The following is a 72,089-nucleotide window of genomic DNA, read 5'->3' as shown; positions in this document are numbered from 1 at the left end:
CTGTTTTGCAACCGCACACGAACACATGTCAATGCGGTCAATGAAATTCAACGATCAACACGATCACCAAGATCAAAGCTCTTCGTTACGATACGATACAATTGTGGTACATTGTATATCTATTATATTATAATTTTTGCAAAGTAAACAATGAGTATGATTTCATATCACGTAGGTTTTATCGTCTTTTTTTCTGTGAATATGCTGTCAGATAGGCCATCAAAACGAAAAACGAAAATTAATTGTACGCACAATTTTATATATGCTATGCTATGCTATGCTCTGCTCTGCTCTGCTCTGCTCTGCTCTGCTCTGCTCTACTCTACTCTACTCTACTCTACTCTACTCTACTCTACTCTACTCTACTCTACTCTACTCTACTCTACTCTACTCTACTCTACTCTACTCTACTCTACTCCTACTCTACTCTACTCTACCATACCATACCATACCATACCATACCATACCATACCATACCATACCATACCATACCATACCATACCATACCATACCATACCATACCATACTATACTATACTATACTATACTATAATATACTATAATATTATATAATATAATATAATATAATATAGTGTCTCCATCGTGGATATATGTTTGGTGTAATTATTTTCACGCCTGCGCAGATACTTCGTTAAATTAGTGCATTTTCATCATATGCACAGTGTCACCGTAAACTATGTACCGTAGACGTGCCGCGTCTGGAAAAGGTTATAAGTGACTGTATTGTTGGGTTAAATATTAACGTGTATTTGCAGAAAAGAAACATATTTTAACCTAGTCGATTTGCTAAGCCGATTAAAGTGTTATCCAGAAGTATCCAGAAGTATCACTATTGAATTTGTCATCGTTTATTGAATAGATTTGAATTTAATCTATTAAGATTAGTGCAAATCTTTAAAATAATACACCTTTTTTGTACCAAAAATCTTAAAACATTCACTATGCACACTAATTAGATATACACATATATAAACGATATAAAATGTAAAATGTTCCATTAATTTATATTTTTCGCATGATATTTATTATGTTCTCGAATTATTGTTTACCAAATCAATTATGTTATGTATATGGTGTGTACTTTTTGGGCCGGAATAATAATTATTTCTCATTTCACAATAATCAGAATCAAATCACTGATTGTTTTTTGTTTTTATCCCAATATTAAAACAAAAACGTCTATGATCGAAAAATGAAGAGTATAGTGGATAATTTTCACTGTTTTCAGGGTTTTTTCTGAGTGTTCGCTGACTTATTCTGATGAAATCAAATCGACAGCATATGTGATATAAATATTGAGAGGAACAATTGTATTCACCAGACAATGAAATACTGCAACTGTATATAACGTGGAATAAAAAACTAAAAAACACCTAAACATTCTCTTAGTTCGTGAAGTTGACGCAACATTGAATATGATGACGTCTTTTAAAAGACTGTGAAACTATATGAAGATGGCCGATGTGTGTATACATGTATATCAAATAGAATAATAAATATTGGGCGCTCTTGCATTTTGTGTGTTCCATCATTATATAACGGTTATCTCATTCTATTTGATCTGTGTTAACCGTCAACCGCATTCGGTAATGCATAGCTTATATTAATACAATCAGGAAAGCGTGTTTCGAAAAAACCAAACAATTTTCATCATCGCACAATAGGGTAACATAAATTTTAATACAATATAAATAGGGAAACTCATATGATTCGCGTAATGTGAAAATAATTATCATGCTATAATTCGACCACGAAACTTAACGTGACTTAATACTGAACAATACGGAATGGAGCTACGCTGGCCGTATATGACATAAGACCCATTTTCGCATATTATCTTATCAATGCTTATATGAATTTGATTGCTATAATCCAATGCGTATTCGACACGGAATTATTGTCAAGGTTTTTAATTTTGTCAATATTTATCATATTGCTGACATCAATATCCATACTGTTTTCATTTTCAGTCGAGAAATGATATTAATTGTTATCAAGATTATTTGTATAGTACGGTAGCGTTCTCTACACAAGTGAGATTTATTTGTACTGGTAAATTGCTGTCATTCTCACCATTCGGACTCGACGATCGGCTCGAATAAAAATGTTAGTCGCTTAAAAGTACAAATTACTCATATTGAGCACGATTATTTTTGTTATTATTATTATTATTATTATTATTATTATTATTATTATTATTATTATTATTGTTATTATTATTATTATTATTATTATTATCATTATTTTTTTTTATTTTTTATTTTTTTTTTTATTATTATTATAAAGATTTAAGAAACTTACACCTAAAAAATCCCATTGGAAAAAAAAACCCAAGGATAAAAAAAATCCCATGGGAGAAAAAAATCACAATTCACAGCGTTAAAATCGCGAGAATTGTTCATCATTTGTTAAAATGTAGTGTTTCTGAACGTTACATGAACAAATCTCTAAAAATCAGAAAAAATCCCATGGGATTTTTTTTTCCATTAAAAAATGGGATTTTTTATCTATCAACAAAAATTGAACGAAAATAAGCACAAATGCTTTAACAAATCTTAAAATCGATAACTTAGCCTAAACGCACGTGTTTTATTTTTTGAAAATCCCATGGGCTTTTTTCACCCATAAAAAAAGCTGGAGAAAAATCCCATGGGAGAAACCGAAATCCCATGGGAAAAAGAAAAAAATCCCATGGGCTATTCAACTTTGCAAATAAAGTTCATAGTGAAGAAAACGCGTTATTTAAGCAAAAATAACCAATTATTAATCACAAGTAAGACTTTTATCTTATACTTTATCACAAATAAGCAAATCTTCAAGAAAAAGGTTACTTAAGTTTGCGAAATTTCGGTTTCGCAAAGTTTTTCCGGTGGCCGTTTTCATTGACTGCATTGGCTGATTTGAGAATACGACCAGAACATTGGAAACATGTCCGCGTCTTTGTAATACTGTTTTACTGCGTGTTCAGCATGAATCAATTTTATATCTAATGAAAAGGCTTAATAGATAGAACAGTTTTACACTCAATCTCAATACAGTTTGTGCGTCCACCTTTTATTTTCAGAAGATTTTCAGCGCGAGAACGTTTGCACTTAAAGGCTATTTTCTCATATTTATTACTAACTTCCATATTCCTGTCAACATGTTAACATGTTAAAGTATAGAGAGCAGTGGAAGCGAAGACTCACTTTAATGCATTGCATTTCAACTCGCGAGGTATATCGGGTCAATTTTCGGCCACTGTGTGTGAATGTCAGAGTTGACATACAGGTCATCGCTGCGTCTCTACCCTATGTGCTGATCGGAGTTCGCGGCCAAGAAAATAATCGTTACATAATAAAGACGCTATAGCGTGAACTAGGTGAACTGGAATTTTCTTTAGACCAGACAGATGTTAAATGAAGATATCCAGCGATATCATATGGTATGTCAATAATAGATTCTTAATGTGTTTTACAACAATACCATGATAAATATTATTTTTAATTAATTTAACAATATAAAGAAGTGAAACTCCAGCTGCTGGAGCAGTATTGAATTTTTATTAAAAACAATTAGTTGGTCCTTTATTTAAGGCAAGTGACCGATTGCCCAAACAGTACAAAACAGCACAATACAGCACAATACAAAGCAACATAAACACAAAATATGAATAAAGCTGGGGTCACCGCCTTGGAACGGTCAATGCAAAGCATTGGGGGTTTAAACCTGGTTATAGAACGCTCAACCTCACACTTGGCCCAGCAATATTCATAATACATTTAAGTGTAAATAAAATTTAACGTCATAGCATTGTAACTCAAATTAAACAATAATAAAAGGGAATTAAAACGCATTCAATTTAATTACTATTTAATTACTCAATTGCATTGAAGATACAAGAGTAACAGAATTACAACTTTTTGACGAACGATCAAATAAAACTATTAACAATTGTCAACTACATTCCTTCTTTATAGAAAAGATTTGAGAATGTAGAATCATAGAGTTAATATCTCAGATAATCATCGCGCAAATACAGGAAGAAGTAGCAATAATGGGTGTAAAAATTCCATATTACATAGCTTGGTTGTTTATGTGACTGCTAAACAAATTAAAAATAATTAAATCAAACAAGAAACGCCTATCAGAGAGAAAATATAAATAAAATGGAACGTTATAAACCCAATGACCTATGCATGTAGATTACAACTGGGAAAGTCGGTCGTATGACGTCACAAAAATTTCATAATGACATAATGACGTGAACAAATTACAAGGGCAGTACTAAATTAAAATATTAATGGGGCTGTGCTACTAATAAAACAAGTTTACGTGATTTAATATTAAGAAGCAAATGAATACAAATGGTAATTCCATTAAAGCGACATTATTGGAATCAAACAGTATATAGGTGTTTTGACAACTGAAGACAGAAATGATTTGATGTACGATTTGAGTCCAAATGTAGTTTACATGCAGATTTGTTCATACGACACAATGACACAATTTTATTCAACAGTGAAAAATGCCTATAATGTAGTATTCATGCAGATTTGTTCATACGACACAATGACACAATTTTATTCAACAGTGAAAAATGCCTATAATATCACTAATGATTCCAAATTTTAAGGGAAGAAAGATATAGTGAATCGAAAACCATTAAACACGTGTTTTTAAGTACATAAGCATCGTATCCTTTTGATAAAAACAAGTTAATTAAATTGAAAAGTTTAATATGAACATTTGGTTTAACATATTTTAATTTGCGGACACGCTTCAAAACATCTCCGTAAAATGATGGATGGGAGATTCCATTATTTAAATGCCATTTTAAAGAAACATTATATTTTGAAATTAAATCACCATACTTAGAGTAAAATCTAGCAAATTTATTTCTTAGGTTATGATACAAAAAGCCTTGTTTTAGCAATTTTTTAGTTAATATTAGATTACGATCATTAAAATCTTTAATACACGAACATGCTCTGGCATAACGTACCAACTGCGAAATGTAAATACCATAGGAAGGTCCTTTAGGGATGTTGCCATCTAGAAACGGAAAATTCACAATTTCAAAGTTAAAATCGTCCCGTTTGTCGTATAAACTAGTTTTTATCAAATTATTATTAATAGTTAAATGTAAGTCTAAATACGCAGCGTCTGTATTGGATATACACGATCTATTTAAGACTAGTTCTTTTGGGTAGATTTTGTGAATATATTGTTCAAATAATGGATTATCTAAATTAAGTATGTCATCAATGTACCTACTAGTAAGGTTAAAACAATTAATCAAATCTACTTGCTTAGTTTTAGATAATTCTAACATAAATTCGCTTTCATAACAATATTAAAAAATGGTCAGCTATATGTGGCGCAAAATTAGTACCCATAGGAACGCCAATAATTTGTTTAAATATTTTACCATAAAATTCAACAAACAATTTATCCAAAAGAAAAGTAAGGGTTGCACAAAAGTCAAGACCAGTCCAAATGATGTAATTATCTAATATCTGATTAGTAAAAAAAGCTGTTTTAGTGTTTAAAGCTAGATACAAACATTTCTCTCTAGCAAAAGTTTTTTCAATCAAAGAAACAAGTTTGGATTTTATTAAAGCGTGAGGAAGCGTTGTATATAGTGTCGAAAAATCATAAGTACTAACCTGTGACACCTTATATTTTTTTTTTCAATTTTATCAATAACTTCTAAGGTGTTTTTTATTGACCAAAATAGGTTAATATTACTATTTTCATAAACTTTATTACAAAATTTAGCTATATGATATCTAATAGCACTCAATGCAGATGTAAGATACACTGATAATTGTTTGGTGGTACAAAACACTGAATTAGCGATAAAACGACTTTTATATGGCGTCTTATGTAATTTAGGTATCCAGTAAAGTGATATCAATTTCTTGTCAGTAATATTGACTATTACATTTAACTTTATGCATTGGGCAATATGGTCGGTAATAATTTCATTAGGTTGCTTATTGTACTCACAATATGATGTAGTTTGTGAAAGTTCTTGTGAAATAGTTTGAACATAAAACACTCGTCATATTATGATAACATTATTAGCAGCCTTATCAGCAGGAACTAACACGAATTTAGATTTTAAGTCTTCAAGCAATTTACAGAGATTTTGTTTATTAAATTTATGTGAATGTGGTAGGGCCAAAGGATGTGTATCATAAAAACATATTTTATTCATGGCCATACTAAATATTTTTGTTTTCCAATCATTGAGTGCAGTAATTTCAGCATTTTCCTTCCTGCACCATTTAGTGCAATAATCATGTAAGGATGTTACGATATTCTTAATGCAGTCATCAAAATCAACAGGAATAGGCAGTCTGTACTTAGGGCCTCTGCGTAGCAAATTTCTAAGGTTTTTATTTTGAATGAAATTAAGGTCCCCAGTAATAACATGTCCAACTGGACCATATATATATTTAGAACTAGTACAGTCACATAATTTAGGACAATTTCTTATTACATTTATATCTGTGGAAATAGAATTATAATTAAAAACGATACTTCTTACAGGTTTACTATATTTGTAGCAAATTAGTGGTGATTCAGTATTGCGGAAATAAGGGGGAATCAACCGACGTACATTTTTATCATTGAATATTTTAGGAAGGTCAATTAAATCAAGACCTTTGTTACAAAACTCAATTTTGATACGATTTCTAGTTTTGTTAAGTACATTTTCAATAAAAGGTTTAAGATAGTAGTCAGTGAAAGATTCAATAATACAAGCACATTCATATAGAGGGTCAGATTGAAGTAAAATAAGTTTACATTCCTTATCAATATGCGCCAACGAAGAAACAGAAAGAGAGCAAAGTGCACTTAGTAATTTATGTTTACCCCCATTTTGTAATACTGTGTAGCAATCATTTAAAGAAAGCAGACGTTTAAATTTACGCCTTAAGTTACCATTTTTCCTAATGCCATGTGAACGTTTATTTCTTAGACGTTTACTAAACAGAGAAAATGAATTAATCGATTTATTTTTAGAAATTGTTCCAACATTTAGAATATTATCATTTAATCCAAGTGGGTAAGCTGATTGCAAACGTTTAATCCATTCAAATTCTGACATGCACCTTGCTTTTAATTGGCACTGACTTGAAGTACTATTATTAAAAATAAGTTGCTCCACAGGTTGAATTGAAATATTTGTTACGCTATGACCTGTTTTATTAAAGTGCTGGTAAATGAAGTTATAAAATTTATTGTTATTTTTAATTTAAAAAAAATGTTCCCTAAAACGTGTTTTACGTGATCTACCCGTCTGCCCAACGTATTGCGCACCACAACAGGGTACATTTCAAGTAATAACATAAACCACATGCATAGAATTTCATGAGACATCGGATTTAATATTAACTGAAAATTTGCGGTTATTAACCGATGAAAGAATAAAAGAGGACATTTTAAAAACTTGCAACATAAACACTTCCTGGAGTTGCACTTATTTATTGTAGGATACCGATTAAGAATTATGCCATCATATTGACTAATGAATTAAGCATGAGCGCAATGATTCTCGATACTGTTAAAAATCGAATCAAATAGCAACGCCAGACAAACCACTAAAACAGGTTTGTTCGAAGAACGCGCGTATAATTATTTAAAATATATACGGATACTTCGCGTGTGGCCGGTTGACTCATATGTTATAATTTCACTTCCATTCTTCTTTTGGTTTTCTGTTTTGTATCTATACGTTTATGACCAGCAATATGTAATAATGTAAAATAAGCCGCGAAAACTCCGCGTATCATCCCGTACTGCGTTTGCTGCAGCTAAGAACTGCACAGAAAAAGACATTCGCTATCTTTGATCTCATTCATTGAAGTCTTTACCTTTCATTAACTGCAACCACAATCAACGCCGTATATCTTTTTTAAAGATATTTCTTGTTTTATCATGTTTGGAGCATAAATTCGTTAGTATGAAAGGGCTTAAATCTAAACTTCATTATATCGAAAGAGTACATAACAGAAGGTGAAGGGTACAAGGCTCGTAACATGTTCTATAGTATTTTGCAAATATGTTGTAGTTATCGACCTTTTCTTCTCTTACTTGAACGAAACATCAATCGAAAAGTGTTGAATGGATTGTAATAAAAGCTCAAAATATATTCATACAGGGCTTAACTAGGTAGTGCAGAGTACTAACACTGAGCACAGCATTTCAAAATATTCTTCCCATTTAAATTGTCAAAAAAGGAACTCTACATCTTAAGCAAATGTGTGAAATATAATACAAATTCAACGGAACTACACTATCAGATATGGTTCCTTGTCTCAGTAATCAAACGAATACTTATAACAGAAACAAGCACTGTACATTTTGTCATGGAGAAATATAAACCAAACTGGAATGTTTAACTGCTGTTATGATATGCAAAAACGAACAGTTTTCAGAGGCAATCGAAATAAAGCGATCTGTCTTTGAAACTGAAAACTGCACTATTGTGTTCGATAAAAATCAACGTATTCCGTACCTCTTTAACGAAACATCCGAGCGATTCTAAATTGGAGCATGCTTGCCATAATTAGCACTCCGTCATTCGGTTTCCGCACGATAATTTGTATGCATTCTGCTTTGTATGCAATGAGTTAAAAGTTAATGCATTTCATCCACGTTGTTCTGATTTTACATCAGAAACGTTTTCGTTTTCTGGTCCCTTGAAGACATTGCCTGTGTCTTCAAAACACGGAAACACAATTCTACATCCTGAGGTGTCTGAGTAAATTGTCGTGACTGTAAATAGTGTTTACGTCGTAACTGTAAATAGTGTTTACCATCTAAAATAATGTTAACCACTTCAACAAAGTATCATTTTAAGAAAATATTGTCTTCAATTCAATGTTTACTTGATTTCTGTCTGCATAATCCAAACTGCTCGGATGACATCGGTAGTTAAGTCGTTTATTCGATAAACAAAATATACTTGAGTCGGGACATAAACGACTCTTGATTAATTATGAAAGTGAAGGTTCACTTTACTCTCTGGACAAGTATGATAAATAAATGTTTTTATACACCATTTCATTAAAAATCTAAGGAAAATCTTCATGTTGTCAATTTAAGGTTTATTATGAACTGACTGATATAAAAATCACCGTATTGTTCTTCTCAACGCCAAATTAAATATTTGCAGGGGGAAAGTAAAGTGTATTGTCCTGGCATACGACTGTACCAAATGGTCAGTGTGTCTCGAATATTAAATGGTAGAACATCTACGCTGTCTCTGTTAAGATAAAGCTGATCCCGTTACAGATAGTCGACGAGAGACGATAGAGACGAGCCTTGGCGAGTGGTTCAGATTTTCATGCCGAGCAAAATAAACTTTGCTTTATTCGGCACCGACCTAGTATTCGATTTATCCCATCAATGTTCTTAGTCGTAAATTATTTCTTTAAAAATAGAATAGGAAAATCGAACTAGATCTACACGGAAAATCCCATAGTTATTTTAAGCAAACATTGTTTTTTATTATTTTAATCGCGCCGAGCCTAATACATAACAAAAAGATCAGTAACTAACCTGTTTTTCTGTTTATCATACCTCTACGTCCTCGATATTTAAGAAATAATAAAAAACACACTCAACAACTGCAGCTTTAGCGTAAAAGAACATGCATTGTGTCGTATGACGTGTTAATAATGACGTCACGAGTACGCGCACTTAATATTTGTAAATAATGTTTTTTTGCTTTTTGAGTTGCATTATGTGTTAAAAATATATTTCATCTTGGTATCAAATTGTTTGTTTTGTTGAATCTGATTCGATTTTACTAAACATGATTACTTTATAGTTGATTCCGAGTAATATGACCATTCTCCGCCGCGCGTGATAGCTATATTTCAGCACTGCCGAAATAGAGGAAAAATTATTCCACAGTGGTTTATTTCGACAATGCACGTCTGATGATGGGATAAAACATAATCCCTTAATCTGAGAAGAATTTATTACCCCGACAAATATTTATGATTCTACCACGGCACGTGACTTGTTTTCTATATACAAAGAAGGAAAACTACTGTTGGTTATTACCCCGATATACCAACGGTTGTTTTTAGTGACGTCACTTTGATTGTCCGCGCACAATTTATGAATGAAGACGACGTCATTTGATTTTAGTTGTTGTTGTGACGTCAAGTTTTGCGGAAAAGTGGAGGACGTTCGGTGAATATTATTCTTATTTATAACCTTTATATCGCGGCTACGCCCTCTTGGTTTAATTCCTACGCATCGGAACTTCATACCGTTGGTTATTACCGCAATAACCAACGGTTACCAGTCGATTATTTCTTAATTCTACCACGGCACGTGACTTGTTTTCTATATATAAAGAAGGAAAACTACCGTGGGTTATTACCTCAATATACCAACGAAGATAAGTATGACGTCACTTTGATTGTCCACGCACTATTTATGAATGAAGACGACGTCATTTGATTGTCATTGTTGTGGTGACGTCACTTTTTCGCGGAAAAGTGGAGGACGTTCGGTCAATATAATTCTCATTTATAACCTTTAAATCGCGGATAACTTATTAACAAAATCGTGTTAGAATCGAAATTATCGACGTGTAAGCATTGGTTATTGCGGTAATAACCAACGGTATGTCGTTCCGATGCTTGTTATCAAACCACTCGGGCTACGCCCTCGTTGTTTTATTCCTACGCATCGGTACTCTATACCGTTGGTTATTACCGCAATACCTAACGGTTACCCATCGATTATTTCTTAAATATACAAGGCTTTACTAAACTGAACGGGAATAAATAAATAATAAATAACCACAAACACGATGGAGGTATTTCTACTGAATTTATTGATATACCAAAGAATATACAAACGTTATCGATAGTATTTTGTCACAGCTTCTGATAAGGGTCTCTGCACTGTGACCACAGCATCCTTCTTGTACAAAGGTATATCATACACTGGATTGTAAGAGGGGGCGGAGTACATTGCGAAGGATTAATACAAATAGAACTAAAATGAGAACGATGCAAAATACATTTTATAATCATCTAAGCTTTGATAAAGGAAAGATACTTATGATAATGTCTGTAATAACCACACACGTGTTTACCGGATCAAAGGGTCATGTTCCCTCCCCATATGAAAACATAGCTTATATCTTACTTGTTTATGCCTTACAGATTTAATCAAGATAAAAGAATGTGAGAACATGCTGTGCCCATCATACACTTATCAGAATCAATACCGAGTTTAAATAAAAATCTCAAAGGTTAAGGTGGTACGGAGGGAGGATCACACGTATTCCAGCCGACCTAAAATCGCGTAAATTTTGACCCCATGCAATAATAAAATATAAATTTTCACAACAAATAATCATTTATAGTTGTGTTCGTTGTTTATTGTTATAAGAAATCCTGTTACAAAAAGGGGAATATTTAAAAGTCGGCGAACATACGTTTGTTAACCTTCTATTTTAAGCGAACATTTCATCCTAATCATATTTGCTAATTTTGTCAAACAACCCCAGTGAATATGTTAGCTTTGTTTGAGTGTACGACCACATGCACCATAAACGTCTGTGAATGAAAAATAGCGTGTGTTGTCAAACGAGTAATATACCTAGTAGCATTTCTATAGAATGTGTAAACTTACCAATTACACGTTTTTTGCACGTAAAGTTACGCTTGCTACCCTGGTTGGAAAAGCTGGAGCTTGCAAATCGCGACCGGGACGAGAATCGCCCGCAGTTGGACTTCTTGAAAACGCAATTTCTCTACTGGTTTTGTTCTTTTATTCCCATGGAAGTCGGATATAGCATTCATCCGGCGGCTCTTCTTATACCAGCAAGAACAGCATATTTTAGCGTCGGACGTTTTCTTACGCTGTGCCCTTGCTCGCTTGAGACCCTCCGGTTGCCAATATTTTACGCATAATCCTTCTGAGTGCGACATAGTCGCTAGACGGATCGAAAGATGGACGAGATTAGCTTTACAGATTGAAGCCTTAGAAGACGGAATTGGCGGACCCAGGTAGAAAAGTGTTTTCAAGAAAGACTTTATGATTGCTATGGAAGTGTCCCCGGGCGGCGGTACTTTGATAGTAAACTGTTTGGATGCCATCAAAAATTAAATTGCCCAAATAAGAGGATTTCTGCAGTGCACTTTGGAATTGCGTCAACCAAAATATGCATAAATAGTATGTATACTTTGGTTGACGCAATCGCAAGGTGCTAAGTATCCGAGAGTCCTTATCAAAGCTGTGTTAGTAGTGATACGGAGTTCAAAAAATGTCACTGGCTTTGGTGTTCCAAACTACTTGTGTCACCAATAAGTATTTGAACTGCATTTCGAAGGAACACTATGCTTTCTGTTATCATCTTCTTGGTTAGCGGAACTAACACAATATTTCATTAGATTAGTACCATAAACGAAAATGTAACCAATACCTTGCACCCGTACACTAGTTATATAATGTGGCAGAAAAGTTTCTTCAATATGTATTTTTGTTTTCTCTATTAAACGTAAAGGGGGTCCAGTTAGAAATGTAACTGGTTTACTATTTATTAATTAATTGATTTCATCATTAAGTGGTAGGTTGGCCGAGAAGATTGCATTAATATAAATGACCATTTTATGTCAATATTATAGCGTGTATACTGAACCATATTAACTAAGTATGACACCCAAACGTATGTGATCATGGTTAAAAGGAATTAAAAAAAAATAAGGTGATTTAAAGTTGTTGCATTACTTGGAATTTCCCCGGTAAAGAATCGATTATCGATTCGGATGATTTACAAATTATTGAGATAACGTTAAACAAGCGTTTCAGCTCCACACATGTTACAGTACTTCTTTAGATGCAAATGCTCAATAGTTAATATGTGTTGTTGCTGTTTTAATTGGTGTATTGCTATTAATTATGAGTTTAAACACCGCGAATTATATGCTGAAAGGTTCATAAGCACAGACACGCAGTACAGCGTTGATATTGTTAATATCTGGTTAACATACAGCACGTATGATGTTGTGTATATTCAAATATACATTGGCGCGTAATATCTAACACTTCGCGTACCTTCTAGTTAGTGCTTTCTATGACATAATTGTGGTATACAAAATAATATGTTATTTGCTTGGACGTAGGCGCATTAATATTCGCCTTACAACAAGTATGCACATATTTCTGTCAAATACTTATTGCAGTCCGGAACACATTCTATTGATAGAGCAAATACAAAGATATGTTATATTGAGAGCGTTGTAGCTATAGAAAACCTCTCGACCAGAAGATTTCCGTGTAGCTATTTGCATACAATATAATGAAGACACTGTCATACACATACTGTATCACAATAAGTATGTCATTAAACTGCGTAGTCTGCAATATTCTTTCATTTCATGTCCTCAATACATACGCGATGTACGTACGAAAAACAGCTCATGTAACGTGATCATCGAAACGAATACTATTAATCTTGTTTGAGAAACTGTTTAGGCCTTCCGGTATGCATCTTACCTAGGCGACGCAGATACCCCGGTTCACGTTCTAACTGCGTTTGATTGAATGTCAACAAAGCGGGCTAATCGGATTTACTGAGGGTTCATCCATTTCCCCGACAGTACAGAGACAAATATTCATTGAAAATTAATCAATGCTATCCTTTTTTTATTGCCTGGACCAATAACACAAGGCCGTCTCAGTATCAAACCACAGCGAGTGTGTAACATTATTGATTAAACGATATGATACAAAATTGTGTGGCTTTTGTTCCATGAACAAATTATAAGATTATTTCAGTTATAGATGGTTTTGGTTGCGGATTAGCTGCCATCACGGATGCATGTGTACCATGGATGAGGAACACTTTGTTGCATTGTATTAAATTTACACTATCCATCTTGAAACAAAACCGAATCCATATAACAATTATTTCATTAAAATTGAAGACTCAGTCGGACTGGCAAAAGATACAGGCATAAGAGACAATAAAGTATTGTGTGACTTAAATTTGAACACCCAACTAGATCCAGATAAATGTAAAATCGCCCCAATCTCGCAGCAGATTGCACTCGATCAATGTATACAAGTTCCCACACACTTTACTGAAAGTTCGCCCTCTATTAATGATTGTTTTATTGTATTAAACAAAGAGTCTGTTATTTCTTCTGGGGTAGGTGAACCATTCCTTGATAAAGTTATAAGATGTCATTTGTCCCGTATTCGTTATTCTTAAATTTAAAAGACCCTCCTCTCTAAGTTATAAACGTAAAATTTGGAAGTACGACTCAAGGAACTACGACTCTTTTAGAAGCAACCTATTAAATATTTAGTGGAACAACGTGTATAGTGAAAATATCGATTCCTTTACTAAAAATCTACCAAACGTTGTACTAGATACAGCAGCGGATTGCAAACCAAAAAAAGACATCACTGTCCGCCCAGCCGAACCGTTTTTGGTCCCTTATTATTCCTTGTATATATATAAACCACATTGCGAAAGACATTTAAGCTCAATCAATTTATTTGCAGACGACATTAGTTTATTCGTAATTGCTGACACTCACTTTTTATATTGCGTAAGAGGGACAAACCCTATCATATTCCTATTGATATGAACGATACTCCAATTCCCTCAATTAATAGTAACGCACATTAAGGCGTTATTTTGTCAAATGATAGAAGCTGGCATTAACAAATTGTATTAAATTCAAGGCCTTTTCATGCGTCGACATTTTAAAAAAGATTCGTTTTCGCCTTGATCAAAAATGTCTTGAAATAATTTACTTTACGTTTATTTGACCAATTTTAAAATATGCCGATGTTGTATTGGAAAATCGTACGATGTATGAAAATTTTAAAATTCACACTGAAGCTACCCGACTGGTGTCTTCAAGATTACTTTCTAACGTAGTTCGCTGGGAAAATCTAGGCACAAGAAGTCCAAACACAAACTCATTCCTTTCTTCAAAATGGTCAAGGTCTTTGTCCAGAATATTTATCCTCACTGTCTCCACAATCAGTTGGCGGGCGATCTACAAGATCGTTACGTAATTCATCCCGCTTGAATGGTTCTCGGACTAGGACTTCTCTGTACCAACATTCCTTCTCACCGCCTTGGAACGGTAAATGCAAAGCATTGAGGGTTTAAAACGGTTTTAGAGCGCTCAATTTCACACTTGGCCCACCAATATTTATAATATATATAAGTGTAAATAAAATTTAACCTCATAGGCTTGCAACTCAGATTAAACAATAATAAACCTCGTAGTAATCCATTGTTTTATTATGGCAAGCAAAGCAAACAAATGCTGCACAAACGTCTAAGAACTAACTGTAGTTAACTACTTACTTTTTACTGGTCTTTCCATTACATGCAACTTTTAGATTAACTTTAGAGAGAACTATAGGACAAAACACGGATATATAACTCCGCACATTACTGTATGGAGATGATAATCTTTCCCTAATAGATAATTTTGCTTTGTTTGATGCAGTCTATAGTTTCATCGAAGGCTCAGGATGGTTAGGAATGGTATAACTACCGGTTCTCTTTGGTTCAACATTTTACAAATAATTTCTTTGATTATAATTACATAAACATTTTTTTATTAATACACTGTTTTAACATTGTTAAAACAACTTTGATTCCAATTATACTCACACATTTGTTCAACTCATTATTAATTATTATGTGTTTTCAATGCAATTTCCGTCACTATGTTTTTAAATATATTACTGAGGAATGGAACCATATTAGCTTAGCTTAAGTTCCAATCCTTTGAACTTATGATGTTTGTAATATATGTTGTGAACACATTCTTGAATAAATATATTTTTAACCAAACAGCATTATACAAGGAAGTTTATTAAAAATAATGTGATAAAATTACATTTACACAAAGTGAAACTTCAGCTATACATAAAGTAGAGCAGCCTTATTATAATAAGCGACCATTTAATGAAACGGAACACGTACAATAAAAATGAAAAGCAAACACATAAACACTATTTAAAATGGTTTCGTCTCGTTTGAACGGTCGATGAAACGATTTTGGGGTTTAAGCCGTTTTGAATGAGCTGCAAACCCAATATCGGCACAACAATATTTACAAAGCATTCAAATATAAATACAATTGAACCACATAGAATCACAGTATAACTTAAATAGCAAGTAAAGAGAATATAATTTTAATTGGACAACTCTACGGTTGTATACAAACAAGGGCACTATCATTTGAAAACACGCAGGCATGATAAAATGAAACCGAATGAGTATCGACTACAATAGGTTGACATTCCAATCACCATCGTACAATTCAGCAACAAGCTGCAAGTATCGTCGTTTAACAATAAACTGCCAATTACATTTTAAAATTATAATTTATATTGATTATTAATATTTGTTGTCAATGAAATATTGTCGTACGTTCAATTTGCGTTGTGAATCCAATCTCGGCGTGTTTCCTAAATCGTCTTAAGTTCAATGTGTGGTTTGAATATAATCTGATCATAAGCTCAATTTGAAATGTCAATCAAATCAATTCTTAATGTTGATGTGTGATATCAATTTACTATCACTGTAGGTTCAATTTGTATTATTAATTTTAATTTCGTCGAAAGTTCAATTTGTGTTGCAAATCAAATTATGTCGTCATTTTATTGTTTAATACCTATTCAATCTCGTCGTCAGTCCATTTGTGATGCTTATCCATCTCTTCTGCAGTTTAAGTTGTGGTTTCCTTTTCTGATGCATGCATGGCAACTACTTCAATGCGCTGTGTTGCTATGTTCGAGGGTGTCAAGCATTCTTCGTTATTAACAGCAGTCTGTGGGGTTGCAATGGGGTTCCGGTAAACAGCTAACATCTGTTGGATAGAAAAATAAAGGAATACAAAATTATATTATCAATAATGAAAATACAATAATTGTGCTCTCGACACATGCATTTTTAATAGTATAATAATTATTTATATATAACTAAGCTTTTGAGTTATAAAGTGCAGTTAACCTTTGGGAGGAATATCAGCATCTCCGAGACGAGAGTTCCGACGAAAGTGCACACGGAAGTGACTCCATTCAGTTCAACCGGTTTGTCCCCAATAATCCGCGACAGGAACAGGCCCACGGCACTCAGAATGAGAACGTTGTACAAGCATATACCGATCGTCTTGGAGTCGTTTAGGGCGTCAATGTGCACCTAATGTGTATATATACCGAGTACTAATTGTAATCATGCATTTGCAGGATATCTAACTGTGTGTTAACATATTTTAACAGATTAACCGTATAAACTTAGATCAAAATATTGCAATTGAATATTTGCAAACAATTAATTTCTAAAATGTTCGCACTGCTGCTGTTTACCAGTGCAGAGATGAATAGATGTTGGAACAAACAGTAGAAGTCGCATCAAAATGATATTATCACCAAAGACACTTCTTCAGTAACAAGGTAATATTAAATGAAATGATTGTTTTATTTCGTGATGGTAAAAGCCAAACAAAACTAATAAAAGCTTGCAAAAGTATGTCAAAATAAAATAATGTATAAGGTTATGACGGATAAACGATTCACAGCTGTGTCAATGCACATTAAATAAATAGGCGCATTGTGAGGCACATAATCATTGTTGATAAAATGACGTACTTGTCTGGTTTCCCATGCCAAAATAGCTCCGATGGAAATAAGAGCGCCATTCATAATTTGAAAGGTCCAGATGAAATAGGAGTAGTGTTCCGAGTCACAAACGCGGTAAAAAGATACAAGTACCACCTTTTCCCCACTTTCTGTGGTCACCTTTGAAATATTAAAAAAACATTGTCCAACAACCGGTACACATAAAACCTAATTACTCCACTTATTAAATTTTCTTTAATACAAAATATATATTGTTTTGTTTATCAAACTAAGTATACATTCTCTTTCTTTAGTTCCTGCTCGATCACTCGCTGCGGCGAGAAACTCTCCCAAACTATCAATAAAGCTGCTTCCATGGTTACGACTATTCCGATGATGACCAGTAGATGTTTGTCACTAATGGACTGAACAAATAAAGCAATATAACATTGATATGCACACGAATTAATCATTGGTATCATTATAGTATTAAGTAAGGCTGTGTATTTATAAAAAATCGGTGGAAAAACAAACAAATAAACGTTACTTATTTGAATAGCAAAACGATTGTATTTGTGTTAAATTTGCTTAATTTGGCAAACCATTTTCCGTTTCATTTTTTTGTTGTTGAAAATTCTGTGAACTCTCCATGTCTTGGAAAGCATTGAACCGAATGCAGAAGCGAATCCTATCCAGAAGAAAAACAATTGTACCTAAATGAAAAGGAAAATCATAATGCTTAACGCAGATCTCGTAATAATTAATAAGAAAATAGGATATCATGTATTAATGATACAAACGCGTAATAAGGATGAATACATAACACGCCTTGCAGTATGGGGACAAACATTACAACCATTATATGATTATATGCTTTGCCTTCTACTGCCAAAAGCTCTATATGAAACTCAAGAAATATAGAATAACACAATAAATACATATTTTGCTCTTTTCATCAGCAGCGAACAATAAATATCGTAATATATAAAGCTTACCGCACAAATTGCTTTGGTTGTCGTTGCCGTTGTCTTTATAATTATAGTTACATACAGAAGTAAACAACCAGCTAGTAGTATGCTGTTTATATTTGGTGATGACATTTTCACTATCCTGAAAAGATTCGCATGAAATACGTTTATTTTCATACTCAAGTTATAAAAAAATATGTATTTTAATAGCAAAACATGAATTGCTAATTTGCACGTTTTTGAAGAAATAGACTGCTATAAAGACACATAGTCGAAGCATTTTATCAAACGTCTTAATTAATGCAGACTCAGCCGCCAAAGTTTTATCTAATGCTAGAACGTGTGTTTCATCTAAATGTAAATATTAAAACTGACACGCTACGCATTTTACCTGTGTTTCCTCCAAATAACATTGCAAACGAAACAAGCGATTGTGAAAACTATTCCCACACCAGCAAAAACACACATCGTACAGTATAATGACATAGGAATGGACTTCTCGATGAGCATTGTGCGAAGAGAATCTATTGGAATAATACCGTCTGAAAACACGAAAACAAAATATTGCTCTTATTATCGCAAAACTGTTAATAATTCATTTAAATATATGATTCACTAAAAGAATGTTTTATGGTTCAATTAAAAAAAATATTTTTGAGCAAAATATCGCATTTTTCATGTATATATATATGATCCGATTGTTCATTCGCACAGATGCATGAACTCATACCTGTATAAACCCCTAAAGAAGACGTATAGACAAAAGCGCTATTGGTATTGACACGAATCACTCATAATATATAGCACGTTGAATAATTGCAAAACCATACTGGTATCATTTCTATATCATAATATCTTTGCAACTGTATCGATGATGCATTCAGACGGAGTGTTAATTTGTTTTATTTGAAACGACTAAGAGATGCATGTTAGTCTGACCTTTCCAAATAAGTGCTTCTTTTATCCACTCATATTGGGAATTTTTGCCATTTCCCTGCCTAAAATATGCCACCACTATTGTCTTCGCATCTGTAAAAATCATATGAACTTTAAAAAACTTCAAATCAATATAAATGTATCTGAATCAAACCCTTTTGTAATCAGAAAGACTTTACCTTACGTTATTTGTCATCCATACAATACATATGTGTTGCTGGAAATAAGTTTATTTGAACGAATTGTGTTCCTTATTTAACCTTGCGGTATACTCTCAAGAACAAATGCAATATGACTTTTAAGAACGCATTTATTTTTAGCATGTGCATGAGGTTCCATTACCTTGAATGCGTTGCAATTCGACATTTGGATTGAGAGCCCCCTCTTCAAACCTAATTCTACCAGATGTCCCTACAAAATCTACCCTTTCAATGCAGTCAGCAGTTGTTTTCACCATTTCTTCGAAGAATTCTAAAATAAATAGGAAATTGATGTAGCTGATTGATAATGGTACAAATGAGGTTCGGTAATAAATGCGCATGCGCTTCTGATATGGTCTATATAGCTATTTTCTTATATCAACTGGCAGATTTTGAAACGGTATATGCAACGATCACGCATACGCCGTACGGAATCATTCTCATAACCAAATGAACAGTACTTGAAATAAAAGTGAAGATAAAGTGTATGCATATGTGTTGTTATATTAGCTCCTTCATTTAAAGGAAGATAATTTTAGAAATAAACAATAATTTGCTTACTATTTGATTGCTATAAAAAAAACACGAAAACAGGATTTCAACAGTACATACCATATTTGACAGAACGCGCTACTAATTGTATATGCTATGGAAATACGGTCCTGATTGTATATGCTATGGCCAGATTTACAGGTGGTAAAGCCTTTATCCAATTTTCGACTTATAACAAAATGTGTGGAATATATAAGCGAAATATACAATAAAGTTTTAATTAAGCCAGACGTGTCAGCTCTTCATACATATTTGTATTATAATTCAATTACTGATTACAACCTCTGCTTCTCTAAATTATGTGCATGTACCCAATTAAACCAAAATGTTCGAAGATTGTACGCCAAATCGTTAAACACCGATATCATATTTGATAGTTGGCCTCTTATTGTCACTTGATATTGAGCTGGGGGCTTAGATGCCAATTTTACACCTTGATTAGTTGTGACAAATCATTTTTACAATACCTGATTAACTAAAAGTTACATTCCGTGTAGCCGAATAATGTTTGTTTTTTAAATATTTGAAATGTGACTTATGAATGTTACCATTACCTTTGAGCTTAATAGATATAAACTAGTTTGCAACAACCAATAGTAACAGTTTCATCCAATATTTTCTGCCAATATAAAGGGTTACTTAACAACGCTTGAACCATAATATTTGTATAGTACTAATGTATTGCCATTGTGTGAGATGCTAAGTAAGGTTTTGATGTGTGAAGACGTGTTTTTGTGTTGTGGACGGGAATTACGAAATTCAGTTGGAAAATGGATTAAGTGACGTGGAATTTTTATATAGTTATTGAATTTCAGTTGACTTTAAGCATACTGTGGAATTAATTGTATGCTATCGAAACTCATTAGACTGCAAATTAAGTTTTTCCCATAGACAATAGCCTCGTCACAGGCGGGAAAATTACCTATTTTACCTGTGCGTATGATAAAGGATAATGCGAACATCGCTCAAGGACAATGGCAAGTAGTTACATGGACATCTTGTTAAGCCCATTGCATCCGATAGGGCCGGCGGCTACGCAAGTACATTGGAGCGATGATTATTGTGATAATTATGACGCGCTATCGCAACAATCGTTCACGGAGCTAAAACAAGTCCCGTTAAACTACAATAATTCTACCGGAGAATGCCCCATCAATAATACGCAATCAAATCTCGAGGAAACCGCACTGGATTATGAAACGGACAACGAGCCATCAATGACAGTATGTAACCATGAATACTATACGATGCTATCCGGTTATCTTGCGCAGTTAAGGATCAATTGGTTTAAAAACATGTTCTTTTATAAATTGGCAACAAAATATCTAAATTTATTATGAAAATAATAAGTTCATGTGCTTATTAACACAAAAATATTTAATAAAATCAGTGTAGAACTGTCCGATTTGATTTCAAAACAAACATGACTCACCTCATTTTCAAACTACCACAGTGTCCGGTAATCTTGCGCACTTTGTATACTGACCTCGTTTAGGCAAAATTTCCAAAATTGTAGACATATGGTGTCCAATTATTGACAAAAAACATTCCAGAAAAATAATTTTAAAATCAGTTTGTAAAACCATTGAAATTAAATGTGGATTTCTAGTGCAGTTTTTGTTCACTACAAATCAATAAATAATATAGTCACTAATAATAGTGTACAATAATAAAAAAGTACCGGTATGGGTGAAAAAAATGCATAACAGGTTTGATACCACGATCATGCTTCCATAGTTTACAGAAAATATCAAAACTAGGCCATTGCGCATGCGGAGATCATACCAAATTGGTTTGACAGAATGGCGGGAAATGATGACTATGTCGTCTGATGCGATATATTTTCATGGCAAAAAATACCAAAACTGATCGGATATTGTGCAATGGAATGCTAAATTACACGTTGGATTTATGAATTCTTAATTTAAAGTATGAAAACGCTAAAGACTGCAGGGAATTTGTGATTCATTTTGAATTTTTCGTAAGAAGGCCAGTGTTTACGATGTAAAGGGATGACGCAACCGTTGTTTAAATGTAATGATCGAATTTAATTTTGCATGGAATACGTAACCTTTAAATCCGTTTATTCTTTAAAATGTGAAATTCCAGCTTTCATCACTAAAGAAAACCATTCGTCGTCTGCGAGATTCGCAAATGCGAAGTGCGCAAGATTACCGGACGCGCAAGATTACCGGACTTAACTGTACATTTCTCGACAACGTCCTTTCAAATCTCCCAAAAACGCGCTACATTGGCAAATTATTGCAACTGTGTGACAAAAAAGATGATGATATATGTACATATAGGAACATGCTATACAAACGTGCACAAACATTGCCACTCTGTCCTGCCGGATCACTTATGCAAAGACGAACAACCGATCAAGAGAAAAGCCATACAAAATATGCAAATGACTGTTATGCTCTCCAACAATTCATCGAAAACAATGACCCAAAAATGCTGAACGACACACTGAAAAAAACGCAAACGCAACTTAGTAAAATGAGTACATGTACGACCGACACGGCTCAAATGCATATGCAAACGGAAATAGCGTCGCTACAATCTAAGCACACTATTTTGCAACAAACAATCGTGGAAATGAAACAAATGCGACTTAAGGACCTTGAGCTCACAACTCAATTATCATTAGAATTGATTGAAAAGCAGTACTGCCGAAATCTCGCCGAAGCATCCAACCGTACAACCACTTATCACGTGAACATAATACAAACGTTGAAAAATGAAATGGCTACACTTCGACAAGAAATAGAGCAACATACACGTGCATTCAATAAGAAGCCAACCATATCCCCGACGTTGTCAAAAACAGAAGGAACCACTCATTTTGATATCGCAGAACGAAACATTTCCTGTCCAGTACAAATACCACTCGAAAGCGACCACACGCAAGCTAAGAAGCAAAAGCAAACTTACGCAGACATGGTGAAATTATCACCGCCGAAGGGACATGCTATACCTGTGATTGTCAATAGACAATATAACCAAGACACCACATTATGTGTACAAGATACAACAGATGAAAATGTTTTACCTTATCAAACGAAAATTGTGACAAAACCAAAGGTATCGAACAATTTTCCACTCGCAGTCGACAATAACAATATGCATAGTGAACACAGCTCAAAATCATACACACGTGACGCCAATAAAAAAAACCTGGAAACACCGATATTCCAAAGTGTTCGCCCAATCCACGCACGCCGTTACTACATTGGTGGCATCTCAGAAAATTCGAACTACGCTGGCATAAAAGCTTTCCTGACTGAAAAAGGAGTTGAACCCGAGAAACTCAAATTAATAAACACTCACCGCGGAACTTCAGCTGCTAAAATATCATTCTATCAGAACGATTGGCAACGAATAGAGAAAAAAGACTTCTGGCCGTAAAACATTTATTGTAGACGCTGGTACTCAGAACAAAAATGGAACGCATTACTCCATACGGAAACCAAAATGCAGAATAGTGCATATGACGCAAACATTCAATTGCCTCCACCGATACCCAAACAATGGCTGTAATACGATCGACAACTCATTCGTGCAATGTTCTCACATGGAACGTTCGCGGCATCATATCATCGGCAGGCAGCCTCAGCCACCTCCTTTATAAACACAGTGTAGATATTGCAATCGTGACTGAACACAAGCTGATGAAAAAATAATCTCAACACTTCCTTGAAACAATTCATGCAAAGTACACGGCACACTCCATCTGCGAAACGGAAGTGACCCCACTATCTAGATGCGGCAAAGGGGGAGTCGGAATATTATTAAAAAAGACATTGTCCTTCTCCACCAAAACCATCAGCTTAACTGAACACAAAAATATATGCGGAGTGAAAATATTTACTGAAATTTCATTACCAATCTTTGTGTTTGCAGTATATATGCCGCCTGTGAATTACGAAATTGAAGAGTATATTGAATACATTGATTGTTTGCAAGGACTCGTAAACCGGTTTTCCAACGAAGGTATCATTCTCATATGCGGTGACATGAATGCCGATATCACGAGTGATAATGCGATAAGTACGGATCAACGTTCCACACGATTACGAGAATTTCTGATCAAAAACAAATTAACGGCTTTAAAAACAATGAGCAAACGCGACTTTACATTTAAACCAACGCAGAAAACACTGGACTATGTGATAATTGGTGATTGGCAAACTGATATCATAAACTACAATAACAAAGTAAACGAAGACTGTTGCTCAGTGTCGGACCACTTCCCTATAAAAACTGTGCTGAAAATACCTGTCACAAACTTTGACATTAAAAGTGATGATGTAATTGCATGGAATAAATGTACCCGTTTGAATTTAAACAACTATGAAGAACTATTAAAAGCATATCTCTCGTGCATTAATACATCCCAGCTACAACTACATTCGACAGACATTGAAAATCTGTACGAGCATATAGTCAAATGTATGAAAAGTGCATCTCAAGCTTTGCCAAAAAGCAAATTTAACAAAAACGCTAAACCGTATTGGAATAGCTCTGTAAAGGAAGCCCACAATGAACAACGCCGAGCGAGAAAACATTGGATCGAAAATGGAAAGTTACTTGGCAGAAACAATCCGTACTTTAAACAATACAAGGATTCAAAACGAAAATTTATTAATTTACAAAAGAAAGCCATAGCCGATACAAATGAACTGTTCTACAGTGAACTAAACACGGCTGCCAATAGCATGGACATGCGTACTTTCTGGAGAATGGTTCGCTTGAAACAAAATAAACTAAAAGAGACTATAAATGAAATAGAAAGCGGCAGTGGTATCCTACGAAACCCAAATGACATTACAAGTACCTTCAGTTCATATTATGAAGACGTGTTTACTCCTAAATACTCAAACGTTCATAATACCTATCTTCATGCTAAATTGGACAATAAAATACAAATATTCTTGCAATCAAATGACTTTTCGAAAGATAAGTGCCTAGCCAAGGACGTTTCAATTAATGAAATTGCGGAAATAGTGAAAACGCTTAAATTGAAAAAAAGCACCTGGACACGACAAACTAGTTAGCGAGCACCTAATACACGGCGGGGATTGTCTGCTCCATTACAGCAAAACACTGTTTACTCTGATGTTACAAGCGACGTATGTTCCATCTGGATGCAAGATTGGAATAATCATCCCAATTCTGAAGGAAGGGAAACCGAAAACGAAATGCAGCAGCTATCGCCCTATCACACTACTTCCGGTTTTATACAAACTCTTTGAAAAATTTCTCCATTCAAGAATAAGCAAGTGGTGCATCGACAATGAAAAAACATTTCCGAACCTTCAACAGAACGCCTACCAAAAAGAACTGGGTTCGATCACCGTGGCGTTCAACTTACAGGAATGTATATATTCCAATACAAACTCATATGATATGGTGACACTATTGATATCAGCGGCAAACACCCTCGATGACGAGACAACCAGGAGTATATGTAACTTCATTCATATGTGTATTACGTAAAATTAACTGTAATGTGCTTTAAAACAAACAGACGTCTTGTGGATCTCTTTATATATAATATTCATATGTAAATTATGGTTTATGTAAAAATTACTTGATTCTATATTCATATATGTGAATGTATATTTGCTGCTTTTTTATATTGTATGTTTCAAAATCACTGAGAAGTGGAAATAAAGAGTATATATAATAAATTTGAATGCATGTGCACACGTTTAAATATGTGTTATTGATTAAAATTCAATGTCTAGAGAACTTACCATCTTTTTGTGGATTCTGTAGAATCAGTGTTGAGTTTAAAGAACAGTTCAACGCTAAAGCTGCAACCCATACATGGTCGTAACACTTGCCGATGAGGTAAGATTCGTCAATATCGGCAATAATTCCATAGGAATCGTTATACAGGACATTAGCATATGCGTTGAGGTCCGAGTCTTTATAAAAAGACACAAAACAACGATTAAGAAACAACATGTCAGGCTTAGTTTGATAGTATATGCTAGTATACATTCTTTTACATTACGCATATAAAATAACGTTTTGAACAATTGATTTTGCTACAGTTTTTTGAATGACAAATTTAATAGTTTACGTTCGGTAACATGGCATCATAAACATCAAAATGTCATCTGTCAGTAAACAACATATAGACTGTTAGACATATTTTGGTATTTACTAATGTATTTATTCGTTTTCAAATATGCTCACAGTATCTGACATTACTAAACATGTTAAATAAAATGTTACATTTAACACGTACTGATCTTGTGTAAGTAAGGCTCGCTGACTTGCGAAATTTAGAAACTTATTTAATTAAATTCAGGTGTGTTTTTCAAATACTGAAAGTAGTTCAATACAGGTGAAAACCACTTATGAATGGTTTAAATTCAGATGTGTTTCTTAAATACTGAAAGTATTTCAATACAGGTGAAAACCACTTATGAATGTTATTGAAGTTAAAGTACTGTATTGAATATGGCATTATGAAGTTTCATTTAGCAAATGTTTATTGGCGAAATTAATCGAATGGGTCATTGATTCGTTGTTTAAGATAAGTACCTGTGATAATACACTTTTATTTTTAAGTTTCGGTTAGCGTTCTTTATACCTAAAGCTTCTTGTCGATATAATAATCTTAAACGACTCTACTTACATGTGATGTTTGCTATGCTAGTTCCTTCAAAGGGTATATAATTCACAGGGTTTATAAAAAACATCCCTTCCACCGCCTGTTGCATTTCTTCGACCGAGCAATCGACATTGCCATGCTTCACGAACTCGTAATAGTTGTCCGTAAATATCCAAACAAAATGTTTCCCATATATATCCAGGTTGAATGCCTAAGTTAATCGAATGACATACATGATCATAATATTGAACAATGAAATGATGGCGTCAAGTGTTGGCAAAGATACGCAAGTTAACATAGTTTAATTAATATGGTTGAGGTTCAATACTTTAAACCTATGATTGAGCCTTGTTCTGTAGTATAACTCTTTAAAACAATCACATAACATTTAATTTAGCTCAAGTACATTTTAAATTAATTATGAAAAATAAATTGAAATGTTAATGAACATATTTTGATAATAGTAATTGATGGCATCGCATGGTAAAGGCCCCTTTACTCTTTTGTGTTGACTAGTAAATTGCAAACCTTCAAAATGTTAAATTATAGTTTCACACATTTCATATTGCACGTAACTGAACTATCTTTAAAAACACATGTGATTTATGATCGTTTGTGATGGAAGCATTAGCAGCCATTATATATATTTGATAAAAAATTAATATTGTTGTGAAGATTGGTTAACAAAACATCAAATAACTAGTCCAATGGCTCTATATATTGTTATGTATGCATATATGGGTATAATTAAGTACTTTATGTAATGTTCAGATTTTTCATCGCGAGTTAAATAACGCTAATAGACCCCTATCCGCACAAATTAAAAATTAAATGTTTGCGGCGAGCAAGTACAATTTATACCACCAATAAACACATCTCAATCTCTGTAACAACTAATGTACTGGCTTATTTTATTTATTGCCACTTTATTTATTCACATTGTCGGCGAGGCCAGCTGTTCAAAGTAGGTTATAGCGTTAAGTGTCGAGAAATGAGTATGTTTTCAATCGACATTTCATAAACGTAGAGCGTCATGAAATGTTATGTATGGTGTACAGTTAATGCCAATTGTTGTTTTGCATGATCGACCCTGGCTATTTAAGGCGAGAACATGAAACGAATGAGCAAATATCAAGATGTTGGGGAGCAAGATCATGATGATATACCTAGATCGTAATATAATGCTAATTATAATTTATTGATATAATTTATCCATGATCATGTATTTAATTTATTTAAAAAAAGATTCAGGTTAACCTTTACAAGCAAAATGTAACCGCTAAACCGATCGTTTAGTAGGTTAACCGGTTTTCCTGTTGCATATCTAGTCGTTACATACTTTAAACGTATTTGCAACTTGTTACAAAACATGCCATTCTATGGCAGCTAATCTCAGTTTATGACCAGAATATGAGTAAACTACTACCAAGCTGTAGTTAAATCGCGTGTATTTATCGTTTGCTAAGAGTATGCTAAGCGTCAAAATACGAACACAATACAACTAGTTCATGTACAAAAAATATTCCTTGACGTATATCAGCGTTCGAAGCTGTGTTAGATCGGTATTTAGCTTTTTCCAACGTGTCCTGGCATACACTAGCGTATATTTTTGATAGTGGTCTTAGGCTTATTTACGGTTGAATCATACGCACAAATGTAACATGGCATTTAGATTATATATCTAGAACTTACACTGCATATTATTTCCATGGCAGTGCTTTGAACAACACTCACAACAATGACACGTGCGTCCAGATTCTGCAAAATAAATCAATATTATGAAGACCATGCCAACAGTTGTCTGGAGGTGACAACCGATAAATGTTTTACTTCACGTGCAAACGTAGTGGTCTCACGCGTGCACGTGCAATTCTTTGCGTACAATATTTTACGTACCCACGTGCAGATCTCACCTATGACTAAACCCTTATAATTTCGATTGTCTTGGTAAATGGAGAACATATGCATTTAACGAATTGCAAGTCCAAGGATAAGGACTTGTACTTAAATACGTTTAGACTTAAATGTGCGGCGAGCAGACTGGAATGAGCGCATGATAAGTGTTGTCAGTACGCACATAACGACCTGCGCATGCGCGCGTTAAAGGGTTAACACTGTATGCACACCAGTAAAGACGAAACATTAATTCGGATATCACGTCCATGACACCGTGCAAACAAATAATTATAATCTGGAATTTGTATTGTATCTTGTGTTTATACACATGTTCGCAGAAAAAGCATAATTTCTTTTATATCAGGCTGGTTGATTGAAGTTGTCACATGTTTATATATGAAAATATTTGAAGTCAAATATCTGAAAACTAAAACTGATTCGATGGAAGAAAAATGGCTTGTTACTATTTGTATCATACTATTGATGATTATGTACTACATGTGAAGTTAATCGCTGCAAATTTCAATAGATACCATTACTTAAGGCTTGTTCGGAGGGTATTTGATAATTGTTTTGTAGTCCTATAAATGGCACATTCGGGTGTTTGCTTTCTTGTATAATAACATTTGCATGTAACAGGATTCTATTTTTCATTTCAAATTATTGTTCCGTGGTTGTAACAAAATAACAAAACAAATGTGTTTGCTATTACTTATTTGAATCATTTTTTAAAGAAAATCAATGGCAACGTATCTTGTTTGGAGTGACCTGCACTAAATATATACCCAACAAAAGGAAAATTCGTTTGATTGTGTTTGTAACTAATAATTAACTACCTTGACACACCTGTATTGGTATCACTACCGTTGTATTTCAGCACTTGTTTACACATAACATGTACTAAATTCTCTTACCTTCAATACCTCCAACTGTTGCACCACAGGAGTCAAGCCAATACTTATGGTATTTGAGGCTATAACATCTACCTTCGTAAGTTTGAGTTCCTTCAGAATGTCGCGTATAGGCTAAACAAAGAACACAATTTAAACTTACAATTTATAATAAAAAATGTAAACATTTAGAAAAGAAAGCGTTTTTTTGTGAACAAAGAAGGCGGAAGTTGTGTGGACACCGGGAAGTTTGGTAAAAAAGTTTGTAGCCAAATTGTTTATCTGAAAATAATACTTAAGTCTAACAAAAATGATTTAAACAGAAGACACAAAATGAAGCGTATTTGACTAAACACATGTTAATGTTCGAAAGCTCATGATTCGAAAATAATATTTATTTTATTGTAATCTTTTTGCAGAAGTATTTACTTAATAGAGGTAGTGCGGAGTAATTACATGCTATCATGTGTTAAGAAACAATACGATTAATAATACAACAATCTTTATCATGTGTCCAATATAATGATTGTTTCATCATCGTCTAGTTTGTAAGTTTTATATGAAAACTAATTTCTGCAGGATTATTTCCAGTTAATTAGTTAACTGAGACCTTGATATACAAAACAGAAAACGTCTAAAAATACGGGAAATTGTTATTAATTAGATAACATTTCTATCTATTAATTTTTATTTCATTTCCTTAAATTTTGTTTTAACTTTACACGTGTTGAGTGCGTAAGCATATATATATATTTACCTACAATAATAACATTAAGAGCTTATGTGAAATCACATAATATATGTACCAAGTTCACGCCATTTCAATCGCGGATAAAAACGCCGATGTTGATAAACGTAAGTGGAAATGCACTATTTTGTATTGCTACAAAAAGGTTTCCCGGTGGGTATTTGATTTGGATCTTATCAGCAGTGGTTTGCGTCTAAAAGTGGTTTCAGAATACTGATAATTGCTTTAAAAGTTAACTTTTCTTTACAGAATTGTGCTCGGCAATGATTTATAACAAAAGTCATGATGGTAGACGACTTAACGTTGTCGTAGATAATTGTTTAACAGATCCTTTCAAACTGACACACTTTAATACATCTATTTACTCATTTTTAAATTTTGATTTTTGTATTAACGAAATTCGAACATAACAGCAGATAAAGTTATTTTTGTGTCATAAAACTTAAGTGGAATATATTTCAAATAAAAGATGTCACCATTTCATGCAAACACAATTAAAAACACGTCAATTTAAGGGATTATAAACACTGTCCATTGAATGAATCTGTATCATGAGGATAATCTGATCTATGGTAAAATCTGTAAATATCGCCAGTGATCATTAAAATGCGCGTAAATAAGACTTCTGCAAAAATAAGTGATTACACCGTATTTGAAAACATGTCATTGCATAGGACATTGACTGATCAAGGCCTTGTTGAAAAATAAGCGCTGAATTTGGCATTTGACTTAAGTATTTAACCTTGACCTTTAAGGCAACTGCATTGTTCTTTCGCGAGAGAGACCGTCAATTGGTGTGAATATCTGCGCCAAGTAGTTTTAAAATCCATTCATGCATAAGGTCCTCAAAATCTCTATATTGAATACAAAGCCATGCATTTTTAGATTTTACTTCAAAGCTTGATGTTGACGCAAGGCAGCCACATGGTTGTGGTGTGTTACACATCGTGTCATAGAGGCCGCATTACTTAGACATCGTTCAATGCCCCGGGACGTTACTGTCCATGCAAACCCTATTTTGAAAACTTCATGCGTTTTATTTGTTAATGTTACCGCAAAGCTTGACCTTCACTCTGAATATAGCCACATAGTTGTTGTGCAAGAAACACTGTCTCATGTCGATGAACATTTGATCCAAGCCATTTCGTAATATTTCAATGCCAAAGGGAAGTCCGCAAACGTTTTTGGATAGACTGAGAGGCCGACATACAGACAGACACGAGGCAGATCGATTACAATTTAAACTTACCTACGTACGAGTATTATAATAAAAGTTCATTACCATTGACATTTTTTCTCCCTCCTCACGTATAATCGCTATACGACTCCAGTTGAAGGTTGCTAACAGTTGCACAAAAGCAGAACCTAAACGTTCCGGAGCAGTAAGTCGGGTGAACGTTGGATATTTCGTTCTGTCAGCCAAGTCGAAAGATGTAGCAATACATGAAATCTGATTAATCAATCTCCGGCCCTTAAACAAATGAAGCACATTCAGCATCTTAGTTACATATCCTTGTTAAGTCAGGTTATTGTTATAAACAAAGTTTGTGCAAAGTGTAACAAAACATATAACATCTACTTGATTTTGGAAAATCAATTTTCATAGTTAATACTCTATATTTATGGCAGGAAACAATATAAAATATATAATACATACTTAGATACAATGTAACAATCCATTATAAATAAGCATACATGAGTACGTAACATTTATTTATGAAAGACGTTCAATAATGATTGTTTAACCACACAAAATGTCATTACTATTGTAACGATATTTGTTTCTTGAAATGTAACCCCCGTTTTAAAAGATTATTACCCATTTTAACAATAATTATATATAGGAAACTAAGAGTTAACGATAATAAAGCGATCCATATCCAGAATTAGAAACAATACTGCTAATATAAAGTGTCTTATATTTGATAACACTATGTGTGTTGTCATGTTCAATAGCAACGAGTTTCGTTGTTATCCAAAGTTAGAACAATACAAATACAATATAGGCGTCAAGTGAGACAATATTTCACTCGAGCACTCACCTGTTGATCATTGTTCTCATTTTACATATAAAGCCTATACTATCCATATGTCCACCCGGGTTTTGCCCGAGAGTCACATTTAAGCAAATTGAAAATACAAGGTTACATACCAAATATTACACATCTGGGCATTTTAAATATTAACATATTTGTTAATTGGCCTGTTATGCTTATTTTATTGATCGTTTGTAATTGTGTCTCTGAAATATGGTGACCAAGCAACATTAAACTTCGAAGAGTTTTAAAATATGACGTTTTCGTACACAAAGCGCGACCATATACTAAATGACCGTTTATATTTACACGCAACATGTAGCACATATGATGTGAATATTTACGTTTTAATAACAATTTATTAAAGATGTTAATTAGTATGTTATTCGGACTTTTACAATCGTTTATGTTAATTCCTACCTGATAAATGTAAGCAATATATTTATATATCTCCGCCGTAACATATGGACATACACCACCGATCAACACAAAAGGAAATCTCCATTTTCCTGAAATCTTTTCAATAACGGATTTTGAATTATGAACCCTTTCACGTCGCACGACTTCGTCAAAAAGGAATTGATAATGCTCTTCCGCAAAACGTCGCACCCTTTCGCCGTTGAAGCACATCTGAAAAATATAATTAGAACCTATAATAACAGTTTGTGCAATAAAATGCAACAATGCTTTTTTGCTTAATATGTAAGTATCGGAATATAAAAGAACGAAGTAGTTTCCTTGCATCGTCATTAACCAGTTCTATTGACCGGTTTAAAATAAGCTATTACAAGTACTTAAATAAAAATTCAAAAGAACATAGGTTCATAGAATTACCACTCGCAAACCACATATATGTTTGGTTAGGCTTATTTTAGATTATTTGACATACTATACTGCTTCTGCTAATGCTGCTGCTGCCGCCGCCGCCGCAACAACCACCACCACCTCCGCCCCTACCACGACCACCAACATCACCATACCACCACCATCACCACTAACACTACCACTACCACCACAAGTACAACCACCACCATCACCTCCACCAACACCACCACCGCCACCACCACCATCACCACCACCACCACCACCACTATCACCAGCACCACCAACACCACCACAACCAATACCACCTGTACAACTAATTCCACTACCACCACCATCACCAACACCATCCCACCACAACCACCAACACCACCACCACCACCACCATCATCACCACCACCACCACCACTACCACTACCATCATCACCACCAACACCATCACCACCTCCACCAACACCATCACCACCACCACCACCACTACCACTACTACTACTAATACTAAATATATACAATAACAATACTCGTGCGAATATAATTACGTTCGTGTCGACGATATCGTAGGTGAGATGGTATCCTACTAAAAGGCCTGGAAACGCGTTTATATCTTCCAGAGCTTTCTCTATGGCTATTCCGCACAATTCGCCCTCGTCATAATCTAATGGGAGTGTTGCAATTAGACGTACTTCTTTCGGTAATTCACTGCGCAAAACAAAATTTCATTCCGTTTTGACAATAATTTAAATATAAAATGTACACTTTTCGACATGTTTTAATATGAATGATATGATTGGACGACTTGAGAGGAACCCTCTGCCTGACTGCGGAATTGATAGCAATATTGATGGAAAGCCCACCGCTTTATGATACAAAAGTATATCATAAGAATCGAGATTATCAGTTTTCGCCGAATGTTCTCTTTCCGCGAAAAAGCAATACACATATACAAAGTACAGCAGTCGTAAAAGCTAGAAGATGTAGAAGAAACAGGCTGTAAAATCGTTGGGCACTTTTATATCTTCCATAAAAAATTGTCTGTTTAACACTGTCGAAAGCGGGGATAAGAAGTCGTGCGGAACTTTCATATCTTCCGTCAGAAGCATTGAATTACTATACAAAATCGCGAGTTGTTATCAGTTATCCTCAATTCTTTATACACTAATTGGCTAATCAATAAACGCGCGGAACATGAATCTCCCAACGAAAAACACTGCACAATTTTTATGGGTTTTAATTGGATACCCGCGTAAAGTAATTAATTTCTTCTGTATACCTAGAAATATAGAATCCATCAGAAAGCATTTCGCATTTTGTTTCTGCTCTGATGGTAGAGTGAAAGTACTTTCGACACCCGGACCGGACCGGCCTCGTAAACCAGCTTAAACGTTACTTCGTAAGGTGAGTGTTTTTTAACTAACTGCCGTAATACGACATTAATACTGTTAAACATGTTAACACATTAAACTTAACACACGATTATACATCTACTTAAAACTGAATAATTAACATATGTGTCTTTACATTTAATCTCTGACAATCGTTTATATTTCTTGGTGTTTACTATTCACAGACAATCCCAAATAATCAAATACTTGTTATAATCAAAGCGCTGAATTCACTGAATTTGTTCGCTGTTGTATTATATTAGACGCAACTCAGTTTCAAAATTATGTTATAGCTTTTTATATCGCAAGTTTGAAATAACCACAACCGATACAAATTTATAAAGAGTCTGTCTTAAAGCACAGGTCGAGTTGTGTGCTTTTTTCAAATCATTGATACAGCTAATCAGTGTGCACAGGCTAATCTTATTTGAAATGCATTAAGCCCCGTTTTCCCTGAAGCAGACAATATGTACAGATTTCAATGATAAACTCTAGACTGGCAAACGTTGTCTTGCAAGCTGTTAAATACACTGTGTTGTGTACCAGTGATAACAGGCAGATAAGGTGGTTATACCAAACGCTTTCAGCATTTGTCGTCTGCTAAATTGTACTAGAGTTATTCACACAGGCAGTCATTGGTTAAGGGCCCTACCGTAGCTAAGGCATACTGATTTGCAAAATTGCGTCTCCCTTATTTGTGAGCTTTGCTCACAAATAAAAAATGTAACAGGTTGAAATATTCATTTCAAGTATTCAATTCATGTGTTCTGCTTTAATGCTATTATTTACTTTTAACTCATTTGGTTTTACATGGTTTACTTATTAAGTTGTGATCCTGTGGCCAGTCTAAGAGTTAATGTCAGTCAAGCATATGATTATCATATGTCCAGTTTATGTGATTGTTCAGTCAGGCTTGACCAGTGATTTTCCCGCCCTTTGTCTAGTGGTCAATTCAAACTTGGACACCGAACTGTTCACATGTTCTTGTAACATATACATTTATACTGCGAGAGTTGCCATTACTTCAATATAACGTCAGTTCTATTTTTACCTTTTTGCATTTACTCTTTCTTGTATTTTCATTGAGTTGTATTTATGTTATGAGCTGATATAACTCAGATTTTATTGGTAATGAAGTTAAATTCAGAAAACCAGCACTGTCATCCTGACAATACTCTTCCCATACTCTTCACACTTTAATCGTATTTGCAGCACCCGCCGTGATCATTGTACAGAGAGAGTTCCGTACACATTCCACAAATGGTAAGCGAGAACGAGAAAGAGTTGAGATCTCATGTAATTATATGTTTTTGTTGTATATATTCCATTTGGCATGTTACCAGATCTTTTATTTATATTTCATTGTAACTTGTTAAAGGCCACATATGATATCTTTTATATAATTGTTACTTTGTATAAAATAACATAATGTCTGATACCATGTTTATATATGTTTCAGTGACATGGAATTTGTATATTATTTAACAAGAAAACTACATATATGCGGGTGGTTTTTGTGCCAGGTACGGCCCGTTTATAAATTTACCTATCCAATTTTGCAAAGCCAGACATGAAAATTGTTTTAATCCACTATTGGTTAATCTTATATATGTATATATATATATATATATATATATATATATATATATATATATATATATATATATATATATATATATTTATATATATATATATTTATATATTAACAACAGTTTTCAACTTTTAATAGTGAAAGTTTACTTAAAATCCAACAAACAAGGCTGAATGGTTAGATGAAACCAATGCATTTGATGAAGAAATTGTTTGAAATTTAACATGGTATTTTAGTTTGTCTTTATTTTTTTTTGTTCAGATTGACAATGACTTCTTTACCAAGAATCCTCTTTTGCTTGTATTACTCTAATCGAGATAGATAAATACCTTTGTACCCAGTTTAAAGAGCATTAAACCGAAGGTTGCGATGTGTTGCATAGAAAGTTAACGTTTTTTTAACAGAAATCTGATAATTAATAATACCAAAAATTTATTAAGTAAGATCATACGTACTGATGAGAAAAATGTCTTACAAATATTATTGTGTTTGAACGAAGTGTGACTACCAAAAAAGCGAGTTGATACGTATAAAATCCTCAAACGTTAAATCAATTTTTAACATCTATTTTGTTTACAATTTATTACAGATTATAAAACCGTTGTAAATAAATTTAGGATGAATGGAATCGGTCCTATTTACTACCGATTATATTTAATTTCTTAATAGGGATCTTTTGGATATTTTAGGATATCTTGCTGTTTATTTCGTGTGTTTAATGTAATTCATGAAATGTTATTTCTATTTCCGCGTTAAGCACTAACTATTAAATATATATATATATATATATATATATATATATATATATATATATATATATATATATATATATATATATATATATATATATATTCCTTGTTTGATGGTTTGATGATATTAATTAATCAAAACGCTGTAGGCGCTGAAGGCCTGGGACTAGATTTAGTGTGACGTAAAATGCATTTAGGATAGCAAAGATGGTGGAGGACAACACGATACTGGTTTTGGGAACGATAACCTTTTGTTAAACTCTACCGATCTTGTAGAGGTTCGTCTACATAGGCGGTGAAGATATACAACAACAACAACATGGCCGCATAAACTGTTATTGTTGGCGTCAAATAAATCACTGTCAATAGCATAAAAAAGCTTTCTATTACATAATTAACAGATCAGAAACAGTCATACTTCCTTTGTTATGTGTACAAAAAAAGAAAATCCACTTAAGCCCAAGTCTCACTATTGCCGGTAGAGGCCGGTTCATCCCGGTTTGCTAACGCCGGTCGACCGGCGAGGACCGGGATGATTCATAGAAATTTTTTAACGCAGTAACACTATTTCAAGGTGCCGCCCCGGTTAAAGCCGGTCAACAGCCCGGCAGAGTCCCGGTCAACCCGGACTGGCTACGGTTTATCCCGGTGAAGCTCCGGCAGAGCCCCGGTTGTCGCCGATAGTGCCCCGGTTGAGCCCCGGTGAAAGCCCGAGGCGTCCCGGAATAGCCCCGGTTGTCGCCGGTAGTGCCCTGGTTGAGCTCCGGTGTATTCCGGAAGCGTCCCGGCATAGCCCCGGTATACCGTAACACCGCCGGCACTCACCGGGCGCTATACCGTATTCAGACCCCGGCAGAGGTACGGCAACGTCCCGGTTTGACCCCAGTTTTCGCCGGTAATGCCCCGGCGGAGCCCCGGTGAATGCCGGTGGCGTCCCGGCAGAGCGCCGGTTGACTTATGCTCCGTAGCAATACCGGGACTCAAACGGCATTCACCGGGGCTCCACCGGGGCGATGCCGTAGCTCTGCCGGGGTCTGTATGTGCCCCGGTGGAGCTACGGTGCCGTCCCGGTTGTTTCCGGTGCCGTCCCGGTTGTTCCCGGTGCCGCGTCGGTCGTTGACGGTCCTTCTCGATGACTCCCGGTACATCCCGGAGGTATTTAACATTTAAATACTTTCCCGGGGGAGCCCCGGTTTACTCCGGTTCATCCCGGTCGTTCCCGGTAGACCCCCGGTTCATCCCGGTAGAGCTCCGGTTCATCCCGGTAGATCCGAGATCACGCACCGGGGCTCCGCCGGCATCATATTGAGACTGGGCCTTTACCCTGAGAAGAACGGTGTACAGATTGTGTACGTTGTCTCACGTAGAACTTTTCGCGCTCGATTTGCGCGCTCGATCTGCGCAGTGAAATATCATATCCGTTAACTTCGTATATTTCCGAGAATGATCATGAATATTTGTTGTTGTTTTTTTTTGTAAATTCCTTTTTTCTCGTTAACGCAAAATAAAATAACAATATCTTAAAATATGTTTATAAATACCAAATATAATGTCTTCAAAAATGTATCAGAACAAAATTCTTCTAACTGTCTCCGTAGACACTCGTTTTAGCATAGTTACCCCATGCTATATGACTTATATGACAATAAAAACGGCCACACAATTAGTACATCAAATATATGCACTCAAATCGGGGAATGTAGCATTTCATTAGAATCAAGTAATGAAAACAAACGTTGTAAATGTCAACTAGTAAATGTTATTTGTAAAAGGATATAATGGTGAACATAATTTAGAAAATTAGCATTAGCTACAGTGTTTATATACAATTAAGTTGAAATAGAACATAACGTTTCTATTTGCCCTTTAGCATTTTGTATTGTTTCTAGTGTGATTATGCAAGCATCACACATGTTATTTATTGTGGCTGTAGTGATTTTATAGCATGTTCATCTTGATTTTGTAGTTTCGTTCGTTGTTGGTATGCTCAATTTAGATTCACCTTAAACATACATTCCGTTTGAAAATAAGTGTAAATGTTTAGAGTGTATATTTTTCAAATTCAGTAACACGGCATTCGCTTATTTATAGCAACGTAAAGAACGGAGTCCTATATACATACACTCGTGGCTGCATAATTAAGATGAGTAAAATATGCTTGATAAAATTGTCATAAAATACTACCTAGGTATTAAAATAAAGTGTGTGTTGATGATTATTTGGCCAATTGAATAACAATGTACTCTTTGATTATGTGCATTGTTTGTTTTTAAAAGTTCACAATTGAGGGAGGTTTATGTCCCGATTAAAATGACCAGATGGAAAATGTAAAAAATAAGAATAACAAGTACTGCAGTAGATCCATAACACAATGCTAAAATTGTCGCAGTATTCTCAGTGAAACAAAATAACGTTTGCTTTATTGATACCCAGCAATCTTAAAATATAAATATGTATATTAATTATGTAGGGTTGAAATATTAAGATTGTTATTTCTTAAGCCCGATTTGCCAAATGGTTGAAGGTAAGATTATTCTTGTAAAGGTTACCGATTCGATTCAGGATCACAATTGTATATTCCTTGTTTTCTTGATATTAAACTTTGTCAAGATCATGATAAATAAATTATATTTGATTTTAAATACATAAAATACATTCTCCAAAATATATGTGAACATGTCCTTTAAATAAATTTATGCATGAATATTTCATATGTATGAGAAAGAAATTTTTCAAACAGTGTAAACAATAAGTATTTTATACCCTAGCGCTTTCGACTATTAGTCTTCTATAGGGGTGTATAGAGATAGTAGTTTAAGATTCATCAGTGCGAATGAACATTCGCACCATTGTCTTGTAAACATCAGGAAACATCTTTCCGCTGATTTAAACCCTTTGCTTAAGATTGGCGACCGCGATGTTTATGATATCGATGACTTGTAAGAATTGAAGTTAACTTTTCGGCATTCAGTCTTGTTTTTATAGATAGGTGACGTTTTATTTGTGTTTGTATTTATTAATTTACGCATATTAAAATTGTGTTATAGACTGACGCCCGTTATGTTCATTATGTCGATGTAATAATAAAACATTAAACGTTGCAGTGAACGTTTTGCATTCATTTTTGTGTCATATTTTGTGATTTTCTACTTACACTTATTACAATTGTGTGTTATAAAATGTCGCTTAAAATGTTTGTTATATCGGTCTAACGTTAAAATGGTTAAAATGGAAGTGAGAATTTTGCATTAAGTTGTTATATTAGTACGTGTTTTTTTATGTGTGAGCGTTAGCTCACAAAAAATGCAGACGCAGTTTCGCAAATCAGTATGGGCTTAGCTACGATAGAAACCGTAACCCATGACTGCCTGTGTGGATAGCTGCAGTCAAATTTAGCAGACGACGAATGCTCTAACCACCGCATCTACCTGTTCTCACTGGTACACTACATAGTGTGTATTTAACAGCTTGTAGGACAACGTTGGGCAGTCTAATGCTTATCATTGAAATCGGTACATATTGGCTGCTTTCAGGGAAAACAGGGCTTAATGTATGTCAAATAAGATTAGCCTGTGCACAATGATTAGCTGTATCAATGATTTGGAAAAAAAACCATCTCGACCTGTGCTTTAAGACACACTCTTTATAAATTTGAATTGGTTGTGGTCATTTCAAACTTGCGATATAAAAAGCTATAACATAATTTTGAAAATTGAGTTGCGTCTAAGATTATACAACAGCGAACAAATTCAGTGCCATCAGCGCTTTGATTATTTATTCCATGGGACTGAAGAGAATTGAGTTGCCTTATCCAGTTTGTTTCTCGAAGTTTTCGTGTTTCGTCTGATCATTTTACATAAGCTTCACTACAGCAGAGAGCGATATTATCAAATATGTGATCAGGTTCGCTGTGATGTACATAGATAACGAAATATAAAACTGTTTTTAATGGACAAGTTTATGTTACAGAATATCACATTCAAACAATGGTTTCATATAAAGATTGTGGCTAGCCGTCAGGGATATTAAAAAGACAATATATTTTGTAAACAAAACACTGCACTTCAAGCCAGACAATAATTTAAATCACAAACAAAGGACAAGACGCTCCAGAAAAAAATGACACCTTTCAAAAAATAACATACAAAGTAAACGTAAGTCTTTTGAAGTTTATCTTATATATGCTGTATTATTTATATATCAGTCGATCTTTAAAGAGAAGATAATATTATATTATAATTTTCGAGTCTGAAAAGTTTTAAAAATGGATTGATGGACCGTGTGACTTATTTGAAACTAAGTAGCGTGTCTTTGTATTGGTGCAAACGTCAAACAAAACCGTTCTGTGAAATTGGTTTTATATAGAAATTGATGTATGTGGTGTTTCGTTATCATTCACAAACATGTTCAAATAGCGTTGTTGAGGGATATATAAGTGTTAACAATTAAGCAAGAATAAAGTTATATAATTATAGTATGTACGAATAGCGTTTACGTACCATATTTTTGAAACAAGAAAACACATACGTACAGAAGTTGTAAAACTAAATACCTTGTGTTTGTCTAAATAAGCAAATCAAACTGTGCCACACCCATTCATAATATTGAATAAACCAGTACCGGATATAAACAATAACCAGCGGTGAGTACACTATTTTGTTCGTGTTGCATATTAGCGTAGTGTAAACATGGATTGAAAACGCAGTTCGAGTCCTTATAAACCAAGTGTGGGGGCATGCAATAGTGTAATTGTTCAATATATAAACTCTTAGTATATGTAAATAAAATTAGTGGGAACTAACAGTCCTTTCAAAAATGCTTACAAGGTTTGTTATCGTCAGTATAAGGATAATAAACTCATAGTTGATTTCACTTTTGCTCTTAACAATGATTCGTTAAACATCGCCATATTAGGGACTAACTTCCGTGTATAATAATAGAAAACCCCTTTTAAACGGAGGTGAATATCGGTGAAAGGCAGAGAAATAATTAGTTCTACAGGAGTATAAACAAAGGTAGCTATTACAGATGCGATTAATTATATTCCGTATAATTGGATGCGACTGTGCTGTTTTTGAAATCTCAGGTGACTGTTAATAATACATGTATTTATTATTTAACAACATGTACAATTGTGGTGGGAATGAGATGTTAAGCGTCCTTTATATAATGTATAAATGTATGATTCCATACTAAACATAATAATGATTCTACGTTAAAGACTGCATAATATAAATGAACAGAAAATTCTGTTTTGAAATCCTGTGTACATCAGTACAACTTAACTACATTGCCTAAATGAATGTACAAACGCGATAGCATTTGTTCATGCTTTCTCTTGCCATTGGTAAATGTATAAAATCATCCGATTTTGTTTTTTTTACAACACAATCGAAAATTTGTACACACATCACTATTTTACTGTAACAGAAACAACCGTTTGCTGACATTAAAAAAACACTTTACCATTGACATAGATCTTACATCAGCTAGGTACACTACTGTTTAGATCCTAGTTTATTTAACATCCTTCGGACATTTATCAACTAATAATAGCGCACATTGCTAAAAGATCTCGTGAACGTTTCATATAAGTGCAGTAATAAGTGTAATTCTATTTTATGGTGAGTAACAGTTACCTGGTTTTGACCTCTGGAGTCATGCATTAACATATCATTCATTGTTCTATGTCTACCGAGTTTTGCGCTCAAATCTTTTATATATATATATTTTATTCGTACCTGTGTTCACTTTTGATGTCGCTGTCTAAAGATTGGGCCCTTACGGAGATGGCGAGAAGGAGCATGACTTGCTTCCACACGTACTTCGGAGATGTAGCCATAATCTGGAATGCGCAAAGACAACAATGAATAATGCGGACTTTGTAGTTAAGAAGATAAAGTCGCAATAAAGGTAAATGTTCGTGAAGCACGGTTAACAAATAAACTGATAGCATGTCATTGATACTGCGTCTGCTCATTTTTTATAAAATTAAAAAATAAGTATTGCATCACTTAGTTTCAATTTGTGAAGCATAAATCTGTAACGTTTTGTTTCGTTTTAATTACATTGATTACATATTGATCAGCTCAAATATTGGCACTCATACAAATACTTCGAAAATATGCATCATTCGTAGATTCACATTTATACTAGTCACTTATCCTGAGTTGAAAATTAAAATTAGTGTAACACACAAATAACACGATTACATTCGTACGTCAATGTTTACTTGAAAATGCGCTTACATGCAACAACTGGTCGTATGCCAACTAAAATGTTCATATCCGAATGCGCTGCTTATATCACGCAGCCATATAATTACTTTCCCGGTTTTTCTGTAATGCGTAACAACTGTTCGCTGTTAATTTAACGGGTAACAGCTAAATGTAAATATAATACAACGCGTCCTAAATGCCATTGGATTGCGAATTGTCAATAAAAAAATACATATTGTACAGCATTTTATGTTCCACTCTGCTCCGCCCAGCTCTTCCGCCAGCAAATCCTCTGCTTTACTTTCCGATCGTTTGATGAATATTCGTATCATGACTTTGCTCGGATTAATTATGAGGCTGATGGTGCGGTTATTGCCTTTTAAGGTAAGGGGCGATGATCAGAAATTGGGTCCACTGTTAGCAATTGTTCCATTGTTGCAATCGTTTCCTCTCCTCCGTGCCTTTTGCCCAAACCGTTATGTTTGTTGCTAACCTATTAAGCGCATACATAGAACATAATCACACTTGCACACATTGAAATGAAGTGTCTGTACACAATATGGCTTAGATAATATAGAAAAAACATAGTAAAGTAGTAAATTATGTTTGCACAAAGAACAAATGTTGCGAATGTAGTGTAAGTCGATAATAAAAAACAGTATCAGATCAAAACGAGTTATCTACTTGACAGAATAGATCAAGGTACATGTCAATCGTATAAATGCACATAACAAAATGATCTAAACGATAATTTTTTATGAAAACATACCGGTCAACGTGATAAATGCATACATAATATAAGGACAAACTTACAAAGCCAAGCGATGTGTCTACATGACAAAATGACGTTATCATTGACAAGTATGATCCATGTACATACCATTTGATTATGTGACAGAACTGTGCGGAGGTTTAAATGACAACATTTTGATAGTATATATCAACTTTATAAATTCAAATAGCACAGTGACACATACAAATAAATCAAGTGTTTATATGACAGAATGTCGTTAGTACAGACCATCTTGATAAATGAATGAAGTGACGAATGCACAGACCAAAATTATGTACCTTCAAACCAAATTGGCGTGATTACATAACAACTTGATGAATGCATACTTTGTAATGACAAATGCACAGAACACAAAGATTTGTATACGTCTCAATATGAAGTATAAAACTACTTGATAAATGAATATTAAATAATAAATAATGTACATAACGGAATTATGTACACACCTGACGTGAATACAGTATATCTCGATAAATGCGCATAACATAACGCATAACATTAACGATCGTGCATAATAAAACAGTGCTTTTACATAAGAAAAAAGGAGTTAGTAATAACTATTGGGTAAATGTAAATACATTAAACCAGAATAGGGCCTTACAAAAAAATCAAAATGATTTGAAAACTAAACATTGCATGAACAGGTGCACAGAACTAATCGACGGTTGCAAGAATAAAAAACCTTAGCAAAGAAAAACTTAAAAACTGTGCATGCAATAATGCAGCAATGCGCTAGACGAAATGGTGTTTTCGCACAATAAAATGCCGTTAATAGAGAACGGTTTTATAAGTGCTAATAACAAAATTAGAAAATGTACACACCCATGTTTCTACATGATAACATGTGGACAACATAGGGCAACTTGGTATATGCGAAGAATGTTCATATAGTGCCAGAAGAAGGCATCATAGCGTTCCTTATAATATCAACGAAGTCTTCACCTAGCATTAACGTAGGTCGAGTAGCTTGCATAATATAAAGAAACATGTCCTATGTTAACGTTTGAATTGATTATAATCTAGTGTAATTTAATTAATGATTCCAATCCTGCTTTTTCTTGTTTTAACAAAATTCTTTCATCCCAAATTCTTTTTGAAGTCACCCTGTGTTCGGTGAAATGGCAGCGATAATAGCTGCTTTTTGTTTACCTTCTATTTGTTGCGTATAAGATCGGTGATATCGTGTCACCAATAGCGCTGTTGTTTTGTAAAATACGATCAGCAGACCAAGTGAGACCATTTTAATTTAACATTGACTTCTTAAAATATCTGTCCGCATCAAGTCCCGCTTTATAATCATTTTGGAAACAGCTCTTTCTGTTCTAATATAAAAGGACTTGCGGTCTGCGGCAAATTGAAAAATAAGGTGTTAAATGACCCGACAATACAGGTGGGTCTAATGTGTTTAGCATGTGTAACATGCAGACGTCATACACACGTCTCATTAGTCAAATGCTGCGTACACTACCACATTCGGTCAATCTGCATTTAAGAAAACATTAAATTTTTGCAATCTGCCGTTTGAATTTTATAAATGGGTCGGTTTACATAATTTTAAATAGGTATTTCGATTATTATCTAATACTTTGTCTATATTTGGATTTTGAGTGTTTAGGATTCATTCTTCTCCGATAATAAAGCTCTGAAACGTAAGGATACAATGCCACTAGAGACTAAGATGTTTGCGAGGCCCTGTCGGGATGTGTTCATGTATATAGGTGTATTCGCAGTTTAAAAGGTATTTTCGCGCATAAGGCTGCATTAAGTGAGGATCCGGATTTAATTAACTTTCTTGAATCACAAACGTGAGGAGGAATTTTAAAGACACATGCAATCGTCGCTTACTTAGTTTTTACTTAAAGGCAATTAATTTTGGTGTTGCCTTGAGGTATGGGAGGAATCCGGAGAACCCGTAGGGAACCCCAAAATGTTCGGTATGGTTACCGCCGACCAGGTCCACATGCGCCTAGTTGAGAACCCTCCCCCCCACCCGTTATGACCAACACTCGTCGGATTGGAAGTATAGTGCTTGACGAACTGAGCTAGTCGTCTCGGTAGCATCTTATGCTTTACATTCTGGTGATGGTGTATTAAAATGTAAAGCTTTTTGCTAGAGTTGTCCAAATTTTATCTGTTCATAATATTTAAGTTTAATTAGCCAACTCATGCTTACATCATGTCATTTTGATTCCGTCATATTACCACTATTTAAAAACCGAAGCATCACTCATAATTTCGAAGTTTGCTTGTTTGTCTTTACAAATTATATTACTATACCAATGCGTGTTACAAACTTATTAAAATAGCCTTCTTCGTAATCCACTGTGATAACTCTCGCGCATTCTGAAGCATTTTCAATACATTGTTTTGAGACTTTATATACTGCTTTTTGCCATCCGGATCATGCGAGTATTTGAAACGTAAATTGGAAATACCGTGTTAGACGCGACTATCAGCATCAGCCGCCGCTGAACATAGTAGCCACACCTAGTATTTTAAGAAACTGTTTGTTTATACTGGCAGAAAGCTTTCTTGTTGTCGTTTATTGGTTTTAATTTGTTAATGTTATTCAAACGGAAACGAGCTCTTAAACGTTAGTTTAACTATTTTCTATTAGATGAGTTCAACATTCCATTCTTGTGAGATCCAACGTGTTTGTAGATATTTATTCCACGAGAATATCAAATTGCTTACTTTAGTCGATTTAAACGTTTTTATATTGCTCACATATTGTGTTTTAGTTTTTACTTATACAATAGCTAGTCCACTTGTTTAATAATTAAACAACTGATTTAATATTACGTAGATTCCTGTATTTTTTGCGCAAGCAAACTGACATTGATTTATTTTTGAACGCAGAGAAAGACCGCAAATAAAATGTTTTTAGTTGCGTCATTTTTACCTTAAGGATATTTGAATAGTCACTTTTTAAACCAGAGATCGCATTAATATTGTCAATTTATCTTTTCAAACTCGTTCTATTGTTTTTATCGTTATCCGATTAATCATCCGTGCGACCGCTCAGCCAATATCAATAAAAAATTCTTGCAGATCTTACTTACTAGTCTTCTTTTATTTAGGTCACACAAATCTAAATGACCTGTTGGTTCAGTTATAATTATTGTGAAATGAACAAAACCGTCCCTACATCAAATACGGTAACGGCGTGTTTTCTTTCCGCTAAAATGTACTAAATGCAATATGTTACTTTAATACTCCTGTTGATAATAACATATGAGACATATAGTTAAATTTGATATGAAAAAAAATTATGTGTGATTCTTCGTAAAATGACATGTTTATGCACATAAAAGTATTTTTTGTAGAGCACTCGAAACAATACACACAATTGTATTCACAACACTTGCTTGCAGTGGTTTGTTTCAAGATTTCTTTATATACATATACGGAAACGATACTCTTAGAGTTTTCATGACGCCGGATTATGTTTGATATATGTGTCTTGTTCTGAGAAAACTGGGCTTAATGCTTGTGCGTAAAGTGCCGTCCCAGATTAGCTTGTGGGGCAATCACGGACGACACTTTCCGCTTTTATGGTATTTTTAGTTTGAAGGAAGTCCCTTCTTACCGTTTAAGCGGAAAGTGTCGTCCCTGATTAGCCTGTGCGGACTGCACAGTTTTGTCAGAACAAGACACATATTAAGGTTGCCACGCGACACATGCGGTCTCAGTAGAAATTAAAGAACAGAAGCCGGTCAATCAGCATCCATCTGCAACAATCCGACATTGAATTCATCTATTGCAATTTTACGGAATAAGTTATATTCTAAGTGTCCGATGACAATTACTTTCTATATCGGTTCATTCCGGTAACATGATGCATGGTATTGGATAAAGCAACATGCAACAAAGTATTGTTTTTCTAGAACAAAACTTCATAAATAAACAACTGAATATAAATATAAGATATCAATTAAATAATTACTCTGTTTAAAGCGATATACAATGGGCCGAACTAGTAACATAGGGTAGAATGTGTGGATGTATTGTGAATATGACATTTTTCTTCTTCCTTAACCAAGCACATGCCATCAAGAGACGAACGAAACTATAACCATTGTATTGGATAATGCAAAACACTAGGACTTGGTAAAATACCCATTTCTATCATAACAAAATCTAACAAAGTAAATATTTCTGTAAAATGAATAATAGCATATACATGTGTTGCCTTAATAACAACGCACGCTGATAAATGCCATATAATATCATTACGTTATAGATTGACAACTTAATATCTCTCGACGCAGCCTAATAGTAATGTGTGTATTATGTTATTTGCTATACAAGATTGTCATCGATAGTGTTGTTGACATTTAAATATTTGTGCTCATTTATTGTGTCGGTAATGCCTACATTAAATGCTGAATTCCATGCGAGTCGACTTACTTCTAAGGTTGCATATGGTCCATAAATTACATGAGTCATATAGCTAGGCGCAGCTACCAACACGTTACTTATGCAGACAAAAATATATTGGGACGTTGATTATATTATTATTGTAAAATGTTGTTCATCTGCTCATATGGGATAGTTACGAATAACAAAATGTGCGTTGGAAACGCAATTCTCAAACTTATTCGTTCAAAACAGCATTATGTTATCATTTATTGTCCTACCACTCATAATTTTGATAGAAACTGATATTTAAGCAATGTTTAAATATATAAAGAAAATGATCAACTGTTTAAACCTTTTTTGATATATTTTGTTTCTACAAACAGAATTAATACATTTCGACTGTGCATATTATAGTAACACATTCTTCCGTAGTATGAAGACAAAGTTTGAGCTGACGTTTGTAAGGATGATGTAAAATTTGTAGATCGACTGATTGCAGAAGGTCACTTCTAGTTTAGGCCATGGCGGTTAACAATAGAACTCACAACGAGTCGATGCTATGAAAATTCTAGCGGAAACTGACCACGTGGACCCGACGTTATAACTTAGTACAACATGTGACAATTAAGTATGCAATCAACATATGAAGGAGATACTTAAAGTATATTGCTCACCGCGAGATGATACTACGAGTACTTACCATGGTCATCAGGTGGCTACTAGGTATACTCACCACGGACCGTTATAAAGCATACTTACTATATGTGACATCTGAGAGTACTGACCAGGAGAAACTACGGTTCTGACCACGGATGGCCATTAGCCATATTGGGTCCACTAGGTTGTGATCGATGCTGTCGAATACAATCATTGTACTAAAGAAAATACCCGGACAAACGTGAATTTGATTTGCGAGTATACACTCGAAACTTATAAATGCATGGCAGGTTTATTTCTGACATCGTGAGTTAATAACTGATTATCGCTTACCTGCACCACGTATTTTAATAGTTGTCACGCCATAACTATATCATTTCTATGATGTTGCCTTTCTTTATATTTAACATTGATTTTTTAAATAGTCGGTGAGCATAAGAGTTATGAGAATGTCAGAAAATAATCGACCTGTTGACACTTTAACTGGTTCTAACTACATAAAGGAGTGTAAGTAACATCTCATATCCAGAAACCAGGTTAATTCATGTATGTGTTTTGCTCATAGCGTTAGTGTTCAGTTGGGATCAACTGTAAAGAACAATTTATACTTATTTAGTTAGGGTGTTTGTCGGAGTAACAGATGGTTAAACGAGAAGACCATGAAACGACTATGCATGATTGGATATACACTTATACTAGTAAATACGATCTATGATTTGGAACTGATCACTAACTTGTACGAAAGTTAAAAAGAAATTATATCGGAAAAACATCGTTATAGGACCTTCATAAAGCCTAACGATGTAGTTTTAAAGTGCATTTTGTTAAAAATTATGACTTCATAAGATTTCAAGTCGAGCGCGAGCTCGAATTACTTAGTTTGGAAAACAGAAAAAATCAAAGCCTATCTACAACACGAACACATAAGGTATACATAATGATACAAGCATTAATGATTTAATTACAAACTGTTCACCCAGGATAGTGTTTATTATTATTAATAAAACAAGAATAAATATGTTCTATCAGAGAAAATCAATAGTCAAAATTATATAGTGTACACAATAAGCCTATAATGGACTAGATTTATTATTAATTATACTATAATTAATTATGTAAGTAGTCATTTTCTCCTTGAATACCTATGGTTTATTCAAACGAAACAAAAATGCATGCCTTCAAATTATTAAAATAATGCAAACGAAAAAACGCATGCCTACAACAAATGACAACAATAAACGTTCGCACAATTTATACACCATTATGCGAACTGCATTTTCTACCCAGTTAACAAAGTTTCACAACAATTGTTTTTTATAATACCAAAACATTTGCAAAATGTACTATCAGTGAGCAAAAACAGCACATTTGATTGATTGCCTACTATGCGAGATGTTACAAATTCACTAATATTGTTTTCAGAATTCATCTCTGTGTTTATCTTAGCTTTTCTAAGTACAGCTGGCTGTTTCGATGACATAATATTATTGATACCATATACTTCAGTAACTACTAGGAATATATTGCAACTCATAACTGTAATGGGCACATAACATATTGTCATTCGTCTTCGACAAATGTTTCACATTTCATGCATTTTCTAAAGTTTCTCGGAATACTGTAGTATCTAACACTTATAATTGTAAGATTAAGACCAAAGCTCGTACAAGACGATAAGCAAATAATGTTTGATATTGTCGATCCCATTAAGGTTGTGTTAATGTTAAGGTAGTTATAAAAGTTAACATAGTAAAGTAGTTTTCTATTTTGGTATAAACAATATTTATTTGGCTATTCATATACAGCATGTAAGCAATATAATGCAATACAAACATACAAGCAACTTTCAACGAAATATGCTTAACAAAAGGACTGCAAATTGTAAACTGACAGAATTAAGACAAAAGCTCAGGCATAGTCTCTCTATTGAGCATATGACTACAGTGTACATAATGTCGAAACAACGAATAGCGAATAATATAAGTACATATCGGAATGAAAAATAGAAAGGGGAAATAATACAAATACGTAACGAGATGACACGGATAGCGAAATAAAGATATTACGTTTGTATACATCAGCAATATTACTTCGAAATAAAGAATGAGATAAAAGTGACAGTGCTATCGCAAGTTGAGAAAGTTACGATAATAAAAAAACAGTTGCGGGGCGAGGCATTGTTAGCAGGATCAGGTCTGTTCGTGAAATGGGGATATGTTAAAATCTATGACTATATCGGATGAAACACTGAATATGTTTGAATATAAGTGAATTTCCTTCGTATGATCAGATTGTGACACCGAAGAGAAGTAGTTGTAAAATTATGGGTTGAACACTGGAATATTGTCAAATAGGATTGCTCTTTTTTCATTATTAATTGGGCAAGTGTACAGAAAGTGGTATTTGTCTTAAATCTCCCTGCATCGTTGACATAGTAGGGACTTTCCGAAATGTTTTTTGCGTACAAATGTTCATTTAAGTTGCTGCAATGCATTTGCAGACGTGCGTGAAGAACATTCAGCGTCCGCTCGCCATTGTAGTAATGCATGGGCATTTTTAGTTTGTCTTTGTTTAGATTTACTTGAAGGTAGAGAGAGAAGGAGCAGATTTAACAAATTCAGGTAGGTCGTACCATAGATTTATCTTTGATGGTAAGAACGATCGTCAAAAAAAGCTGTTATTTACATTGAATGCTGCGTATATCATCAAAATTTTACAAAGTGGATATGCCGTTGTTTCACCTACTATTGAAGGCATAAGTGCAGACGAATATGAGAGTCTAGAGAATTATACATCTTGTTGCAGAGAGTCAGTTATGTGTATTTGTCCTATGTTTTAAGAGTTAAAGAGCCGTTTCATTATATAATATCTGCAGTGAGGTTAAACGTGTCTCCCCCCCCCCCCACTTAGCACTATGAGCTAGAGAAGTTCAGGCCTAAATGTTTATTACACGAAACCTCATCTATTGTGCAGTTGTTAAAGAAAAGAGGGGATTATCGGCCCAGGAATTTATTTTAACAAGATCAGCGTTGAGTAGAGTGGCTTCATCAACCGGATTGTCGACAATAATATAAAGCTTAGTATCGGCTGCAAACAGGCGAACTAGGCAGCAAATATCTCGCACAATGTCTTTTATGTATACAAGAAAAAGGAGATGCCCTAATATGGACCCTTAGGGAACAACAACGTTGATATAGGCAGTGAGTCAGATATACAACCGGAAATTAAAACACACTGTCTTCTGTCATTAAGATAGTCCTGTTACTAAGACAAAAGATTGCCCGAGATACCACTGAGTCCTAGCTTCTGAATTAGCCTTGTTTGCCATACTCTTTCAAAAGCCTTAGAAATGTCACAAAATACCGCTCTAACCTCTTTGCCTTCATCGAGGGCTTTAAAGAAAGAGTGATAAACCGAGACTAATTGGTTGACATTGGAATCTTTAGGTATAAATCCTGACTAAAATGGGGTTATAAAGTCAAAAGTCCTTACATGGTTAAGAATGTACTTGTGAAGAATTATTTCAAGACATTTACTTACAACGCTTAGGAGGGAGATATCTTCATCTTGTAGATGGGACTTTTTAAAAATTGCAAATACGTTTGCTTCTCTCCAACTCCGTGCGTGAAACCCTACCAGTTTTAATGGAAAAATTGAAAACATTTTGAAGTGGACCTGCAATCCCAACTGCGACTTCTTTTAAGACTATGCTATTTAATTGGTCCAGTCTTGGGGCCTTTCCAGTTGACATAACTGTAATAGAATCTAGGGCATCTTGGCAGGAAATGATAAAATCTTTCAAGACGAGGCAGTCTGGGTTTTGGATTTGATTACGTGTATTTGGTATCGTTAGATTAGATTGAGATTGAAATAATGAATTTAGGACATTTGCTTTATCCAGAGGTGACTCATAAATGGTACCATTATGAATTAAGGGAGACAACTCGTTTTGTGTGGTATTTTTATTTGTAATTTTTTGATGATTTTCCAGAAGTCTGGTGTTGAATGTTGTTGTTCGCGTATCATTTTAGCAAGTTTATCGAAGTGGAGTTTGTTTTGCTGATCTGACGTGATTTTTAACATGATTACGTTGTTTGCGATAACTCTGCCAATGTCTGTCTAAATTTGAAGCCTTGGCCTTTTTGTATGAACGTTTACGTCGTGGGATTTCCGTTCGTATGTTATAATTGAACCATGGAGAATCACCTGTCCTTAATGTAACACTTGTAGATGGGATTGTGGTGTTTAAGAATAAGATAAGTTGACGTGTGAAATTGTACGTATATATGTCTATCATTGTCGCAACAATCATTCCAATCGAAGTTGTGCACAAGTTGACGTAATTTATTATAGTCCCCATCTTTGTATCTCGATATTTAGCGTTTGAAATTAGACCCATCTTTTCTTTTGAGGTTGATGACGCAATAGACTGGACAATGGTACCGAACTTGTTGGTGAAGAAAAGGTTCTGCAACATTACTCTTTAGCACTATTCATGAAGATGAGATCATAAAGAGGTCAAGAACAGATTCAGAGGTTTCAGTGAAATGGGTAGGTTCGTTAATAATCTGGGAGAGATTATACTGTAAGAAAAGAGAGGCCAATTTGATCTTACCCTGTGGTTTAGTCTTGTCGAGATTATAATAACCAGTAATAATACTGTTGTTGAAAGCTGAGCCCGAGGCTATTGATATGGAATTGTTTATACATTCTCGTAAATAAGGACAATAGTTAGGTGGTCTATAAAAACAGCCGAATAAAAGTCACCTTCACGTGATGCGTAATTCAACCCATAAGCATTCAAAGTTTGTTTGTTTTTTTATAATTACAAGCTATGCGTTAAGAATAATTATTTTCCTTTTTCATTAAGTTGCAATTGTTTTGCTTCTGTGTAGGATTCGCTTCTGCAATTGGTTCCGTCCTGTCCAAGACATGGAGAGTTCACAAAATTTTCAACAACAAAACAATGAAACGGAACATGGTATGCTTTGCATTGACCGTTCCAATGCAGTGACCCCAGCTTTATTCTTATATATGTTAATGTTGTTTTCTATTGTGCTGTTTTGTACTGTTTGGGCAATAATTGCCTTAAATAAAGGACAAACTAATTGTTTATAATAAGAGTTCAATACTGCTCCAGCAGCTGGAGTTTCATTTCTTTATAATGTAAAATAAAGAAAATAAAACAACAATACAATTGTTTTACTATTAGTTTACGTAATGTGTTTTTGGTATTTCCATTTACATTTTAATATATATTGTATGATTAAATACTTTAAAAATATTAATGGTTAATTCGTTTGCATATCAACTTTATATTGCTGTATTTGTTCAGTCCATAAGTGGCACAGATCTACTGGTCATCATCGGGTTGGTCGTAACCATGGAAACAGCTTTATTAATAGTATGGGAGTGTGTCTCGCCGCACCGGGAGAAAGAGCAGCAACAAAAGACAGAGAATGTATGTTGTAGTTCGATTAACAAGAGAACAATTGTGTCTCAAAGATATTGGAATAATCATATTTTATGTGTACTGGTTGTGGAGAAAATGTTTGTTTTTTTAATATTACAAAGGTAACAACATACAGAGGGGATAAGGCGGTTATTGTATCTTTTTACCGTGTTTGTGTCTCAGAACATTCCTTCTATTTCATCTGCTGGACCCATCAAATTATGAATGGTGATCTTATCACCATCGGAGCTATCTTGGCATGGGTAACCAGACAAGTACGCCATTTTTATTAACAATACGACGTTTCATTGGATTTTGTGCCTCACAATGCGTCTTGTTATTTCATGTGCATTAACGAAGCTGTGTATCGCTTATGCGTCACTACCTTACACATTATTTTATTTTGACATACTTTTGTGAGATTTTATTAGTGTTGTTTGGCTTTTATAATCATGTCATGAAAACATTATTAAATTTAGTAAAAAAGCTTGACCGAAGACCTGTCTAGATTAAAGGAGCATTTTAATGCATACTCTAATGCAATATTTGAAATTAATTGTTTGCAAATATTCAATTAAATATTAAATGACTTTCATTAATTGAATATTCTGCTTAACGTTTAAATGGGTAACTTATTTTGACACGTGTACAAAAAGTCAGATATCCTTAAAATGCATGATTACAATTAGTTTTCGGTATATTTAGGTGCACATTGACGCCCTAAACGACTCCAAGACGATTGGTATATGCTTGTATAACGTTCCCATTCTGAGTGTTGTAGACCTGTACATGTCGCTGAATCTTGGTGATAAACGGTTGAAATGATTGGGGTTAATTCCGTGTGCTTTTTCGCCGGAACTCTCGTCTCAGAGATATTGATATTCTTCCCAAAGGTTAGCCGCACTTTTTAAGTCAAAAGCTAAGTTATTTATGCATATTTATTAAAATATTGAAAATGTATGTGTTGAGACTACCAATATTGTATTTTAATTATTGATAATATAGTTTTGTATTCATTCATTTTGCATTTTACAGATGTTAGCTGTTTACCGGAACCCCATTGCAACCCAACAGACTGCCGTGAATAATGGTAATTTTTTGTAAAACCTCGCACATAGCAACAAAGCGCATTGAAGTAGTCGCCATTAATTCACCTAAACAGGAAAACACAATTTAAACTGAAGACGCGATGGATTAGCGACACAAAATAATTTTACGACGATATTGGATGGACATTACGACGAGATTCGATTTACAACATAAAATACACATTCTATGAGATTGACTACACACAATTGAACTAACGACGCCACTTGATTGAAAATAAACAATGCACCTACAAGGAGATTAGATTGACATTACAAGTTGACCGCCTTGAGATTAGATTGACATAACGCATTAAACAAACGATGACATTGGACATACACCTAATTTTTGGATTTGGATCTGGACTTTGGAAATTTATTAATAAAAACTTTTGAAGCAAAATAAAATGGAAACATTATCTATGTGTTTTTTAGCATCATTGTTCAGATCGAATAACGCTACGTACGGTTTGAGTTACTGATAGAGGTGGTTCTAACAATTGGCAGTTGCCTGAACGTGTTGCGGTTTTTGTAGCAAGTTGCAAATTCACGACAAATGTTGCATTTTTTATATTAACTATGATTTGATTATGAAAGAAATAAATGTATACAGAATAAATCAATAACATTGTATACTTTACCTCATTTAATTTGATGGTTCAAACATTAATACATAACAAAACACAAACATATTGCAGAAACGTGATTGCACCATGTTATGACTAGAACATGTTTGAGAGGAAGGAGAAACATTGTTACACAGTTGCAGTACGTATTTTCAATTATTGGATTACTATTTGGGGGCAGTATAGATGGAGTTCTAACGCAGAGTTCTTTATCAAACATGAACATTTTAATGATACATTTACTAGGTTAGTGGCTTAAAATAAAATGTGTACTGCTACGTCTGTATTGTTGATGAGTCATTTATACGTTAACGAACACAATACAGGCACGTTCAAATACTTATTGCATGTGGTTTTCAAAAAGAACTATGTTTGCTTACATGTTTTTCTAAGCATTTTCCCAGTGTTACACAATACACATTTGGCAAACACATACACGACCCGTATTTCGGAGACAAGAAAAACAACGACTGCCATAGACTGCGTGTGTGGTTCGCATAAAATGATACTTAATGCACTAATTAAATAGTGTAATATGTCAAATAAAATCAAGCAAATCTGAAACAGAGCAAAGCATTGTAAAAATCAAACAAACACAATTGTTTCACTTACCCTGTTTGCAAGTCACATTCACTTTCTCAACAATGTTCCTCTTCTTGAATCGTCTTCTTCGCTGACTACAAGTACACCTGAAACATAGAAGCATGCACAAAACATACCATATAAAAACAAAATACAAGTGTTCATACTAAAATGAAACACACTTATCTTTCTGCGTTGCTCAGCTCTGTTCGACTGTCAAATCTTCATGTCATGTCATATCTGAAACGAACTAAATCAAAACATGCATAGCACACAATCATTGATAAAATATTGAAACAATTGTATGCTTCATAGCTCTGTGTTTTTTCCACTATAAATCACAGACAACTGGCGATCACAAAAGTAAAGACAAATTTGTATTACTCAAACATTAAGCTTACACTCACGAACACCAACCGACAGAGTTGTTATAGAGTGATAATACCTAAAACTGTAAAAAAGAATCGAAATCAGTTTTCATTCATCATGATTTATTGAAACAAATTTATACTACAATACTCACCACAGCTCACTGAAATGAAATAGAAATGTAAACAGCATGCAAACAAATGTTAACCAATATCAAATCATATATGGTAAATATCAACAAAAGCATTTCGATACAACGACCTGTTTTTTTTCACACAGTAAATGGTCACCATCATATTACATCATCAGTTCATCATCATCATCAGACATCCCATGGTTGCTCAAGTGTTAGTACTGGCTAGCATTAACCCTTTTCAGTTAATCGTCACACATCAGCATTATGATTCTAGAAATAATTACTGTGCAATTCTACCCTTGCTATCATCTTTCACATAGACTTCTATGAGTTAACAACTGATAAATATATAACGTGTGTACTCACCGTTCGGCAGCTCGAAGAAACACGTCTGTACTGCTTGCCATTTGGACATCAACAGACACAAAACATCTTGAAACACACTTACATGTTAAACGTTTTTGAACATAAACCAACACAGAGCTGAGCTAAGCTGCAGCAGTAATTCTTTCTCGAAATTAATTATCCATGTCTGCATAGCACACATGAAAAAATAGCATAACATCACATTACAGCAGTCAATGAAAACAAAAATTTGGTCGACTTACCTTGATTCTGTCGAGTTGAGTCACAGAGGTGGCAATCTTCTTCCATGTGTAAACCAGTGACTCGAATCTGAAACAAAGAAAAGAACACATTGTACAACTCAAATCAATGAATTAAAACTTACCCAATTTCTGTTGAATTGTGTTTCATCAGTTGAAATCCTGTTTAATATCTGCATGTGAAATCTGAAAAAGAGCAAAGCAAAGTATGCATGGTAAAAATCAAACAAAAACACAGGTTCAACTTACCCTTTGTATGTTCCATCCACTTTCTGACCTATAGTCCTCTTCTTAAATCGTCTTCGTTTCTAACTGCAAGTAAAACTGAAACATAAAAGCATGCACAAAAGATACCATGTAAAAACTATTTTGTACTCACCATATGATTGCTTTTCTGTTCAGGTCGCTTGAAAACCCATCACTGCCAACAGCATCTGAAAAATAGTACAACATAAACAAACACACTATGATGGTTTGTTGTCGAATAACCCACAGTAAGGAGTATAGATGCGTGTTATCAAATCACTCGTGCTTCGCACTCGTGATTTAATTCCTACGCATCTATAATCCTTACTGTGGGTTATTCGACAACAAACCATGATAAAAAAATATTATTTCTTAATTTAACTCGATGCCGATGTAAAGAAAAATATCAATGTTGCGTTTAACTTTCTACGTGTTCAATCGAAATGATTCACATACATACAAAGTGTTATACACCAAATTCTTCAGAAAACAATTCCCTATTCAACTGTACATATTTCGTTTAGCAAAACGAAAAGGCAAAATAGTTTTCTTCATACAAAAAAATTCGGAGAGATATTTTACATAGAAGCATATATTTCAGGGAAAACCAATCAGTACGTAATTGTAACATATAGCCATCTGTGTCATGTACTGAAAATTTCAATTCATATCTGGAGTGGTTTCATAAAAGATTGACTTAAACCGATGTCCTTGACAATCTACCCACGGTTGTTTACTTACAGCCAAAAGACGTACTGCATTTTATGAATTTGAACTCCATGTTAAGAAAACTAGATGTGCTGCGCGTAGGTTAATGTTTATAAAAAGCTACGCGATTCACAAACATACAAAGTGTTATACACAAAATAGTTCAGAGAAAAAATCTCTACTCAACGGTACATATTTAGTTTCTTTAAACGAGAAAAAAAAAACGTTTTCTTCATACAAACGGTATTTTCGACCATAAACTATTACTTTTGTCCAAGAAGCGGAAACAAAAGAAACAAACGTTCTGAACAATCATTGTAAGGCTTTCTAAGTTAAATATGATAGTCAAAATTTGATCCCAATATCTGCATTGATTGTTGAAAATTTACAGCTAAACTTTCTCGCAAATACTCATCTATCTGTGTTCTTTACTTTGAAATGACGTTCGATATAAATTGCACTTGATGACCTCGCTGTGCTGCGTTAAAGAAATATTGGATAGGAAATTTCATGTTGCGTTGAAATTTGATCACAGTACATTTCGCACAAATATTCATAAAAGTTCAGATCAGATAACAGCTGTTAGGTATTAACTCGTTTTTCACAAATACAATTTTGTTTTCTCGAGTTGAAGAATTGCGAATGAGCAAAATGCTAAGTAAAGGTATATAGCTTGAATTTTTACTAACGCATATGCATCTCATCCGTTTTGGTCGTTAGTTGAGTACAGTAGATACACGGTTTGATTGTAGAACACAATAACAATGAGCTCACAAACAATTTCGTATCGGATTGCGATGAATCGAATACTTAATATGAGTCATAGTGGAATAAAAAGATATATAGTAGTATCAACATGTTTTTGTGCAGCGTATAAAATTAAACAAATAATATAACTCAAACATGTACGATAAAAACCCAGTTGTTTGAAAAACTCATTCTCATGTGAGTAAGCAAAGCGAAATGGTCTCCGAACAGCGTGCCGAGATTGGTTTTTGTTTAGAAGATAAATTATATCTCACCCCAAGTGAGCTGAACCACACTTGTCAAAACTTGTCAAAACGTATACTCTCTTCTCAGAATGAGAGACGAGGAAGCTGATAAACAGTATCAATTTCGAGAAGCTGAAGACAAAGAAGCTGCTGATTTTATCTCTCAGCGTGTACAGCAAAATTCCAACGACTCATCAGGTTCGAGTAGTACTAAGCATTCGAATAAACGCAAGGCTATTGGTGATTCCGATGGACACACTGTCAAAAACCTAAGGGCTCGCGAAATGCAAAACAAGACGCAATTTCATCTGAAAATAAGCAGACTGACTTCGTAGAGGAGTATTTCAAAAAACAAAAGAGAATAAAATCGTGGCACGGTAAAGCTCAGAAACGAATCTGCAATCTTAAAAAAGTATTGCTGACGCTTAAAACTGAAGAAAGTACCATTGAAAATTCAAGCCAAAAATTTTCCCTTGGGCATGCGACAGCGCATATTACGAATGTTATCGAAAGCAAATCCAGCAAATAACAGAGTATGGGCGAAATCGAATCGTGCAGAGTATGTAAAAATGAAGACAATCCACCAACAATTATTAGTAAGGCGTGCGTGCACGGGTTTTGCTGCATGAACTGCATCATGAAGTATTTGAAATACGGTTACAACAAAAATTCTGGGCGACTGATTTGTCTGAAATGCAAATATCAATACGATGAGAACGCCACATATCAAATTGGTTCTCGCTATGGCATTGTTGGTTGATAAATAAAATGAATAAAATGTATAGAAATTACAACGTATTTTGTTTTACATGATGCTTGAAAGGAATGTCATATGCTTATGGGACTTCAGGGTCATATTGGCCATAAACAAGAGAACCGCCTTGCGGGTGCAGACCGCTCATCTATTTTCTTTTTAAAGGTGAAGGGACTCTCAATTTCAATCACAAAAGAGGGAGGGGTGGAGTGAAGAGGAGTGCATAGTGTGGGGGTGTGGACATTTATAACATTATCTTCCAAAATGCGAAAAAAATGCACAAAAAAAAATTCGGGGATGGGGGGTTGGGGTGGGGGGAGGGGATTCTTGGGTGCGATGGTTGGACGGTATTTCAAAAATATAATAATAAAAATAAATATTTGTGTTTTTTAACCGTTTCAAAAAAAAATTGTGGGGTGGGGTGGGGGTATAGTGTGAGGGTGTGGTGGTCATTTGTGAGATGATCTTAAAAAAAAAGAGAGGGGGGATTCGGGGGGATGGGGGGGGGGGGAGGGCACAAGGGATGGTTTGGGTAGAGTCTATTGTGGTATAAGAGGTAAGAGTAGTTTTGTCAAAGTATCAATCACATCTAATCATAAATAAAGAAGTTATGGCAATTTTAGCAACATTGTATAATTTAACCTTGAGAGTCAAGGTCATTCAAAGGTCAAGGTAAAATTCAACTTGGCAGGTACATTAACCTCATGATAGCATGCAAGTATTTGAAGTTTGAAAGCAATAGCCTTGATAATTTAGAAGTAAAGTGGATCAAAACACAAAATTTAACCATATATTCAAAGTTACTAAGTCATTAATGGGCCATAATTTCGTAAAAATGACAACCAGAGTTATGCAACTTGTCCTTTCACTGTTCCCTTATGATAGTTTGCGAGTGTTCCAAGTACGAAAGCAATATCTATGATACTTCAGGGGTAAAGTGGACCAAAACACAAAACTTAACCAAATTTTCAATTTTTCTAAGTATATAGGGCCCATAATTCCGTCCAAATGCCAGTCAGAGTTACATAACTTTGCCTGCACAGTCCCTTATGGTAGTTAATAAGTGTTGCAAGTATGAAAGCAATAGCTTTGATACTGTAAGAATAAAGTGGACCTAAACACAAAACTTAACCAAATTTTCAATTTCCTAAGTATAAAAAGGGCTCATAATTCTGTCAAAATGACAGTCAGAGTTACATAACTTTGCCTGCACAGTCCCCTCATGATAGTTAGTAAGTGTTGCAAGTATGAAAGCAATAGCTTTGTAATACTTAAGGAATAAAATGGACCTAAACACAAAACTTAACCAAAATTTTCAATTTTCTAAGTATACAAAGGGCACCTAATTCTGTCAAAATGCACGCCAGAGTTATCTTACTTTGCCTGCCCAGTCCCCTCATGATAGTAAGTGTACCAAGTTTTAACGCCGACGCCGACGCCAAGGTGATGACAACAGCTCATTTTTTGTTCAAAAAATAGATGAGCTAAAAAATGCGAAATGAAAACTCAAATGAACACACGTTATTGTACAAGATATTAACCCATAACAATTGTTTACATGACGTTCCTTTGACGAAATCAACTCGATATGATTCCGAACTATTTAAGCGACTACAGCGTTAAAATCAAAATATCATAACTTGCGCATTTGATTTTGTATAAAATAATAGTATCAGTATGAGTGCATCAAAAGTTCTGTTAATCTTATGAAAATTTGATTGAATTCGGACAACAGGTTCTAAAGATATTGCATTTAATTCACTTTCAAACAAACACAATTTTTTATAACCGATATGTTTACGCCGCTTTAAGTTTGTAGGATGATATCAAATAAATATTGAAATGACATTATGAATTTGCACCAAGAACGAACTGTCAAATGCTTTGCCATATGATAATACCAAACACTGCCATTTAACACACGTCAGATAAGTAATTTGTTGTGTTTTAAAGCGCCTGGTGCACAAAATATAAATGCTTTTTCATATGTAAGAAAAGTGAAGGTTAGAATTAAAATCAAAATACCACATAACAATTCCCATATATGATAATATTGAATACTGTCATATAGTGCAGCTAGAAACAAGCAATAAATCAATATGAATCTTTTTAGGTATAACCATTAAATGAAATCATAACATCAATGCACAAAAATACTGATAGATTTACCGAGACAGACGCTTTTTGCTCAACAATACATCAAAAGGATCAATATGCAGTGATCATGAATGTCATGAGACATTTGACTGTGCATGTTCCCTTTTTTTGTTTATACATGTAGTCCAAACTGTTATGCATGATTTGTATATCAACTTTCACAAACTACTACAATGTGGAAACTTACATTTTCAAAATATGTTGTACTAGCTAAATCATAAGTACTTGTCAACATGCATTGTTTACTGAATGATTTCTATAACCCGTACTGATGCAGTCATTTCACATGTTCATGCATAAGCCAGGACTTGAACCTGGATCTTTTCCAACCAGAACATGACTGGAGGAAGCGTTATACATTCTACTACTCTGGCGTTTGAACTGATGAATGCTGTATACTATAGTCAAGATGCATAACACCCCAAACCTAGTAAAATCAGTCATGTCTCTTGAACTACAATACCCCGTTCTATCATGAATATGAAATTTTCTCACATATGTTATGCCAGTTTTGATTTGCAATCCTCAAATAGCTGTATCATACGTAGAGTTAAGCTGAGAGAACAGTTGTTCAATCCCAGCCCACACAGTGTTCATACATTTAGATTGCTTTAATTTACATTGCATACATATTAGCTTGCCTCACGTCGTATACATGTCGATGCTTATGTCATTATTGGTTGTGAATAAAAGGAACAAAACCACACAAATGCCTGCTTCTTTTTATCGGATTTCTGTAGCGAGAGATATATCACATAAGCAGTAGCAAATATTCTTTGCAGATAACATTTCTTACAGTATGTTCTATCATGCAAAATGCTTAGTACAAGAACATTCCTCAACCTTGTTTTTATAGTACTGCTTAGCAAAAAAAAACAGTAAAAGCTGTAACACCCATGAAAACACAAATTGATTTGTAGCGCTGTACTCTCTGACCAGATGTCAACAGTACAATAAAAAAATGCATGGACTGTTCCTATTTAAACCACAGTAAATAACTTGCCAGTATTGCATGCTTACAACACCAGTGCGGAAATGAAAACATTCATGAAGACACAAACTGATTTGTCATTTCATACATCTTTTAGCAATGAGTTGTAGAATTGTAACACCTCTGACCAGATATCAAACGTTCTATGAATCGTACTATGAATCGATATATGGAGTTACTTCTTGCACTTGATGTAACTGAATACCATGCACTATTAATATGTGAGAATATTTCAGTTTTTATCAGAGGTAGCATAGAAAACAATAAATCTTCTATTTCGCTTTGTACTATAGAATGTAGCTCACCATATTGTACCACTCAAATATTTCCGTTTGTGTACATTCATGACTACTATGCACAGTTTCAGATGTTTTGAACAAAACAGATTATGACAGGGTAAATTTTAATGTAAGTGCTCAGTAGAAAATACATTTTATCACTTGTTTTCAACCAAACATAGCATGCCGGTTTTGTACATCAAAATTCATATTCATATTTAAAATGGTAATATCACACACAGAGTTAGTTTGCAAAATTTTACAAATGACCTGTATGTTCATCTTTCAACTGAATTGAAACAAAATATATTAGACAGCTTCACTTGACAATGCTCAGTGTATATGTCCACAATTCTGAAATTTAAATTCATGCAAGTGCAGCACTGAGCTGTAGAAAGTAATTTACGCTCTACTTTACACACACTGTGCACTCAAGAGAAGAGAACAGAATTTACAAATTTAGTTCATTAACTGTTATTATCAGTATTCACATGGTTGTGTAAAAAGGACAAATACCATGATACTATGGTACACTATTTGAAATTCTAAACTGAGATACGTCAGCTAATACAGTGATCTGTTTCAACATTGAAATCAATTATTGTGACCAGACATGTTCATTTTGGCCAGCATAATTCCTTATACACCGTCAACATTAATTTTCATCAAGAACTGCTACATACATGATCAGATAATTCAACATTGTTGAACCAGTTTCAATTGCTTTCCAAAATGCTTTCTTGACTCATAATATGGTTTCACAGTCTCAGCCAGAACTGGGGCGTGAACTCAGATTTCTTTCTCACACAAGAAAGCGTTTTGCATTAAACCATTCTGACTTTTGATCAGATCAACCAGGTAGAGTCAATATACATTGAAATGATTTTGGAATACAGACATGAAATAGCCAAACTTTCCATTTATCTGTGTGTGTTTTTATCATGTTACTTCTAAAATCTCAAATACCTATTATAGGCATTGATCAGAAAAATGACCAGTATGTACAGTTGTACATTTCACAAATTCATACTATGATGAGATCCACACTGTTTAGTCAATATGCATTAAAATGATTTGGGTCACAAACATAAATAGCCAAAATTTCCAGTTTTCTGTGTTAATACCAGTTTTTATCTCCTTTACAACAAACATGTTTTGGAGAATTAACTTTAAAATTAGCAAATATCTATACTATGGGGAATGATAAGAAAAATTGACCTGACTGTGGATGTTCACTTGTGCATGTCACAAATTCATACTATGATGAGATGAATTCATCCACACTTTTGAGTGAATCTGCACATAACATGGCCACAAATATGCCTGCAAAATAAATTTCCAGTTTTCTGTGTTAATACCTTTTTTTATTCACTTTACAACAAGCATGTTATGAAGGCTTTACTTTAGAACTTGAAAATATCTATAATTTGGGTAATGATAATAAGAATTGACCTGGCTGTGGATGTACAGTTGTGCGGTTTTGATTCAAACAGTGTTTTACTACTCATAACATGAACATGAATTGATCCACACTGTTTAGTCAATATGCTTTGTTATCATAAAATGATTTGGGTCACAAACATGCCTGCAAAATAGCCCAAATGCCGTTTTTTTTAAATCTGTTAATACCTTTTTTATGCACTTTACAACAAACATGTTATGAAGGCTTTACTTTAGAATTTGCCAATATGTATACTATGGGGAATGCTTAGAAAATTTAGACAGACTTACATAGGGTACAGAAAACACTAATTTGTTCACAAATATTTAAACATATGTGACCAGACATTATCATGCTGGTAAAAGAAGCATTTCGTGCTCTTATAACTTTTTTTCGAGTTTTTGACTGTTAGCAGAGGTTATTGTGAAATATGTTTGCATTCAAGAGACAACATTTCAAATGGCTTACAAGTGTTTCACAGGTTTTGGGTAGAAAATTAAAACTGTTCGATTGATATAGATTGAGTGACAAGAGATAAGCATCTGAACAAGAATCAACACACAGTCATATTCTATAATTTATTATTCCTGTCAGAACAATTAATATTTCAGTTTAAAAATAGTCTTCAGAAATCATTGGGGCTAATCCTAAACTGTAAACCGAGCTCTATTCCACAAAACAAATGCAGATGTTCAGGGATCATATGTTTTCGGTTGTGTCGGTCCTAGACCGATTGGGGTCATGAAAGACCGATTGAAAATCCCAAACAGTCGGTCCTATCCTGTTTGCTAAAATTCGCATGTCATGAAATCGATTACACAGTGAACATGCTAACAACCTCTATTTACATTCCTATCTCGATTAGGTGTGATATACCATTCGCTGCGGTCTCTAAACCGGTCAGGACCAGTTTATTGCATGCCAGCCGACTAGTATGACCCCAAGCAGCGAAGATTCGCGCGGTTGTGTATTAGTCATGCGTGAATAACCCGTGTCAATATCAATCGATTATTTCAATGGCTTATACCTAGCACACTAATTAATCGGTCCGTAATGTGTACTCGTCCACGATAAAATCGTTGACAGTTACTTCGGAGATGGAAATCTTGATGTTATCCTCGTGGAAATTGTGCAGTTCATGCATTAAACAGTAAACTTTCATATAAACAAAGAAGAAAATCGGATATTCTGCAATAATTGTGGGCGGACCTTATACACTGAAAGCACGCGCTGTAACTAAACAAAACATGCCGATACATTTTCCACCAGCGTAATAATCTAGCAATAAATGGATGAAAGTCGCGGATCTGATCGACAGAACAGCCGAAAGTTATTTTATGGGCGGAACTTCACACAAGTACACAAGAAAAATAATATACATTGTATAAAGCTTTAGTAAAAATCGTGTTAGAATCGAAATAATTCGTGTACTTAATTATTTGTTGTTGAAAAACCACGACCGGAAGTTTAGATGCGTGGTATCAAATCACACAGATTAATAATATTGACAACGATGAAAAAAAGTCAGATAAAACAGCACACGAAACACGGAGCGTATATTGACTCATCTAGAGTCCGTGCATAAAACAACAATGAAATAGCAAATGATAAAACCAATTGAGAAAACTCGTATTTACCGTTTGAAAAAATGCTTAAAGGAATTTAACTTGTACTTTTATTATACCACCTTTATGAGTGGCAAAATGTGTTTTATATATTTTAACGTAATTGTCATGATTTCGGATATAAATTTTCGGACACATTTTCCCCAGTTAAATCCAGACCGATTGAGATTGCCGGAAAATATGATCCCTGCAGATGTTACTACCCGACCCATAAAACAAATGCAAATGTTACTACCCGACCTATAAAACAAACTGGGATATCATGATTTGACTCTTGGTTTAGAAAACAAAACACGTGAAACTGATGATTTATCATAAATCTGAACGTTTGTTGTTGTTTTTTTTTTAAATAATGTTTTTACTGTCAAGAAACTCAACAAGACATACATGTGGTACTTATACTACCTTATACAATAAATTACACCTAATACTATCATCACACAATCCAACATAAACACCATTGTCTGAACAAAAGCAGAACAATCTCTTCCAAAAGCATTAATTACACAAAATAAACGGTATACCAACAGCAGAGACATTTATCTTTCAGAAAATAATAAACTTGGCAATAAACTACGATCATTCATTAAATTAAAACGATACCTTTCATGCAAAAAAGCTCAAAAATCCTAACTGCGAAACAAGTGTGCACAACTGAAAACTGATAATTCTTGTTGTAATTTCCATATTCCTTTTAAACTAACCCCTTTTGAACGTACATATTCATTTGCTAGTTTCTGTTTATAGTTTAATATAACATAACTACAATTAACTGTGATATTTTGCTCGAAATTCGTATAAAAACACTTCAATGTCACAATAACAATAGTCTACTTTCATTTTAGATATTACACTTCATGTATTTCAAACATGCAATTTGATAGGTTAATTCTCCACTGCATGAAACAGCTAATTAATCACGTTGCGTGTTACATTACTTAACAACTTGCATGTACACATGCTTGAAGATTGTAGATAATGTAAACAATTTAAGATTTACGGTGTTTTTACACATTTGCAGTTACATGCCATCATAAAAGTTGTCTACTTTGATTCATAAATTATATTTGGATTATAAAACACGGTAAAATTTGCTTAACTGCTCAGTATTATTAAATTATGGAACAAAATATGTCAAAGTGGTTGTGCACACTTTTGTCCGAGTTCGAATATTTTACAGTTTTCCATGAAACTTCCGTTTCAAAGAAAACTATTTACGCATTTACTGCTATAAAGATAGTTATATTCTGAACGATAAATGTCTTGGCTATTGTTATATGGTTTATTTGGTGCAACGATTGCTGTTGGAAGAAATAATTTTGCTTTTGTTCAGATCATGGTGTTGTGCTGGAAATGTTACAGTTGTATCCCTTGTATATATATATGTAGTATGTAGAGAATTTGTATTAAATGTCCCTGTGAGGCAAACTGAACCTTTTTTCGGATGACTCGGTTTAGACATCAGTTGCTTTTACACCGAACGCACGAAGAAACACAAACTTTTAGCATTGTTCACGTACATGAATATATCCTTGATCGAAACACACCGAAAACTGCAGATTAAAATTCCATTTCTGTAGCGAGTACGAGTCAAAATAACCCCGCCATGAAACGCTAATTATACCGAACGTAAACAACTTTGGTGCAAAGCGCGGATCAAGGATCATCGGATGCTTACCAGTCGTCAACACCGCATTTGCAGCGATCGTGTTGATTTAAGTAATATATTCTAATATTTGTTTGGAATGATTTGATGAGACAAAATGTCGCTCAATATAGGTTTCCGTGTATCTGTGTGATATGCACATAGCATCAGTTTCATCCATGGTTTGAGGGGTTTTTCTCTTAGATACGTGTTTAGCCGTCTTCGATTGCGATGTTTACAGTATGAATTCGCCTAAGGAGAACCCATATTTTGTCAAAATAAGTTCAACATAGTAGACCACGTCGTTTTCTCCAGCATTAAGAGAAAGAAAACGCACACTTCATTGTTCCTGGCAGATTTGTGGGTTAACATATTACTTTGAGTATAAGATAAATCATTGCGACTTAACTGATAACCAAGCTCTGTACCGCAAAACAAATACAGTACCGAACCACAAAACAAATTTTGATTTTATGAAGACAGTCCGGTTTTTAGGCGGGAGTAGTTTTAAAAACAGGCAAACCTCCCATACATATGAACCATTTTTAGCTGTAAAATAAAGGAAACATATCTTGCTAACCTCGCATATGCTAGATTTAGTTTCGCTTTCCTTTCCTTAATATCATGCGAACACAGTTTTCCAAATATTCTATGCACACACAACGCAACCGCCAACACCAAAGTATTGTCCCCATGTTGCATTTTAGGCTACCCAGAAATACAGTTTGTCGACGTTGTCGCCAACAATACGCTGTACTGACATGTGAACTAGTAATTCTTTAACTTTCCTGATATAATATTATACACATAAGTACAAATTTGAGCTGCGGTGCGCTCGGTCGTTTTTTTTACTCAATGCGCTTATTGCTAAACAGAATGGCATCGTTTTATAACGTATGTTTTCATGGAAGTTGTCTCTCAACAATCTGTTTTCTATATGTATCTAGCGCATTTTTTTATTTGAGGCATATGGATGGAGCATGAAACAAATACAACAAATAAATTGTCCGCAAGAGACTAAAACTGTTCGCACAAGTGATGTCGATAATATATGTACATTTATCATACCATTCCCTGATATATTGTCAGGGCAGTAGCGGTTTAAACCAGTCGGTGTTTGGAGGTTCGTCAAATTACTCGGAATCAACAAAAATAGCATAATAGTCGGTAAACATTAGTCAGATTTAAAAAAAGCAAAGAATGTGATATTAATATGTTGTACATTGTACATACAAAAACAGCAAAACGCGTATTATACAAATAATTAAGAATGAATATGTCTGCACGTGCTCATGATATCATGAAATACGATTCGTTACGTCATAACGCAATGTATTTGCTCTAAATATGCAGAGGCGTGTATATTATTTTCAAACATGTTTAAATGGGGTGAGAGATAGGACAAACATAAAAGCAGGTTACTACCCTATTGTTTTGTAACATATCTTTGGTTCAGCAAGACTCGCCGCTATTTTATTCTAAGCATCACATGATATATTACAAAATGATTCGGGACGGGTAATCTTAATTGACGAATTTACATGATGAATAAGAATGGACAACGCACAGGATAAACGGATAAGAATAAAGCTTAGTCCCTTATACGTAATTGCATAAATACCAGTATACTAGTGTGTGTGTGTTTTAATTATGGGAATTAAACAGTTTTTTTAAGAGAAAGCACGTTTTTATTTGCGTGGAAGGATTAGTTCAGAACTTTTTTTTATCTCAAGTGCATCAAAAGCCTACGGCTTATTGATATACTATGGTATTGATGGATTAATAGAAGATCTTGAGAATTGACATACTATCGTATTGATGTATTACTAGAAGATCTTGAGAATGCTCCCTGAACGCAGTTAGAATCGGGACCGGTACCACATGTTTGTAGACATACAATATAGGCACTATGCCTACGCGACCTAATACTGTAGTTCGTTACATAATATTTCCTAAGTGGTTTTCTTTGGTTTCTTTTTGTCAATTAGAATATACCGTGTAGGTAGATAATTGGCCATCTTCTTTCGTCACAAATAAGTAACTTGAAAAAAGAAACACATATCATTAACTAGTTGTCACATGTGTTTATCATTGAATGATACGACCTTTTAGCAACATAGAGAAATAGGCTTCTGCGATGTTTATGCTTTGTTTAAATATTGTTTAAATTTTACTTGTTCAATGTTCTTTTGATTGTATATTATATCTTGCGAGAAAATCCAGCGAGAGCACCGGAGCAATACCAATAGTTAATTTTTAGTTCACTTAATTATGCAACCATTATTTATGCGGACTATGCTGTGAAATCTTTATACATGTAATCATAATGGCATGTTAGACATGTATACCATTAAACTACTGTTATTGTTTGAAAAAATAAAAAAAACAACGACTTGCTTGTAATTTTAAATTAACACGGGGAAAACATATTGTCAGCTTGCTCCGTTTTCGTTTTCATCGCCTTTAAAAAGACAATTGGGCTAAAATACGTGAAATTGATTGGAACTGAAATCTATGTATATGATGCACTTTACAAGAAATAAATATTGCATCAATTGTTTCCGACATAAAATTCAAATAGACGATTTTAACTTTTAATGAGTACCTGATTTTTTTGTTCATCGTCTGTTCAACTGACAATGAATCGCGTTTTCAACAGGTTATGTTTTTCTTTATAACAAAGCAATAATTAAATGTTAATGTTCATTTCTTACAATTTTTAATTAAAGAAATTCAGACGTTGTGTTTTGTAGGTGAGCTTAAGTAAAGACTGTACCGGTAGTACAGAATCGAAAAAAAAATATTTGATGAATACTTTCGTGTTTTGCATATTTCAATAGACAATATGTATTTCAATAAAGGTTTCATCAAATTTTATAATAAACATAAATTATTTTAGCATTACATATCTTTAAAAATGTAAAGCAGAATGTAAGTACGAAACAAAATTTGACCATCCATCCATCTAAATGGCATCTATTCGTATGCCCTCGAATTTATTTAGATGACTATTTTCCATTGAGATTAATACCTTGTTTTCGTTGTCTTGTCTAACAAGGAACTTTAAAGTGTATTTAGTATATACACATATGTGTGAACATTTCGGCTGTGACCCATATGGGTATGCAACTATTTCAACTTATGATTTGGTAATATCAAAACTCTGTTTAAAACAATCAAGTTGGAAAATATTCCAAAATGTATCCCATTATTGTGCTTTAATAAGAAAATAATTTGTTACTAATCATGAGTTTAATAATTATCAGCAGCAACACCGATGTCATCTGTTGGACGGAATGACTGGGTGCTAAAACATTATTTGTT

General features: G+C 34.2%; 1 protein-coding gene across 1 annotated transcript; it reads right to left on the bottom strand.

Annotated features, from left to right (window-relative positions):
* Positions 1-15,875: 15,875 nt before the first annotated feature.
* Positions 15,876-43,300, bottom strand: LOC127852368 (gamma-aminobutyric acid type B receptor subunit 2-like). The gene is made up of 18 exons (XM_052386328.1): positions 43,292-43,300; positions 42,785-42,888; positions 33,861-34,020; positions 32,920-33,129; positions 31,746-31,934; positions 29,740-29,850; positions 28,622-28,687; positions 26,954-27,140; positions 26,061-26,234; positions 19,889-20,017; positions 19,550-19,639; positions 19,002-19,152; positions 18,638-18,752; positions 18,245-18,355; positions 17,942-18,067; positions 17,673-17,822; positions 17,035-17,223; positions 15,876-16,891 (listed from the first exon to the last, which is right to left on the bottom strand). Exons 2-18 carry the CDS (start codon positions 42,883-42,885, stop codon positions 16,751-16,753), a joined length of 2,400 nt encoding a protein of 799 aa, XP_052242288.1. The 5' UTR covers positions 42,886-42,888; positions 43,292-43,300; the 3' UTR covers positions 15,876-16,750.
* Positions 43,301-72,089: the final 28,789 nt, after the last annotated feature.

Source organism: Dreissena polymorpha, chromosome 12 (assembly GCF_020536995.1).
Source record: "Dreissena polymorpha isolate Duluth1 chromosome 12, UMN_Dpol_1.0, whole genome shotgun sequence".
In the NCBI taxonomy this organism is placed as follows: domain Eukaryota; kingdom Metazoa; phylum Mollusca; class Bivalvia; order Myida; family Dreissenidae; genus Dreissena; species Dreissena polymorpha.
The sequence above is the reverse complement of the archived record's forward strand: the minus strand, read 5'-3'. Positions and strand labels throughout refer to the sequence as shown.

What these genes read in the sequence shown, in the direction of transcription:
- LOC127852368 (XM_052386328.1), bottom strand. Translation starts at nt 42,885, where the DNA reads ATGGCTACATCTCCGAAGTACGTGTGGAAGCAAGTCATGCTCCTTCTC. An exon ending in ACGATATCGTCGACACGAAC is followed by an intron (nt 33,130 to 33,860) that starts GTAATTATATTC and finishes TATATTTTTCAG; the next exon opens with ATGTGCTTCAACGGCGAAAG. An exon ending in AACAGTTGGAGGTATTGAAG is followed by an intron (nt 28,688 to 29,739) that starts GTAAGAGAATTT and finishes TTTATTTTGCAG; the next exon opens with AATCTGGACGCACGTGTCAT.